Source organism: Ylistrum balloti, unplaced genomic scaffold (assembly GCF_031769215.1).
Source record: "Ylistrum balloti isolate Yb309-2 unplaced genomic scaffold, AGI_CSIRO_Ybal_v1 Utg371024, whole genome shotgun sequence".
Lineage (NCBI taxonomy): Eukaryota > Metazoa > Mollusca > Bivalvia > Pectinida > Pectinidae > Ylistrum > Ylistrum balloti.
In genome coordinates, this window is record NW_026782569.1 from 1,049,376 (window position 1) to 1,121,464 (window position 72,089).

Below are 72,089 nucleotides of genomic sequence, written 5' to 3' on the forward strand. Positions count from 1 at the left end.
TGTAAGTGTAAATTAAAGATGTACGTGGGATATTTATGTGTGTCTGTGCACGTGACAGCATTTTAACGCGTGACCGAGTAATTAATATTATATGACAAGTCAACATTTTCGTAAAATCGTATCTTATTTTGAAGGTAGTTTTGTCTTTCACCTTTGACTTTTTCTTCTTGGCAACAATATTGTGTACTTTTAATAATGATCCAGTTATGTTTAATGTCTGAGATTTGACGTCTGACTTCATGTTCAACGGCATAAATTGTTGAGGCAATTTTCAATTCTGATTTGCAGGGTTGATCTTAATTGCGTTGAAGTTGCATTGTAATAACAGAATAATGAACCTTAATTTGAAATGCTTTAATTTTGTTGTACATTTCCATGTACACTTGACATTAAGGCTAACTCACAAGGCGCCAGCAGTTGTGTTAAGAGTCTTCAAATTTCTTGGCCGACATTTATCATTTCGGTGTTGTACATTACAGCAACATGGTAAAACAAAAAAATATGAGACGGGATCAACTTTCCCATGATAAGTGTACATTTAATATGCAACAACTGCCTTCCACATGGTTTTCATTTGTTATTCAAATTGTGTATTTATCTCATAATTAATTATGAACTTTAAATAGAATGTAAATATACATCGTAGATTTTTTTTTAATGGACGATTTTCATTTGAAACAATGTATTTGATATAAATTCTTTTACACAAAAATATCAAAAGACGTTTTCAGATTAAAAGAAACAAAGAGATATAGCGTTTTGCGTTAAACTTTTATGATGACTTAGCAATTCCAGGTCTATAATAGACATCTTGTGGTCGGGTCATATGAGTAGGCAGCCACGGATGTTAGTCACAGTTGATTTGCACACTCATTTTCTCGCTTCAGTGTCATCAAGGAAAGTGTGCGTAAGGGCTCTGATTTCGGTCTTTTACTTTTTAAAAGTCTTAGCCAGGCCTTTTTAATGGCATCACCAATTTTAAATATCTGTGTCTGTATGTAGATGTAGAAACTGTTTAAAACTCTCTTTCTCTTTGGTACTTATTTACTAATACTTTCAAGCCTTAATAAAGTGTACTTAAGAACACCAGTTATTTTTTAACTACTTTTTATATTCACACAGTGGATTCCAGTTTTGAGATAGAAAGAGGGAATGCTAATAGACAGGTGTGAGGATTCACAATATTTGATTTTATGAAGAAATAAAATGTAATTCATAAATGACAACGCCCGTACCCTTTCTTACCCAAAAAAGGAAACCATTAAACGTATCTTTCTTGCTGATTTCAACACATTGTTAACTAAGTTTATTTCTGATGCTGTATATTTATTTCTGTCTTTCTGTCATCAATACCTAACATCAATTTAATGCAGCTCCTTCAAAACTCACTAAACAACGTACCTCTACATAGTACACGTGAGCCGAATTATGCCCAAACCGACGTGCAGAATAGGAAATCACACGGCAATACATCGATACCTTCAAATATGTATTTTCTACGAACGATTGTGATAGCACATTATTATTATGACTCGCAGGTCTTACATTCATGTGCTCAGGTCATGAACACAGCCGTGGCCTCTATACTGACCCACTTGGAAATGGCGAATCCGACGTTGTACGATTTGATTGCAGTTTTGTCAATGTTTCCTTGTGAAGTCTTTCAGATTAGTCGGCACCGTTAACACAGATATCAGTGATGAGTTTTCAATATTCTGTTCCAGAGACATTCCAGTAACACTTAAGCAATACCGTGTATCCCAAGTAAGTGTCCATCTCCACAACATGAAATTTGAAGCTGCTGGTAAATTAGTTTCCCACCTCCTCCATAGCAACCAAAGCCATGGACTTCCTTTCCTCGGTAAACTCATCAACACGGAGTGATAAAATTCAGTAACAAATCCACATTAAAGACACAATATCACTAATAATGTACATTAGAGACGCTTTCCATATAACGATTAGTATCTTAGTATAGGCAGATGAAAAATTAGGCCTTTTATAAGAAATTTGTTGGTAGTTTGAGAATAAATGATGGGATATTTGTAATAAGCTTGATATGATTACTGAAACTCTGTAATTCAATAATTTTCAACGTCACACATGTTTTTTTATCGGTCGGAGCATGCGTTTGTTTTATCACGTGCTTGCCTTTTCATCCAATGAATATATATCTGTAATATCTTTACATCTTTCAGGTGTCATTTTTTATCCTTCAATGACGTCATGCACACCAGGGTTGTATTATGACGTCACAAATGAGGCCATAAAAAGAAAGTAGTAATGACTTCAAGTTAGACGTATAAATGCCAGTTTTGTAAAATATTGTTCGGATCACGTGGAATAAAGGACCACAGATTTGGTTCCCTTTTATATGTAACAAATTGTCATGTCAGTTAACACGTCATTTCATATATCGTGCATCAGATCTTGTATGATACTAGATTTGAGAATAATTCAAAAGAGAAAAGAAAATCAGATAGTTGCTTGACTTCATAGAACATGTGATGATAACGAAATAATGTCTTTTTCAATATATACATATATTTGACTCTGCAAATGAAACCCAAAAGGCGTCGAAGTAGTGAATTGATTGTTTTGTTGGTTTGTCTTTGGCTTCACATCCTCTCAACATACATATTTATACAAAGACAATGTCTGTGGTTGACGGGGCTCTCCATACGGGCGCTATTTATATTACAAAATGTCATTATATTGAAGTATGATAATCAGAACAAAGTGACATGATACATATATCCACTCGATCACATTATACTAACGCCTGACAAACAGAAATCACAAAACACCATTTTATTTCTGTTTGTTTGTTTGCGGTTTTCTGGGTAATCGTGTCTGTGTATTTAAACACTTGGAGATGTTGATGTTTCATACAGTAGTTGTGACCGAAAGAGCCATCACATTTGACATTAAACAAATACATTTTCCTAAAACAGTATATTTTCATAATGTATTTCTTTATTTTTTAGAAATCACATTTGCCAATTTGCAATACCACACTGTAATTATTACAAGAATGCACTTATAAATCTAAATATTTTAAAATTTGACATCGGTCCGCCAAGTGCGGCGCCATAAATTGTTTCAGAAGTCCTCAATTTTAACTAGCTGCAATGAATTTGATTACTTCTCAGATGAACCTTTATGAAATACTGATGCACTTTAATGTTCTAAAAGAACCATGCACTTTAATTGAAATTTTCCGCTTATTTAATTCTGTGTCACGTGCTTTACAATACATCTGACATGCGGACTTATCCTTAGGGCGCCAGAGGTTCTGATTGGTGTATATCCTGGGTCAGAGGTGATGACATATATGTCTATTTTTATTGCCAAGAAAACACACAATCATAACTTCATGCACAATCTTTACGTTACCTGTAGTATACCAAACAACAGTCAGGGAATCTTCATAAACAAAACAGTAGGCATATTATTTGCTTTCATTTCTGACAGTATTCTAATACTTGTCTTTCTTATAAAGACAAAAGTCACTTCAATTGGATTTATAAATGACGTAGTTACGGGTAAAACTGATAGGATAAGGTAACATAACGATGATCATCCAGTAGTTTTTCCTTACTGATTACATATAGCCATGAACTTGTTTTAACCGACCTTCTTTGTGACCTAACATTGTAAAAATCTCGCAAAAGTTTTTTTTCTCCTTAATTTTTGATAACATTACAAAGACAACTCTAAAGACAATTCGTATAGGTGCGGCCATTGTGATAAGTTACTAAGAAATCTTTGCCTGGCACTTGATTTTGTGTTTAAGATAAATATTGCTCAGTAAGCTACCATTACTAATTCTAGCACTTCGCGGATACAGGTATATCTACGAAAATAAATTCCCATGAAAATTAATGATTAAACAGTACTTTGATTGTCCATGTAGAATATGATATCAATTTTTATCTATAGGGTCTTAAGTTAAGTGTTGGTTGGTTTTAACCTTTAAAAAGACTAAGATTGTTTGTGTTTAGATATGACTCTGCTCCAGGCAACCGAGACCGGTGTCCGTTATAGCTAGATGGCGTTTAATCTAGGTCCAGTTACTCTGCACTTGGACCAGACACTATTATTATTCATACACAGACAAGTTTTCTTTACAAATGGATTTTACCACATGTCTGATACATGCTTGTATACTTGCTTTAATATGCGTTTTAACCAATATAAATAAATAATATAAATAAAACGCAAAATAAATAATCAAATAATAGTAATTAATGTTTTTTTTTTCGAGATATTTTCGTGCATCGTGTAATCTGAACGTCCTGTATTGGTGACTCTATTGACTCAGAATGGCTACATTAATCATACCACCCACATTTCATTATGAATGTATTATCCGTGTCAAATTATGTGATAAATATTTTTCCAGCTTGACGCTTGCGTTATTTCAGTAGTATTTTTTTTCTTTCTTTTTTTTTTCTTTTTCTTACTTTTTAACATGGATACAATAAAAGTACACGTGTACTGTATGGAAACTACTGTATATACGATTGTATCGTTTCGGGAAATAACCTTACATCCGGCTAATTGTCCATCGTGGTGTCGAGTCATGGAAAGAGAGGCTAATGCATTCGGTCATAGTCGTAAACAAATTGCTATAATCATTGTCATGCACTTAGTACCGACGTACGCCCAATGTAATATCTACGGTCAAGTCCGCGTACAAAAGAAATTCCACTGAGGAATCAATTTCTTGTTTTCCTGTTGTTTAACATTGTATATGCATATTGTTTATTGTTTACAGCCATATAAAGTATATCAGATAAAGTTTCCGTCTCTACATAAACATCTTTGGGGGTTATTAGTACCTAATAAAAATAAGATCACTTGACATTAACAGGGCTTTTCTGACAGGTGACATCACAGATCGTAAAATTTAATGTCGTATAATTCTGTCATGAATATTCTCATCAAAGAACTATATATTCTAATAATAACTTATAAAGGCAAATGACATCTAACAATGCCTTTCACTTAAGAAACAAAAGCTAAATGACGTGTTTGGAAATGAATCGTCTTCTTTCTCCAAATGTTCTTACGTATGTATTTTACATGTACAACATACGTATATCAATATGCTAAAATTTACTGTGACGTACATGTATATTAAATTAATGATCAATTTCAAAGTGTGACGATATCGCTGATGTTTAGAAGATTATACTTTGGCTGTTGACAAATTCCTTTCTTCTAAAAACAAATTTCCATTGCTTTCCTTTGGAATAAAAAAAAACAAATATGATTATAACACGTTGTAAATGAAGTTTTAGAAACAAATTGTTTTACATTGAGAAGTTAGACAACTGAATGCATCTGACATTTTGTACAAATTATCCTTTCATATTTAGATGTTGCGAACTTAATTGAATCATCTATTTTATCTTTAGTTTGTATTTTTGCTTTAGGTTAGCATATTCTTTCCTTCGACTAAAAGAAAGTGTCATTTTGTAATAAAACTATCCTAGTCATCTTATTTCGATCGACACCTGTACATGGTTTTATCGACCTCAGCAAAAAAAAGATATCGGACTTCGACCTCGGTGGATAGTTTTTTCTGTGGTTAATGATACCATTTGGTAACCTTATCACAAAATTGTGCGAATTTTTTTCAGTCGCAGATCTTTAGCTCAAATGAAGATGAAACGACAGAATAAATGACTCGAAGAAAATTGTAGGACACTCAAAAAATGAAGCGATATACGTTTTTATATGTACAATGGTGTAGAAAACGACAGCAAACTTAACAAACACACACACATCATATCAAGTTTACGTTATTGTAATATTTGGCTTACATTATTAAAAATCTAGTTTTATTTCCGTTTTCTAATAGTAACGTCCATTTATGATTAATCACAAAAAACAAAACGCCCAAGACCGTTTTACAGTTGTGTTTATTACATGAAATGAGATGTGAAAATAGAAAATAAAAACATAACAAAATATTAGAATATTGAATTTACTTTCATAAATTTGTAATGCAAATGTGCTGACATAAGCAATGTCAACGCCTTATTAAAATTTAATTTTGCAAACTTGAAAAATACTTTTAATTAATTGCTGACTTAGCCTTTTATTAATTACTGCAATAAATTAGAATTTGGGCAGAAGACCGTGCCTGCTAAATAGTGTTATAATTGATTAACACATCCAATTACCTGCCCAGAGGCCGCTACACTGTACCTATGTCATTTACACCGAACTGTCAGGTAATTAACTACAGGTATATAGGGATATCACAAACACAAACTGCAGTATGATGACTGATAAAGCTTTCAAATGAATGGCGTTTCACGGTGTTGTGCCGAACAGAAAGTCTGTATTTCAACACGGATGTGTTTTGTAAATTAAGCAATTAAGCGTGTACACCTTGCTAATGACAACCCACGATAAGGTTGTGATCGTGTCTAATCTAGAAACAATGTATGTTATCTACAGATAATAATTGTTGTCACCACGGATATACGTGTTCTGTAAAATATACAGAAAACAAACAACTGATCGCCGTCATAATGTCTGTCTATCACGATTGTAAGATGTATGTAACATCATGAAAAAATTGGAACACAATGATGTGGAGACGATTGTCGACAAATCTTGAATAAAAAACAATTTAGCTCTACATTTGATAACATTGGCACAGTTTCACTTTTTGCTGTAAGATGACAATGCAGTACTACTGAACACTAGATGCAGCTTCATAGGTAAAATAACAATTAAAAATTGATTTCAAAAATGAGATTGTAGCGCGTAATCATTGGATGGCTGGCGATTCAAATCATCCTACGCCCGAGACCATCGTCCACCCGTTGTCCATCGTCCACCCGTGATCCATCGTCCACCCGTTGTACATCGTCCATCCGTGGTCCATCGTCCATCCGTTGTCCATCGTCCACCAGTTGTCCATCGTCCACCTGTTGTCCATCGTCCACCCGTGGTCCATCGTCCACCCGTTGTCCATCGTCCACCCGTGGTTCATCGTCCGCCCGCGTACCATCGTCCACCCGTGATCCATCGTCCACCCGTTGTTCATCGTCCATCCGTTGTCCATTTTCCACCTGTGGTCCATCGTAAACATTTCTTGTAATATTTTCTTAAACTTCAAATGAAGGTTTTTCTTCTCTCCTATTAGGTCTCATTTGATTTTGATACTGATCGGTAAAAAAAAACTTGACCGATAGGCGACCATCTTTAATTTGATAGTTTAAATTTTCTATCGCCGTTTCCCAAAAAACTTTTCAAATTCTATTCATATATAGTGCAATTAAGAAAAAAATAGAGAAAAAGAAAAGGCAAAATATCATAAGATACAAATACAAAAAATGATGGGCGCGATCATTTCTTGGATCTCTTCTCTTGTTTGAAAAATGTTTTTATATACACTAAATTATCTTACATGAGTTCTTTTACAAGGATTTAAAGTTAAAGATAAATAGCAAGTTTTTTTTTAACTGCATTAAAAAAAATGTCTGTCATTCCGTTTATACCACACAAAGCTACTCCTTTGAATGAAATGCCCATTTAAATATGAATTAATACTGATACGCACACAGTAATCTTTATGGTTAACGGTTCCTTTCCGTGAAGAGATCTCCTCGTGTCTGGGTTATTAACCACACCGGTTTTAATTGGAAAATCCACCACCTCCGCCTTGTCAGGTAATATTACATATATATTACGAGATAAAGTTCATGACGAATACTCTTTTATGATACATACGGAAATAGAATAACACAAATGACGCATTTTTCTGTGCAATTGTAGTATCTGTATTTATCCAATCTATACAGAACAACCCGCAAAGACTCCAGACATGAACATGGCCTTTTTGCCTGAGGGCAGTTGTCATAAATAACATCTCTGACAAATATGTGCCAAAATATCGTAGAGCCTGCCATAAAACCTTGGTGTATTCACAGCCACGCTATACCTGCTGTCAGATGGAGGGTTAGAACTGCTCGCTCAAGGTCCTGGTTTTGTCTTTCAGAGAATGTATATTGTAAAAGATATACAGCTCTGGACATGCTCGTGGCAAAGGGCTCCACATAATAATGCTTAAGAGCCATTTCGTTTTTGGAAATTTTTTGAAATTTGCCTGTTCTGGACAAAAATGGATGGATATATACCTGCATGACATTTTGATATAAAACGATGGTAAGGTCATTACGTTTTCTTTTGTAATTTAATTCATTAAGGCTGAATTCGTTATTGTACAAATCGAAATTTCAGGAGATCTGTTTCAATGAAAGATCCTAAAAAATGGATATAACATTCTATCAAGAATACAATTTATCTAAAAAGAGATAGAAATGATACCTCTTTTATTGTGCATAACAAATACATCATTAATGTGTCGTATTTAATTTCAATTATTCAGATGAAAATATATGTTTGACCTTTCTTGAAGAAAATGAAATATCAAGCGAGTTTAACAAGCATTTGAAATCCTAACTTTAAGGCTTGTACCAAAGTTGATATTTTGTTAACACATGTAAATTGTATGTTATGTATAGTTGTCTCATATATTATTTTTGTCTGTTACAGATACTTAATACATCATTTCAATGAAAGTGGTTTCAGCAATGGATTTCGTTTCGTTTCTATTTTGTGTTGTAAGTTTTTCAACATTATTTATTCATTCGGTGTACTCCTCTTGTTCAACGTGCCTATCGAGTGGTCAATGCCGTCCCCCAGACTGCTTCTGTTGCAGAGGAGAGCTTGGACTTGACATACGGCTATCTGAAGTCCCGCAAATAGTTTTCTTTACATTCGATGACGCATTGACGGACAGGGCGGCTGAATTTTACAATAGACTTTTCAATAATTCTCGTTTAAATCCTAACGGTTGTCCTATCTCCATGACAATGTTTATTTCACACACTGATACTCAGTATAATCACGTTACTGAGTTTCATCGACGTGGGATGGAGATAGCAGCACATAGCGTGACGCATAATCACATGAATCAAGAAAACTTTTATACAGAAGCCAAAAAACAAAAACAGAATTTGGCTAAGTACGGGAAATTACCCGAGAGTGACATAGTGGGTTGGAGAAGTCCATTTCTTGAACCAATAGGAGATCTACAACCAGAACAATTAAAGCAATTAGGTTATATGTACGACGCAACGTTAACCTTCAGTAAACGGAAGTTGAATGATTCAGCTCCCACCCCGTTTACTTTGGATTTCGGATGGCCATATGATTGCAAGGTTAAACCGTGCCCACGTGGTCGTCATCATGGATTCTGGGAAGTCCCGGTGGTGTCTTTATTGGATTATTTACATAGGTACGATTGTGTTTATGTTGATGGGTGCATGAATATACCACCAAACGAGGACTTGGCGTATAAATTTCTAATGGATAATTTTAATAGTTATTATGAAAGAGAAAAAATTCCGTTTGGAATCAATATGCATCCTTCGTGGTTTTACACACCTGATCGTCTAAACGCCATGGATAGGTTTATTACTGAACTTGTTTCCAGACCGGATGTGTTTATTTTATCAGTAAGAAAAACTCTTGAATGGCTAAAAGACCCCACGCCACTTTCAAGGATAAACTCCTTTCAACCTTGGCAATGCAAATCTAGAGCTGAACGTTTTAATGCGCCAGTAGCGCATCAGCAATTTAGACCAATGTCAGCCCGTTCTTTTGTTCCTCCACCTCCTCCTCAGTTCCAAAGCTCTCGTCAAAGCATTCAGTCAAGACAACCTCAAAATGAAATTAGATTTTCAACTCAGCAGCTTATGGAACAGCAAAGAAAGGAACTTCGGCGACAAAATGCCCTGGCAAGAAAATTAGAGGCAGAAAGACGGGCTTATAATGCCAATGCACAGTGGTCAGGAAGAGCACGTTCACCCCATATGCCAGGTACTTCCCTTATACAATCCTCAGACATAGAAGGACCACCAAAGATACCTAGTACACTGAAACCAAATGGTGATTCTGAGATTCTGTCTCATGCGTTCGGTCAGGTATTCTGGCGGCACACACAAGGAGAGAATGCTGCTGCCAACCAGGATCTACCTAGCCGCCGCCATTCAAAAAAATGGGGGCGTACTAGAATTCAGACGGCACGGCAGCGCAGACCAGTCAATAAGACACCAAAATTTGAATTTCAATACAAAATCCCGACAGAGTCAGGTAGAAACATTCAGGGACAAAGAAATTCCAATCGAACGATATCGCGGTCTCAACTCGACAGACAGCTTGGTATTCGTAAAACAGCAAATACTCAGAGATTGAATAGACCTAGCTCAAATTTGTTAGTAAGAAATGAAATAAATGTGGGGGAAAGTGTTGTAAAATCACCTCCTCGTGTGGTAAACAACCAACAACCTCTACCAAAACCTACAACTATGTCCATCTACGAAAAAATGGAACAACAAATTCTGTATGAACAAAAGTTGAAAAAACAGCAGGAACAATTGAAATTAGAGAGACAAATGCGTAAACCAGAAACATTAAATATTGATGAAGTTCAGCAAAGAAAATTAGAAGAACAAATGAAATTAGAAGTAGAAAGAAAAAAACAAAATGAATTAGAAATGAGAAATAGAGAACGAAAGAGTCGACAGGAATATCTTCAAAAACAAAGAGAAAGAAGAAGACAAAGACTTATAGAGCTGAGAAACAGGAGAAACAATAGAAAACCCGTTCAAACACAGGTGTCCAACACGGGGTCAAGAATAGGGGTGTCACCCCGTCGGTCGGGGGCGTTATCGCCTCGGAATTCTGCATCAGACTCAAGGTCCCAGAGAGGATCCAAATCTCTTTCACGTACAGCGGGGAGGAACCATCTTGAAAATCAGTTAGAGAATCAATGGAGCCGATTAATCGATCTTCTAATGGGTACTGCTCATTAGAAATGTGTAGCAAGTACTACGCCTGTCTTTCACTTCAAATCTTCAATATCCAATGACTTTTTCATAGGTGTTGAAAACAAAACGGACCCAATATGGTTATATAAGAGATTGGAATGATGGTGCATATCAGATAGAATAACATATTCCCGGACATCTTGATGGGGGTGATATCACGGCAAGTTCATCTAATTGTTATGTTTGTGTCACGATTAAAATACAAATACTTATGCATTTTTCATATTTTCTGACCCAAGTTAGCTAGGAGCACGGCATTGCATTTATGCAGGAATAAAATTTCATAAACATTTCATGTAGTGAATAGCATTATATATATATATTTATATATATGAGGGTGTGTGTATATGTCTTATATTTGCACATTTTTTATCGGTTTCGAATATCATGTGTTGCTTGTACTTAGTAGCATAGGTGGAAGTGCAGCAGATATGAAGGGTTTTATGGTATAAATATAATTATCCCTCTGCTTGTAAAAAAGGGATAAAATTGTCATGGCACGGTTCATTGCTTTTTTTCCGTAGAGGTCAAAGTTTGGTGACATATGCAACGAAAGAATATATAATTACATCCTTTGTATGGATATAAAATGAATTATCACAGAAATAACATGATTCACTATAGGTGAATGTATTACATATGTATCTCTGTTTATTTTTTACTTACAAATTATATGTCTAATTGGTATCGTGTGGTACTTGATTGCATTGGTATTAAGCAATTTATGATAATGCTTTAAATTATGTATGTACATAAAACATAAGATATATCACACTACCAAATGATGAAATTGATACTTTAAATTCTAATTAGCATTAACATTATGCAAGATGTAATCAATGCATATGTTTTTGTAGGATCGAATAATTGATTCTACAAAATAATAATCATATAACAATTGAACAAGATAGCAATACAGTAAGATAAGATAACATACAACAAATGTGAAATTAACGTCAGCAATTGTAATTACATTTGTTTCGAGTAAAACAGGAAATGTATATCATAAAACAACAAGAATATACAGTGTGTTACACGGAAGAATGGAAACAGGAGTAATCTAATTGCACTCAATATGTCGTCTTCTGTCCATCACTCTTCCCACACATGTCCTAAGTTGTACTTATGACGTTTATATTGCTTACTTTCCCAACTTTGCCAATGCACACATAAGATACGCATAGACATGTTATATACGGGCCTGGCGACCAACTGACGGATGGCTTGCCACCTAGACATGAGTGCACTATTGACTCACAACTAATTTATGGCGATAGTTTAATGCAGTATTTGCTCTCTAATTAATATCCCTGTACCAGTGCTTTTTTCTTCTCCTTTTTAACCATTAAGTCTTTTCTGTTGTCTCACTTTTTCGCCGTTCTTATTGGCTGACGATTGGCGTGTCGCGATCTCGTTCTGACATTTGACTGATGCATTTTTGTTTACGTTAATTTCTGCATGTTACAGTGTCTTTTGTGGAATATTTTGACGAGATGCAGCGTTGTTTAGCGTGACTTTCGCCCTGTGTCATAAAAGTAAGACCCCTTCTGTGATGTTTTCACTTACTTCTTTGTCTTCTTTTTATAATATATGTAGTTAGGTTACCTTGATATTCAAATAAGTTGGTTCATAACGTTATTGCTGTTAAAATTGTGTATCAAAACAATTAAAACCAGACAATGAGCTTATGATGTTTGTGAGATGAGAAAATTACCAGTCTTAAAATAAACGGCGTTGGTGATCTGATATCGAAGATATCTAATGCAGCAAATCCTTCCTATACTTTACGTAAGAGGAGAAATTCGAACAAAATCTAATTCAACATTCTGATAGTTTAATACTGTACTAATTTATCACTAACCTGATTTAATCACTGTCTAATTCAATTCGAGACCTATGCAACATTATCTTGTGTTTCTTTTTCCAAAAACGCGTGATTAACAAGATAAAGCATAAGGCTTAATTTAACGCATATATCTGCATTCCTGGTCCTAGTCAGCAGTATCCTAGTTCTTCACTGAGTTGTATCATCAGTTGGACCTTTGGTCGATATCATCAGTGGTTTAAATCATCACTAATCTTATTCAACACTTGGTATGATCGGCTTTGGCCAGACCTTCCAATTCATTGTAAGCTTTGTAATTATTCAATGATGGTACTTTATGTCTGGGTTACATCATCGGTTGGCAAGAGCAACTAAATATAGACCCTTCGCATCATCATTCGCCGGTGACGAGTCTCAGAAGGGCGAATCATCAATATGATGCAGTTCTTTCATTATATGACTCTGCTGTATCAGATTCTAAATTGATCTTGAAAAGTGATATCCACTTGCGTGTTGTTTGTAAAATCATTGCACTAATTCGTCTAAAACTGCAGAGGGAAAATTTATAAATGTAAATCTATTTTCTTTCCCAACATTTTGCTATGTTACATAAATCTGTAGCCCCTATTGCGTTATTTGTACCCCTTATTTAGACCTTCAAAACCTGCAGTGTTTTCCTGTTTCTTCATTGTCAGGTTATTTGATTGATGATGCGACACGCTGCCTCGTCTAATTTATGATATGACAGTGTGATACGTCTCAAGAATCGCTCCTGATTTTCCTCATTATTGTGGTGTAGACTTCGTGTTAACGGAGATTAGGCCCCTGGCATTTAAATAGGTATTTATTCACGTGTGTGTGTGTGTGCAATGCCTGTTTAAGTGGGAAACATATCATTTTTCAGCCACAGGTATCTGCATAAATACTTTTAACCAAAATGACTCAATATTTTAATATTAATTCTCGAAAAAAATGTCCGAGATCGGAAAAGATTGTGAAATTTCATTCCTGTAACAATGATACATTATAGACATACCAAAATAACGTAAAACTAATATGGGGAAACACAAGAGGCAATATTTAATATATAAGTCTGCTATCATATACATGTTTTTACATTTTCAGTAATTTTTCTTCAAATCTGACTCTCTATGGGCTAGGAGCTTAGTATCGCTAATGAACGCAAATTTGTAAGGATTCATCGTTTGTATGTTATTTAGAAATATTACGTTTATTTTTTTCTTAGACAATACATTCATTTTACAAGTGGACTGTACACGCTATTATGACTCATCAGTGTGGTCTAACAAAGTGACACGTTATCGGTTGAGTACTACTCACCAGGTGACAACAGATGCACGAAGAACGTGTACATGTTACAATATTCGTATAATTTATTAAAATGTCATAATGACTCAAATACATAAAGATAATGATAAATTGTATCTGATTAACTTTTCACAAAACGACTTAATGTATCTTCTAATTTTAATAATCTTATGCCTTGGTGACCTATACTTCCTTTAGGGTTATATATATTTCATGCTACCAAGACTTAAATGAACAGGCGCAAAAACTCCAAGTATGTTAAGAATTTGCCATACATTGATGTTCAGTTAATTGATTTATTGCATTACCTACACTGTGAAATTAATTAACAGTTTGGGCTGCAGATGACAACCGATTTACAGGTAAGACATCTTCATAATGTTCCGTACAAATTTAGATGCCAGTTATTTCATAAAAAGTATCATAAAATTGTCACCTTCAAATATTTAAGATTTACAAATGTCATTTGTACGGCGAAGTTTTTACGACACACGTGTCAATCATGTGTTCGTATTAACTAGAGAATAGTGATTAGTTTGTGCATATCGTGTACATTTCAACAGGTTATGAACAATGTTTAGTTCATCTATAAATGCTATTCTCGTGCAATCACGGGGGAAAATGGAATACAATTAAACCTGTATGTTCCGAATCAATCATACGACACGTGCTTTCTTATCACTGGAGCGGTACACATTGCTGTGTATATGGTGTAGATCAAAGACAATTATCAAAATGTCAGTTTCATATATTTTCTATATTTGCTTTAAAGGTCATGTCCGCTCACTTCGTGAATCTTCGGTTTTTTTCGTGAGATTTCAAAACTGCACCAGGAACAATGCTTTTAATTAATCGATCAATTCGTCTTACCTTTGATTAAGATTAATAGTTTTGACTCCACCTATGGCGACACCAAATCAATCATACTACGAGTTTGAAATGCACATTTGACAAGTATTTACATCATATAAGATTGTGCATATTTCGGGAAAGTGTGTACGATTCCATACTCCCTGCGTAATCTAACCAGCTCAATATAAGAAGGGCATAGATAGGATTTTATTCGCCCTTTGTCATTTTTTAATATCACATTAACAGTTGTCTTCAATCATAAATACCTAGTATATTTATATCGCCCAAGAAAAAATGATATCTTGTAGGTGTCTTTAAAGTCACGACAATTACAGAATTACATTTTAAAACAAATGAAAGTGTACATCGGGGTATTGAAATTGTCTCTGTTCTTCCTTATTATATTCAACTATTTAGCGTAATATATTGAAACATTACAATTATACAGACTTCCTACTAAACTATCTGTTTCATTCAAGTATAACTTGTCTGATTATGTAAAAAACACATCTCATTGATATTTGATGTTCCATATATTTACGGATGTTAGAAACAAATATGTTTTAAGACTTTGACATCTATAACATACTTGAAAGCAAAGGACTAAATAGATCGGTCTGTTACACGCTAAAATATATCAAACAAGTTCAGAATAGAAGAAATATCCGGCGATATACATACATTGTACATGTGAGTAAAAGATAATAAAGAAAAAAATGCCTCATATCCACTTATTGGAGGTATGGGTGTTGAAAAAAGAAACACGGGCTATACTATTATTGTCCATTATTAGAATATTTGTTAAAATAATCCAGCCCAATTGTAGATTAACTGAATTATTTTGCCTAAACCAAGATGAAATCTGCTTAGAATTGCATCAATCTTGCTGGCAATGTAGTTCTTTGGAATCGATTGGAAGAATGATTGTTTGTATGAACCATAACCTGCATACATGTATCAGGTTCCTTAACAGGTGAAGCAGGATTCTCAGAAGACTTGATCTAATCTGATCAAGTCGAAAATGATCATAGATGTCTCTGTACAATCGATGTAAAAAAGAAAGTGACCAGAATGACTTTATTGTATTTTATAAAGCCCTTTATATCATCTTAATTGTTTGCCAGTATACTGTATACTATCATTATAAAGATTGATACTTCACAGAAAAGCTATTAAATTATCCATAATGCCAGTTCTTGATTTGTCTTTATTTTCGTTTTTATTTTTATCTACTTATTTTTCTCCCTTACAAGTGTTTGAGTTTATTTTCATTACCATTATTATCTCATTTTTCATTTTGCATTTAAAGTACTATTAAAACCATTATATCCGCACCATTATTATAATGATGACTTGAACAATGATAACATATAGTCGCTACGTAATGATCATTTTAAAAATCACACAACGATCATTATTTGTTCCAAAATACACGACAACAAAACATAATAGTTTTAAAATTTCCAGAAGGACTGATGTTTCAGAGAATCAAACATTTATACCAACTTCATCAAAACAAGTGCTTGGTGGTTGTATCTTAGAAAATTATTGCTGTAATTTAAAACCATATCCTCCTTATATCCGTGCAATTTCGTTAATATCGGACTTATTTTTTAGATAAAAGTTGGTAACAGTTTTTGATTTCGATCGTTCCGTGATGAATTAGAATAAGTTTTTAAAAAAACAATCGTGAGGTAAATGTTATTTTCAACGTTATCAATTTTTGGTCACTTGCATATCCTGTTTGAATTCTGATTTCGTTTTGCATCTGAAATAGACATAAATATATGTATCTATGTATTAATGGCTCTGAATATGGATATTTTGTATGAATATTCATGAACTGGTTATAGTTTTTTCCAGCTCGAACTGCACATTTGCTAAATGTGATCAAATATCATATTGCACACAATATATATATGACCGATTAAATACGATGAATAATGAAAATGACTCGAATAAGATTGTATCAAAACATTAAAAATAGCATCCTCATGAATCGATTTCTTCTCTGTGTATTACAGATATATGACCTATCATATATTTATTTATATACATTTGCTGACTTGAGAATAATATGTATACATACATTACCAACGGCAAAGTAATAAACATTTTAGTTGCGTTTATCTGCGAACATGAAACTGAATTACCAATGATATGTTACAATATACCGTTGAATTAATGCAGTTATATAGTTTATGAACTGACAGTTGACACACACATGACGACGTATTACAGGGGTCATTATGTATTTATGATTAATGCATTCATAAATCAAACAAGTGTATGTTTTAAATTTCTAACACCTGTCTTTCCATGTTTATTTACCACATAAAACCAAATGACATTTATGATTGTACTTTTGTATACTGGCATCACGTTATTTTTATGGCTCATTTCAATTGTCACATATCAGAGAAAACATATCTGTTTCAGGACGGTTATAAAACACAATACAATGGATTATTTCATACGAAAACAATTATAACAGACATTAAAGCACGCCCAGTTCTTCAATATTAGGTTTGAAGCCAATGGTTAAACAAATGGACAATAATATTATAACGCTGATATATCCACAAAAATCGTATTATATGTATTGTTTGTAAGTATAAGCCATGCCAGGCGGCTATTTCATATCATAATGATTCGATTTGCATTTCGAGAAAGGAATTCGGTTGGTTAAGGTGATTTTTATCACACTATAAAAAAGCAGGTTACTAACGTGTATATATCTTTTCCGATTTCAAAAATATTTTTAAAATATGAACAAACAAAAATACTTCTACGGAGACTCCTTAAAAAGTACAGAGAAATAGGACCAGGTGTTCCGGAAGATATGACCAGCAAAAATACAGACAAATCGTGCATATTCGTTTACTTCTCTTCCTTGGACAGTTCAGAGGAAATTGGAAGTGATAAAGTTTTTTACATGAATACATGTTCGTACACCCATCTCACCACAATTAATTAACCCTTTGTCTGTACTTATTCAAGTTACAGGTTACAGAAACGATATTTCGTTTAATTAACACCAGGTTAACATAAATAGCAAGATTTATAGGGTTTTTGGGGTTTTTTGTGTGTGTGTGTGAATGTTCCATCAGTCATGTATGAAAATTAAATCAAATGTCTTATTTGAAGAAGCTGACTATCATCATCAGGGTGTCATTGAAATGTATGGTATTTTCTTCATTCAAAAGCTCATAGGCAAAAACCAATATAATCTAATCAAAAATGCCTCCCACCCATATCGGGTTTTAATGCGAAACCTTAGGTAGAATATCGGTGTTGTTTTTCAGTTGTTTCAACTGTGGTTATAAAAGCAATTGTTCTGATAAATTCCCAAAGTTTAGTTGCGGTGGATATTTTTCCTGCTTAATGTCGATATAAATTAGGTTAAAGGAGGGCGAGTACTTGTAGTATAATTGTCTTGGTCTCTGAAATGTTTGTAATTCGTTAAAGAAAAAAATCATGTATGTATGAATAAAAGTTAAACATGAATGTTTGAATCGTGTGGATATACGAGCTCTCCTAGAGCTAACACTTCAAATACAATCAGTTGTAAGCTACCTCAAACGTTTGCATCACTTGCTTCTTTAAATGAGAGAAAGGACTTGTAATCTTTTATGTAAAGTTAAAGAAATTATCCGAAATTATCCGATTTTCTCTTTTTTCCTGATTTAAGATTAAAAAAAAACAATTAATGAATAATTGTACACAAAGATGGTTTTCATATTTCGACAACGTTTGATTAAAACAATTTACACACAAAGAATTTAAAATGTCAACTATGATACAAAAAGTTACGCCTGATGTCAAACGAGATGAAACTTTGTCATGTCTCACGTCCTTGACAGTTTCCGTGTTTGTCACTAGGCCATCACACGGAATCATTAATTAAGACGACATCCCTCCCACCTGTGGTCACAGGACACTAATGTACAGCATACGACACAGGTTGTCAACAAACAATTCTATAACTAAAACCTACCTCGGTCAGCATAACGACCAAGCTGTTTAAGGATTTGTCAACTTCATTGAAAAATCATTTGTGAAGTAAATAAACAACTTAATTTTGATAAATTAAGAAAGAAATCGATAACCACACATCAAAAAAGTTGTATATATTATAATTGCAATAAGTGATATACTGTGGTTTGTATGCATAAAAATCTTCAGAAGAAACTTTAAATAATTGTAAGCGTCATTAGGATAGCAAAATTATACTCTGTTTTAATTTATATCTTCAATTTTGTTTAATGTGGTTGTTTCCTTTAAGAAATTAGAAGTGCACTTGTCTCACTTTCAACAATGTCCTTTGATTCATCTTGATTTATAGCAGTGCAATATATTCTCAATGAAAAAGCTTACACACAAATATAAAAGGAATACACGTTACGGTCCGGTGTAAACGAACTACTGGATGATTGTTGATTTAAAATTTCCCTCACTGACACGCAAAGACCTTTGAATCGGGAGAATGCAGCTTTAATCATAAATCTGACAGATTTCAAATTGCTCGTAATATAATAGTTTATATTTACTGATGAAATATATAAACTCCCGTTCCTCTGTCTCTTTATATGGCATCTTGACCAAGGATAGGCTGAAGTCTTTCATCAAAGGTCTCGTCGTGGAGAGAAAGTAATTTGCGGTTTATTCTTAAACGAGCTACTAGTAGAGAGCCACAACGCTCCTTTTTTACAGTTACCTAATAACAGGGAAGACCGATACTGTCTATAAAGTGAAACTCAGTCCTATTTAACAACTACACCCTTAAAAGTGTAATCAAAATTCGTTTTGTCGAAGAGAAAGAATGCGTTATATCAATAGTTTTTTAAACAATTGTGGTCATCAAGATTTGTCAAGTAAACACCTTGATCATCATTAAATCATGAATTCTTCACTACATTTTTATTTTCTTTATCATGCATTTTCCCTTTGTTGAATTAATCTTGCAATCAATCGCCGGCTTGAAATTATGTAGAAATTCTTTAAATTTACCTTTATATATCCCGCGGCTGACACAATATATCTACATCAACTTTTAATCTTTAATATTTCATTCGGAAAGGTCTTGTCTTCAAAGCAATGAGACCGTCCTTGACACGCATACTTTACAATTACAGGTGTCGCACGGACCGTGACGGTGGTAGGTTCGCAAACTTGTCAGGGACAGTGTTTGTTACATTATTTATTATACATTATTCATTTCGTTGAGTGTACTATGGATAAATTATATGACCATAAATACCTCTTGACCCACTCTTGTCCTGTGATGTCCGCCGGCTTATATGATTGATTATTAAGATGGCCTAGCACCTGGATATGTAAATTTAATAAACACGTCACTTGCTCCTTATGTAATGTCATTTCCTTCTTGTTGCATGCTTGTAAAGTTAATAGTTAAGAAAACTTCAATTACATGATTATCGATGGCATTGGAAAAATGTTATGAACATTTGAGGTAACAAACTGTTGTGACTGTTATTAAATACAATGAAAATGATGCTTACAATGTTTGTATAAGACACTTTCAACTTCATTACTAGAAGCCAAAAACCAAACTCTAGAGGGTATACTGATTTGGACAAACTAGAAATTAGAGAGAAAAAAAAAAGAACAGAAGAGACCAAAACAGAAACTACAAAACGTCAAAAGAAAAAAAATAAGAACTAGAATGAAAGTTCTTATAACACAGCCACAAGAATATTTGAGTTTGACGTTTCGATGATTGTACGTTCACCTTCATCAGACAAATTACCAGTGTGAAGTGTACTAGCACTGACGAACGTAATGTACAGATGGTGTTGAATCGGTCAACTGTACTATCTATAATCCTATGTACATTGAGATTGAAAATATTGTGACGAACCGGTAAACAACCTAAACAAGCATGATATGATAACAAGATAAATAAATTCATATCAATATAGCACATGTAGAGCCCACAAACAGTATCAATTCCACATGGCAGAAAGACATCGATGACAATATGCCATACCTTAACACCCCCCTAGTTATCAAACTATTGTTCTGTAGGGAAAATACCTCAACTTCCGATCGCACCACTTCTTTCACCATAAGTTTGGCGTTGTATGAGCCTTGCAACACTGATGTGAAACGATTGTTACAGAAGAAGACCACAATCAAGAACAAAATCACAAAGTGCCATGAAAACATATACATTCTCTGTTTGCGTAATCTAACGACGAATTTGATCAAATGAAAAAAAAAAGAGGAAAAAAAAACATTTTCTGGCATCAGGTTAAGGAAATCATCTAGATACGAAGAAGAGAGCTAGTATTAAACTTGGAGAAGGTAACCACAGACTTTCGTACATCTATGACCAAGTGATAAACAAAGAATTATCTCTATCAAAAGTCATACGCTACTGCATGATATATTGATAATGCGAAAATAAAACCTTATGAGCAATGATAACATAAGTATCCAAAAAATGAAACAATCATAATAATGTAGAATGTTTATTCCACGATAAAAATTCACTCCAAATCTTTCATTATGTTACAGTATGTAGAAAAGGAGAAAAAAATCAATGAAAAAAATTCCTGAATACCTTGAACTTGTACTTAATTCATTCTCTGGGTTATTTGTACAGTTCCTTTCATTATTTACAAATTGCAAAGATCAATAATTATATTATAAATATTGTATTGATTATATTCTACTGTCTCTTAATTATATGTAGTAGATGATTTTTTAACGATCTATCGACATCCATCATTTTTATCTGACGTACATTTAGTTTGTATATTGTTATGGTTTGGAAGTTGTAAATAGGAAATGAAGGATTGATTGGCTGCTTTGCCAATTAATTTGTGCGTTGCAGCTGTTATTATCCCGAGAGGTGAGGCATATCGATCCATATCTTTTTCCGAATTGCAATGAGGGTGTGATATCTAACTCCATTTTTGAATTATCATACTTATTTGAGCAAAAATAACGTCACCTTAAGCGAACGTGGTCGGCACTTTTGAACGGCAACTAATAAGAAAAAGATACCGATCCATACCGATGTCAATACAACGGTATTTGGTTTGTATATCTTAATTAGGTGTTGCTAATACACAAAAATACCCCGTAAAATTACGCTTCCTATTAAAAGGGTATAGAATAATCCATTTCACTCCTGTAGGCACTGATCAATGTCTGGTTCGGCCTTTAACATCTCCAGCGAGCCTAGCAAGAAAAAAGTATGTTAGATATTGTTTTATTTAAACCCCATAGGTCACCCGATTTCCTTTTACAAAAATATTGATCTAAAAAAATAGTTTCAATTTGGAAGAGTAGCAGTACGTCATTACACTAAACTGGATATTTGAACACGCACATGTCAGCGGTGTAACAGAGGTTTGGCGTATTCATATCAGGTATGGTTGGATTAGAGAATTTTAGTCCACTGTGAAAACGTTTTCAAATAGAATTAAAATTGTTTTAAAGTTAGCATTATTACAATATATATTCGGTATTCTGCACTGAACTCTGATAGAAACATGTGGGCAGTTCACCAAATAAGTAGATGTGCATTAATCTATGTAGACAATAGCCAGTATTCCTTCGTTTGCCATGCAACCTTCCGATGTCCATCATGATTGCATAACTAGTGAAACCACGATGACATATTAGAACCATTTAGACAAGATTTTACCTAACGCGCTTTTGGAAAAGAAGAATACTCCATTATGTGTTTTGCATTTTATTATCATTTTTTTTTTTTTCGATTACAGATGAAAATGATTAAACTGACTTCCCTGCTGAAGGTCTGGCTAGTGTTTGTAACGATGGACGCAGTCCTTGCACTGAATGGTATGTATTCGTACAACCTTTTTCATAATGCTTCTAACATAACAGTCACTGGATTATTGTTTTGGAACATAATTACTTGATATATATGGCTCGTAATTTCATCTAAAACATACAAAAGATACAGAAGTGAATAGCACGTTTTAATAATACCGAGTTAGATACAGTAGAATCAAACTCTAAATTAAACATCAAAACACAGGTGTTTCGTCCTTCTAGGACGCCTAGCAGGTGACTGAGGGAAATCCAACCACATGCTATCTTAAAGATTGAACAAAAGACACACAAATGAATAACACTTTAAGATAATTAAGAGTTAGAGACAGTTAAGCCTAACAATGAAGTAAACTGCATCATACAGCTGTTTCGTCCTTCTAGGACTATTCTAGGAGCCTTAATCGTGCAGCCCCGGAGGCGACTGAGGATTAAACAAAGTGATCGAAAATGAGGTCACACTTTAGATCGGGAGGTGCAGCAGCCCCATAAGTAGACTTGATCTTTGCGCTTATATTTCATATTTTCATATCACATAATCCGTCTGTTAAGTATATCGTCAACTAATTGTGGTGCCAGTAGTTCTAATGTTTATTCAACTTTTGCATTGTCTTAACTGATTTCCCTACCCTACCCTAACTTCAAGCTTTACAGACGTTTCCTAGAGATACGGCATATCTTTAGTAGGCATGTGATGCATTTTAGTAAATCTAAATTAGAATGTGCTGTTCACTTGGATCTTTTTGTTTAATCCATCCTCAATTATTGTGCGAGTGTGTGCTTTGATATCAAAATAATATTCAATAAATTGTAAAACAAAAAAAATCTGGATAATACTGTCCTCTTACAAGACGCTGATAACATGATTTGACAAAGATATGTTTGATAATTGTTATGTTTTCGTTTGTGTATATATAGCTTCAGTCCTTTATTAAAAAACCTAAGGTTGTACATTTTACTCACTTTTGTTATACATACAAATATAAATATGTTTACATTATATATTGTGATGACCTGTTAGGAAATATATACAAAGGACGTTAAGATCCTGTTACCAGAGTATAATTTTGGTAGATGCCTGTAACGTAAGTCTGGTGACTGGTCCCTTTGGTGTTGAGGATAACGCTCTGACCGGACCCTTACCCTACTACCCGGACGATAAATGTCAACCGAAGTATGCCAGAATCTCGTCGCCAGATTACCATGCTTATATCGGTTCATATCTTCAGGTAAGTCCCCTCATTTAGAGCTTGATCAATTTTATCGTTATGACCAGTTGCGAAACAAACGAACATTTTGATTGTATAATCATAGTAAATTATTTTAGCACCAGTGCCAGTGGAATCATTTATGTCTTGTGGCAAAAATTAGTAACTTACAAATATAAAGGGCGTTCTTTTGTGCCTTGTACACAATGGATATGCAGGAGACTTAAATCCAAGTGACCAGAAAAATAAGCGAAAAATGAATAGGTATTTTTATACAAACAGTATTTCCTAAGAACAAAATGATATTTTGAAATAATCAAATAAGTTCCATTGTAGTTTAAAGTTAACTTCAAAGCCTTCGGTTATATTAGAGCTATTGTATCGCAAATGCGCTAGAACATGGGCATGCTTCCCTCCCAGTCCATTATAATTACTGCAGATTTGGCTTAAGGTGAATAAAATAAAAACACAAAAATATCAACATGTCAACGGCAGCATAATTCAAACTGAAATTTTATAAATGACGAAATATGAACTATAGAAATATTTACATGGTATACAACGACCAGAAATAATCTTATTCTAACATAATGTAAAATCATTCACTCAGACGATAAACAAAAATATAACATAACTCATATTATGAATCAAGGTTAAGATTTTGCGATGAAATATGACTAACGAGCCTTTTCTTTAAAGTAATACAATGTCATTACCTTTTTTCTCTTTGTAATTGTTCCCTTGTCTATAACCTGATCAACTATTTTGTGTTTTAGTTATGGTTTTGTTCAAACAACTGTGTTTTATTGGTGTTTCCAAGGTAAGACTCAGACAACAATCGATGATCACGGGATTTCAGATAAAGGGAAGATGTGGAAATTATCAGTACGTGAGCGGATATACAATCCTGTTCAGTGACAATGATTCCTCTTGGAATGAATTTAAGGACGAAAATGGAAATGTGATGGTAATACATTGTAAATCAAAGATGTGTGTTGGTAACCTTACTTGTGGATTTGTTTTTTGTTTTTTTGTTTTTTGTTTTTTTTTTTTTTTTTTTTTCTATTGTATTTTTAGTGGTCTTCTTCTTTTTCTTCATTTTGTACCAGAAACAATTAGTGACGTCACATCAGCGGCATTGACAACGCCCGCAACAACAAAATAGCTCTTTAACCAAATCAATACTCCATCATCAATACTCCATCATATCTATTTCCCTTTATAAATCAATATATCATTCCGCTTAATACCTTATGTGTTTCTTCATAATTAGCACCTTGTTTATTTGGCATTTAGGAATGTAAGGAATCGTTGCACGTTTACATACAATAAAGAGCAATGACAGGATCACGTAGCACTCTGTAAACCTAATCCACAGGTGTAATATTGATAAATGCAAACTTTGGGTAAGTCAGTCAACTCAAGTGTAAATATGATATGAATCAACAGATTATGATCTACTGACTACTTATCAGCACAAAGAAGACTGATATTGTTGAATAATTGATAAACATGTTTGGGATATTCTTGGTCAATGACAAATATTTATTGAATTTCGGAGTAATTGCATGTCTGAATTTGTTTTTGACATTATGTCGACTAATTTGTTAATCTTTCCCACTATTATGGCTCATATGGTTTTGAAGGACTACTCAATTGTACTAGCAGCTAAATTGATTATGACGAGTCATTGTATCATTGTATCTTATATATCTTTTGTATCTTGTATGTTGTATAGTAAGATGGTGTTTACCTGTGTAGCTATTGTTCAATCCTTGCTTTAGCCTAAAAATCATAAGCAATACAGGCCGATGCCAAGAAGACACATCAAGAAAATATCAACATGGCAACATCATCATAATTCAAACTCGAATTCCATAAAACTAGAGCAAAATATGAACCAAAGAAAAGTTTAAACGGAGACTCCTGAAATAGTAAAAGGAGAATAAGACCAGGTGTTCCGGAAGAGTAAGCGGCCTCTGCTTCATCAACGACTTATGAGCCTCAAATACGTCCAGCTTTAAGTCATACAAAGAAATATAATATTTCTCAATGAGATCACTATGGCTAGTTCATCTTTGATTTTATAGATCCAATAAAAATATATAGATATTCCCTCATCATTGGTGACTCATTGTTTTCTTGTGGCAAATGGTAACACGTCAGTCTAACCGTGTTGAGCAGTAAGTTATCTAAATGAACAGATATTGTAAAAACTGTCCATCTACAAGTAGCAGAATTTTTCTTTAGTGGTACAAAACTTTTTTTTCAGACATTTCCTGGTAACTCTGATGATTGCAATGTCGCTGAATCAACCATTAGTTCACCTATCACCGCGTCATACATCCGGGTGATCCCTGCGACCTGGTATTCCCAATCCAGTTTCCGTCTCGAAATAGTTGGATGTCCTTTGCCAATAACTGGTTCGTAAGTCTTTGAAAAAACATTTCAAACAAATATTACAAATATTTTGTTATGATAATAACTATATGGTAGGCTGTTTTCCCCTTGAAATATATTGTTGCCTTTGTTATAGAACAATACTATGCGACTAAAATCGGTTCTTATATAACATTAGGGACCAAGTTGGGTAACTTTTTTATTCTAACTTCGTACTTATCATATTATCGTTTTTGTTTATACGTTTTATAAACCAACGAAATGTTATATATTTGTTTTCTTTTTCTTTAAGGATACCAGTCATGTTGGAAAGCAAATAGCTCCATCGCGAGTATCCCTTATGGTATGTTCACAACAACTTGCACCAACGTAGGCGTGTGTGGAAATGAATGCAAGGATCTGGAAGAAGATTGTTACGCTTTTATTTTCAACCATGGATCTGGTCTTTGTCAAGGTCTTACTTATGAAAATTACACCAGTGCAGTCTCACAACTATTACCATTATTTGGTGATGAACGCAATGCCTCACTGCTGTTTGTTAAGCGAGATGAATGTCCATAACGTTTCATTGTTTTCAAACCAGATATAAACTCGTTTCTTGCTTTGTACCAGGTTTTATTTCTTAACGACATTGATAATAAATAAGAAAGCATCGACCCTATGTTCTAATATTCTGACATTCTGATACACGATAAAGACCTGTGATCAATATTGGACATAAGACCTACTTTTTCCACTATCTTTATTATCTCTTTTTTTTTTTTTTTTTGTTTGTTTTGTTTTTGTTTTTGTTTGTTTTTTGATTGTTTGTTTTTCCATCTTATACATGTATCTAATTGTGTCTAGTTGCAGTTTTACGGATGCCAGCAGAATGGTATATACGGCGGACGTGATCAATAAATTTATTTTTATCTAAAGACATAACGTTATCAATATATCTGAAAGCGAAATTAAACACAGTTTATTGGTACGCCTGACGTTATCTATATTTCAAGGCATCATATACGTTTGTCTTGAAGACTTCTTGATAAAGTCCACCAGTAAGTAAGAGATAAAACACTTCGGTAATATATAAGATTAAGGCAATCATGATATTGAGTCACGTGACATATGACAACCAATCACCTTCAAAGAACAGAATATTCTAGTTATACACATTTCGTTATTTAATGAGTTGGGATGAGAGCGAAAATGTTCACTCATTCTCATCGTAGACGATATTGATAGTTGTTCATAGCTAATGCTTGTAGACAGAAGCCCGATTAACGATTTAGAAAAAATAATGGGAATGTCCGTCATAGTTTACTTATTTAGATCATATTTGACATTGGTGATGACAGTGTGGCGTTCATCGTTGGTCGCCAATTTTTTTAAGAATTAGTTAATGCAATTTATTTTTTGGATGACAATCGTGTTTTTGTTACAGTATTGTTTAAATTGACCTCAATGTACAGATTGAACATTCATTATGCAATGTATACATTGTCATAATTTGACACGTTCGAAAGTAGTGTACAGTCCAGAAATTCTAAATCTCATGCAAAAAGCGTACCTTTTCAGTCAGCTTCATGTCCTTTTCAAATCCCACGTGGGGTACAGGTCACAATACAAAAACGAACAAACAAACACAAATATTAGTACCAGAGCCAGAAAATAGCTTGAAAATATCAACAGACATTATCTATTGTGTGAGATCAAAGAAATCGATTGGTGGGTGACCTGGACAACACGAAATTCTGTGGCCCGGACGAAATACCAAAAACAGTCCCGAGAAATGTGGTCAAGGTTTCATCACTGGCCAAAGAACTATCTAACTGCTTATAGATCTATTGTGTAATACACCTTTTCCTGGTTGCTCCAAGCCTGGTTAGATTTAACCGATCGTTAGTGAATTGATCAAATTGTTGCCAAAGAAATTACAAAGACTTTCAAAGCAAAATTGTCACTCAATGAATATCTATCTAACTTGTCTCGACAAATCTACAGCAATAAATTGGTGAGGATTTTTTTCTTTTATTATTATTAATTTTTACAGAGTTTAATTCATATTTGAGAATCCTCACTATTATGAATATACTTAGAAGAACAATATCAGAATTCCACGCACTGTTCACTCTTGTGAATGGCAACTCTATATCAACCTAGATGGCTTTCTCAAACCACTGCGACAGTATGCGAGAAAAACATCTATTTGCTACAGGGACGTCAAACTGATAAGATTGAATATCAGTCTTTTTATGAAAATTTTATATTCGACTGAAGACGTTACCTCCTTAATAGCAGCCTGGTACTCATTAACGGGACTGCGCAAAGCCAACGGAGATCGCTTCCCTATCATTGTAGTAGTATCATGATCTGTATCAGGTTGATGACGACCATTCAAGTTAGAGATGTCGCACGACTGCTCAGCACTATTTTGAGGAATTCAGTCGTTATCTCTGGCGTTAATAAAGCTCATCACCGCTGAGAATGACACTCTATTTCAAAGGAAAAAAGCAAACAACGAAATCGTAGTGAAAAGTGTCCCGAAAACGAATATACACATCCTCACAAAGAAAAAATCATCGTTTCCAAACCAGCTATGCATTAACAGGATCAAAGTCTAAAACAAAGCTTTATTAACAGATTTGAAAGGAAAATAATCGAAGTTTGATTTTCATCAAAACGTATAAAATTACTTTACAAAAGAAAAAAAATAATGAAAAGAGAATTATGCTCGCGACAAACTTTATAGTCATTATGACCCCGAATCGGAACGTCAGATGACTGGTGATTGTTTTTTGTTTATCTTATATACTTTTATTTATTGTGTTGCTCTTTCGTATTCAACAGCTATCCAAAGTCCTTATATTTGAAAGGAAAATGTGACGCCCGACGGCAATATCTCACTTGCCTTTCATGAACAAATTGCGAATATATTGAAAGGTCTAGTCCACAAAACACCAAACGTCAACTAGAAGGCATGGTATGGCTGAAGGCGAGGCTGCCAGTCGAGTGATAAGTTCACAAAACACCAAACGTCAACTAGAAGGCATGGTATGGCTGAGGGCGAGGCTGCCAGTCGAATGATAAGTTCACAAAACACCAAACCTTCAACTAGAAGGCATGGTATGGCTGAAGGCGAGGCTGCCAGTCGAGTGATAAGTCACAATGATGAAAGTTTACGCCGGAATTGAATTGCATCGATGTCAGATACGCTCCATGACCCTTCTTGGTAGAATTGGTGTTATTGTTTCGTTTCAAGATGATGCATGCAAGAATACAATCTTATCGCTTTAGATACCAAAAGCAGCAGTCATTCAATTATGTGATGCTAATTGTGTTATTCAATTTAAAGTCTTAAATTTTGTTTCAAGAATTTTAGAATATTTTTAAAAACCATGTGCTATCAATTAGGCCTTCGTTTTAATAAAAAATGAATGACTACCTCAGTCAAGTCTTGAGTTACGTTAGATCATTGAAGTTGACTTGTCATGACCACCAAACGACCAATCTAGCTAACTAGTGAAAATGTTCATTTGTGGAACCCAGACGGTATACCAACTACACACGGTACACCAACTACACACTGTATACCAACTGAACATGGTAAACCAACTACACACGGTATACCTACCACACACGGTATACCAACAACACACGATATACCAACAACACACGGTACACCAATTACATACGGTATACCAACTACACACGGTATACCTACTACACACGGTATACCAACAACACACGGTACACCAATTACACATGGTATATCAACTACACACCGTAAACCAACTACATACGGTATACCAACTACACACGGTATACCAACTACTCACGGTATACCAACTGCACACGGTATACCAACAACACACGGTACACCAATTACACATGGTATACCAACTACACACCGTAAACCAACTACATACGGTATACCAACTACACACGGTATACCAACTACTCACGGTATACCAACTGCACACGGTATACCATTTTCACACGGTATACCAACCAGCTACACACGGTATACCAATTACACATGGTATACCAACTACATACGGTATACCATTTTCACACGGTATACCAACCAGCTACACACGGTATACCAATTACACATGGTATACCAACTACACACCGTAAACCAACTACATACGGTATACCAACTACACACGGTATACCAACTACTCACGGTATACCAACTGCACACGGTATACCATTTTCACACGGTATACCAACCAGCTACACACGGTATACCAATTACACATGGTATACCAACTACATACGGTATACCATTTTCACACGGTATACCAACCAGCTACACACGGTATACCAATTACACATGGTATACCAACTACATACGGTATACCAACTGCACATGGTATACTAACTACACACGGTATACCATCTAAACACGGTATAACAACTACACGCGGTATACCAACTACACACGGTATACCAACTACATACTATATATAAACATACACACGGTATACCAATTACATACGGTATACCAACTTGACACGGTATACCAACTACACACGGTATACCAACTACACACGGTATACCGACTACATACTGTATAGAAGCAAACATAACGGTATACCAACTACATACGGTATACCAACTTCACACGGTATACCAACTACACACGGTATACCAACTACACACGGTATACCAACTACACACCGTATTCCAACTTCACACGGTATACCATTTTCACACTGTATACCACCTACACTCTGTATACCAACTACATACGGTATACCAACTACACACGGTATACTAACTACACACGGTATACCAACTACACACGGTATTCCAACTACACACGGTATACCAACTACACACTGTATACCACCTACACACGGTATACCAACTGCACGCGGTATACTAACTACACACGGTATACCAACTACACACGGTATACCAACTACACACGGTATACCAACTACACACGGTACATCAACTTCACACTGTACACCAACTACACACGGTACACCAACTTCACACTGTACACCAACTACACACGGTATACCAACTACACACGGTATACCACCTACACACGGTATACCAACTGCACGCGGTATACCAACTATACACGGTATACCAACTACACACGGTATACCAACTATACACGGTATACCAACTACAAACTGTATAGAAACATACACACGGTATGCCAACTACACATGGTATACTAATTACTCACAGTATACCAACTACACACAGTATACCAACTATACACGGTATGCCAACTACATACGGTACACCAAAGTATACATTTTTGTTTTATTTTCATTTCTATTGGTAAACTGTTTGTTAGATGCAAGTTTAACTTGATTCAAATCTAACATCTTAATGCCGGCACTTTCCATCAAGACGACATAATATATATTCTTACCTTCCCAGTGGTCGGGTGACGCTGTCGTTAATATTAGTTGCTGCGGCATCGAGAAGTTAGACGTCTGTAGCATTCTATGATTTTTTTTATTTTCCTTTTTCTCTCAACTTCTTAGTGAATCAGATCAGAATATATAACTAATCTTAAAAGGATACGGACAGAATCCGGAATTATTAATTGCCGATTTCCTTACCTCCCTTACTACAGCATTATCATCATATCACCCATTATAAAGCATGTATACAAGAGAGCAGTGGTAATGTTTTTTACTTAGACGTGCGAGGTTCGATTCCCGGAACGGGTGTTGAAATGTATTGGCTCATGATCACCTGTCCGACTACGTGGGTTTTCCAAGGGTACACTGATTTCCTCCCTCAGTAACAGCGCCCTCTGGGCCGAAACGAGTGATTTATATAAGCTGATAAATGTTAAAAACGTAAAATATATCAAGCATATATTTATACCTTACATTTAAACATTCGTATGCTGGAAAAACAATATGGTTTAGAATAATCCCGTCAGAGAATGATATTGTCTGTGACACAGATCACCTGGATACTTCGATCGTGGACGCTGATATACTTCTCCTCAGTGGTATGATATATACCGTAAAGACCGCGGAGACCGACAGGAGGTTGTTTACACTTCCAGTTTCTTGTGCACCTGACGTTGAGCTGATTTGGAATTCCATGTTGGTGAGATTATATGGACCAAACTCCAGTTTCAAAACAAGAAATATCTTCTCGGTATCGTATATTGACCTCCAAATAGTGCGCGCTCACTTTGGAATTACTTCCGACACTACGTAGAAAATCAGTTTTAAGGAAACTTCGTACAAATGTAATTGTTTGTAATGCTAACGATGATCTCTTAAATGTAGGTAATAATTATGCACGTGTTGATATACTTGAATTTTTCAACAGACTGACACGTGAAGAACACGTGAGCTCAACACTTCTTGATCCGATTTTACTTTCTGACACGTGCTGTCGTAATAGACATAAACAGCGACATATCTGACAATAAGGCGACAACGCCTGAGTTGACAATTGAAAGAGAGATGGATATATGTAAGGAAATAAAATGATACAATGACGCAAAAATTATAATTAGGGGATACGGACTGGGTGGAATTATTCCACTGACGATATGTTTGAAAATTTTACTTCATATCTCCACATTCTGAGGAATAATGCCGACTCAGATTTTAACGATTCGACCAAATGACAAACCCTGGTGTGACTCAATTTTACAGTGAGAAATTGGGGGGAAAATAGACAACTGAAATCATTTAAATCTCTCCGTTCACGTAGAAATCTAACAAATATCCGGAAAAGCATAATTATGTAATTTATCTTACGAAAACAAAAACAAAAATCTTTTTATGCGGACTTAAAAGGAATTATTGAATCGATATTCAAATTCAAATCCACGTTGTTTTAGGAAATGAGTCTATAAATTGGTATAACAACCGATGCTTCTAACGCTACGCCTCCTAATATAAACGTACATGGCAATATTGAACTGACTGATGAAGTTAAAGCTAACATCCCGAGTGACTGTTTCCTTCTCTATTTTTGATGACACTGATATTGAGGTACCAACATGTAAATGCCAGTTTCCCCACAGTCGTGAGGTTGTCCGCAAAACGTTGGTAAAGATCGTGAAAATGTTTCACCATAAAACAATAAAACACACACACACACACACACACACACACACACACACACACACACACACACACACACACACACACACACACACACACACACACACACACACACACACACACACACACACACACACACACAACCACACACCAACGCACACACACACACACACACACACACACACACACACACACACACACACACACACACACACACACACACACACACAAACGCCGTTTATTTCAAAATCTGATTTTTTTAAAAATGATGACCTGAGTTAAGCAAGGAAACAGGGGCAGGACAAAATGATCCTTACAATGCCTCATAATGATCATATCAGGACTGCTTGTAGCCAGTGCATATATCATATTACATTGTATGCAAAGCAGAGAAAAGAAGAATCATGTCAGTATAGCTACTACCAGTTTCACAGGCTCTTGTCATCTGTACACATTACACCAACTTGAATTACGAAGTGACCAAGCGCCTGTGAGAACGAGACTACATCAAACAATCCCATTTGTACAAGGGCGAGTAATCCAGCCTAACCGTGCCCCCGATTATGACGTCATAAAAAGAGGTAACTATTCTACCAACCTGATGACGTCATAATTGTGTCTCATCTGGTAACCATCAAACATCATAGACTATTGGCAAAGCGTTTGGGTATTATAATTGTGATGTTTGTGTGAGAGGCCTCACGGATATCTTGTCTACGGTAGGTAACAGCGCCAATTTGTTGAACAAGCCAATTTACGTCAGTGCACAAATTTCTTTGTTGAAAAATCTGATCAAATACTCGCTTAACTGTCAGTGTTCATAAAACTCGTTTTTGTGTAATTATCAGTACAACAAATCCACCGTTCATATCTTAACTATCAAATGATTTCCATTTAGATAATTGATTTTGAATAGGTCATTACTGTAAAACGGAGAATCCAAATGTATTTTTGGAGACTTGGAATTATGAACTAGCGCAAGCTGCTTCGTGAAAGTCATAAAAATTCAGCAAACATTTAATTTCCAGATTGATTTCATCGTTATTTTCTACGTAATATTTCCAGTAATTGTATAAAATGATGTTCATTTTCATGGCACAAGGAATTCTTTAATTAATATTAATTAGTTTTATTTTCACACCTTTGTTATTCTTTCAAAATGCAAAATAGTTCCAGTTGGTTGTCATGGTGATTTATACTCCCAATACCGTGGACAAAGAATACATAGTTTATTTTTGCGGCACAGTGAATTCTATAAGTTACTTTAACGGGGTGATTACCTTGATGTCTCTGGTTGGATTAAAACACGGGACTTCTGGCTTTCTAGTCAAACACTCAGCCGATCGCACTAAAGAGTTCTCCCTTGCCAAGCGATATATTGTACCAAGCTTTGACCAGGGTCTTTTATTATGGGACTTCAAAAATTCATTTGTGTGACAATTAATTATCGATCATCTCGTCTACTGAAGCATGAACGCATGTTTCGTTCTTTGGCAAATAGTGTTAAAATTAGGGCTATAGGCTAATTTTGCCGTTGGGTTAAATGAAGTCTTCGCAAGGGTGAAAATTAAACTTAAATCCAGTCTTCATGTGATAATACTCCAATTACGTACGACTACTACGGAGCTTCAATAAACTCCGCATTTTTTAAACATCTTTTATCTCTGCTTCTTTTTGTTGATTTGCCATACTGTGCCTCTTTGCATATTTTTTTTCGACGTTACATTAACCGTTGTATTCTTACTGAAGTCAGTTGGATGTTACTTCCAACGATAAAATATACATTATTCCAAAAGGAGAAAAATAATAGCACGTAAGTAGGTGTTGCCTGGTAGTTGAAATAAATAAATCTAAACATTGAACTTTTTAAGTTAGCACTCTTAGTATTATGCATGACATTCGAGTAAAAGCAAATTCAACATTGGATCTTGTTGACATTCATATACCAATGCATGTCAATTAAAGGTAATTCAATGCTCAAATCAAGGAACAATATCGTAACCGGAAGAGAACTTCTCTTCAGCTCGATCGGTTGAACGCCAAACTAGTAAACCAGAGATATGAGTTCGAGTCCTTGTGGAGGCAATGAAATAGATAATGACTTCTGTTATAATGTATCCCATATGTCATGCCTATTTAATTCTACATTCAATAATCAAATATAAAATATCTACGAACATTATAAGAGTGTATTTTGCTGAATATCCTGTTCATTTTTATCAAAACAGCGCAATACCGGAAGTTAAGATGCAACAAGGAGCGGTGGGCTGTAACCCACCTACAACACCGGAAGTGACTCCTGCCGGGACATTGCGCAACTGCAAAAAATCAGAACCACGTAAGTGTATTCATAGCTTTTTTTTATCGTCATTCTTTTAATCAAGATTTGTCGAGTCGATCTCCCTGTCTTCCTTTGCTTACAATTAACATGATTTCGACCACTTTCTTCATATAATATCCGACATATAGACTGTAACATACATGTACCAAAATAAAATGTCGAATTATGCAACGTACTTCAATTGTTGGGGCTGGAATGTCGTGATTCAAAAGAGGTATTAATTTCTCAGCAACTGATGCAGTGGATAAAACCAATGAAAATTTTAAATTTCACTTTTATTTAGACCTGAGCTGTGGTGATTCGTCTCAACCAACGATTCCAAAAACATACAAGGAGTGCGTGAATGACGAATCTGGATTGTTCCCAGCTGAGAATGAAAGACTGGCTACATTTCAGATTGGTGAACAATGTTTAACAGGAATCATCTTCCAGAAAACAAGCACATCTGAACGAAGTCAAACTCGGCAAAAGTCGGCAACATTTCCAAAAGGTGTGGAAAGGTGTCAAATTTGGATGTTTGTGCAAGGGAAATTTGTGAATTTTTCCTGTAATTTTGTGTAGGATTTTATGGAAAAATAACTACTTTTGAATATTTTCGAATCAATTAAGTAAGATCAGGAAATACCGAAATATTTTATTTCAAAATGCCGTGCGATATGTAAGTGGTTTACATGATGTATATTCACGAAATTTCAGAAAACAAAGAGAGAGCTCCCGTTGATGGCAGAATCCAAACATTCTCCAGACCCAAGTCTCACGATTGTACGTTGCCAGGCGTTGTTAGATCTGTTTCGCCATCAGAAGCAAATAAACCAACAGATACCATTAATACCATGGAAACGCTATGGAATTCATCCTACGGCCAGAATACTTCGTTCTGGCTTCCTGACGTCAGGGCAACGTCCAAAAAGAGTATCGGGTTCTCTGAATGCGGACACACAGCAAAGCAAAAATTCATGGCGCCCCTAGCTGATATGGACCACACTTGCTCAGCTGTGTGTGCGGATGATCCCGCGTGCGATACATGTCACAAAATGGTGGACACTATAGTTTCAGAAATGCCTTTTTCTAACGAAAAAAATACCGTCTCCTCCACAATCAGCACGGTCCATCATGCATCTCATGTCTTGCCTACAGCCTTTATAGCATCGCAACCGGAAGCTGGCACAAGCATGCGATTCCCATGTTACAATAAACTACCAAATTATTCTGTGGGTTCTGCGCTATTTATGGCATTTAGAAATAGCATATCTCCGATTCTGTATAACACGGAAGATATAAGTGTTTTAAAAATCCTAGCCAATGGAGATGTAAAGGGAGCCACCGATCTCAGAACATTTACTCAAGAAAGAAACGGATATAGCATCCCCCTCCATATCCCAACACGCCGCCCAACGGTCACTGGGCTGTCATCCACCTTACCAACATCTACCGCAGTCGTTATAGGCAAACCTGCCTTACAATATTTAGAAAATAACGACAAGGAATCCAACAGAACCCAAATGACAACAGATCAAGAAAACCAGGTAAAAATTTCGCTACAACACGGAAAATCGATCACTAATCCCAGAAAAGATTTGAATCAGACTCATTCCGGATTACCTCCCGTGCATATTCCATCCACCACGCCAATACTAACAGAATCCATGGAAACGTGTTCACAAACAGAACATGCATTGATGGCCTTAACGTATGAACAGCGAAAAGAGTCGGCGTTGCGGTCGCTCATTTTGACTACCATTGTTCCAGTGTTAGGCAAAGAAGCCGACGATTTGGTACATACCGAGATATTAAATGCGAACCGGGACACACAGAAACACGGCAATGAATCGGTCGTCACCGAACAGCCCAACAAATGTCCATATGTCGCAGCATCTCTCCCAGGAACTGCAATTAAGTCGAATCGCGGAGAAATTTTGCAAACCACGGAAACAGGAAATACTATAGTTAGGAAACCAGTCGTTGGTTCTCTGATGTCGCTTGCAAACAGACAACACGAAAGCAGCACGCGCACGGCGCTATCCTCATTACTCGTGAAAACCACAGCTGTAGTTCTAGGGGAGGAGGTGGCGGAAACGTGTGTTGAGCTGACGGAAATAGGTGGGTACTTCTGACAGGTTCGAGTATGTTTCACAGCCAAGAAGTGTCTGATAAATCCATACATAATAATGTATATGGGCGACGCATCCAAATTATTCGTTGAAACATTTTTATGCAAAAGGATAAAAATGTTCTACGGTGTCTTTTGAGAGAACAGAACTCAACAAACTGCTTTCAATGTCCTTTGTTTAATGGTTTTATTATCCGTTTATGTCGTATGGGTGATTTGCATTACAGTTGCACAGTACTTGCGACTTTCATGTGTGCAGACACCCAAAAGAAAGATTTGTGAAGTTAAGGAAACAAAAAAGTACACCATGAATGGACCATACATCAATCAATCAATAAATCAGTTATCTTTCTTTTTCCTGCTAGAACTATCAGATGATGTCCCTGACAAAACGGCTAAGGTCAACAACAGGTCTATTCTGGATATTTTATTTTGTGTAAGTATCCTGACATAATTTAAAGATTTGTTTGCGCAGTCTACATTCATCAACACTAGAATAAGGCATTTAAAACCTCACATTGTTTAAATGAATGTTTTAGCCGCCTTGGGGAATGGGGCGTTATCATTACTTGTTTACCAAACAAAAGGCGGACTTCGACCGGCTTAAGATTTGATATTGGGAGAACAATAGTACTTAAACAGTTAAAGTTGCTAGAGTTATTGTAAGTAAACTATCACAATAAAACAAGTCAATTCATGTTTTCAACTATTTCTGTGCATGTTTTTCTTTCCACAGAGACGGAGAAAATAAATCTAGCCAACGCGTATTAGCAGCAGAGGATCAAGAAAACCGGAAATACACCATCTTTCAGTTCACAATAAATAGATGATAATGTGAAAGTTATTTAATATGTTCTGTTGTTCTGTGTCTGATGACTTATGTTGCAGAAGTGTATTTGATATACTCAATTCCTGCCGACATCATGCGTTTCCCTAATTAACATAAATCCTATTGTTCCTTTACCGATTTTTCCGAAATTTTCCGTTTCCTCTAGACCGCGATCTAGTGTTCTGTAGTTACAAATGTAGCCTTTCATTCAGCCTTCGTGATGAAAATTATGGGACAGTTTCATGGTCACCATACTGATCTAATCGAGAAATATTCTGTTTGCTTGTGCGACATGAAGTTAGACGTATTTGATGCTCGTTAGTTTGTCTGTTGTTTCCGTTGTTGTATACCTTGCTCTCATTTTGATAACGTGATATTTCCTTCTTGGATTGACCAAGGTATACATGGCGGATGTTGTCGATCACGCAGAATATTCTTACTCTTCCGGAACATATGTTCTTTTTATTCTTGATTAACCTTGCTTTAAAGACATAGTTTCACTGCCATAGTAACTTTACTGTATCTTTAAGAGAACTCCAAACAGACATCGTGTGCGGAAGTAACATCTCGGCGATCTGACTTGTAATGGACAACACTATGATTATCAAGACAAGAGAATAGAATCCTCAGACCCGGATATATTGCCCCCAGTCTGCCAAACAGGCATCGTGGAAGACATACCTTTCACCACGGACAAGAGATAAGGATATCAAGAGGTGCAAGGTTGTCATGCATTTGGGGCAAAATTGACTAACAAAATCAAAATTCCACAACTATAATGAAAGTCCTGGATAAGAATATACCAATCATAAAATATCAACACTGTAAAATACATCGGATAGTCAGCAACACGCTCGGATACGAGACTTTTATATCAAAATGGTAGTGTATCAGGTCCCGACAAAGGTGTCAACCATAGACAGGATAGACATGACAGGCAACTGAGGCTATACGGAAATAACATCCTCAAACGAAGACAAACTATAACGAGACAGACTATAACGAATCTCATATATCTTATCATCCTTCACTGTGTACATCAAAGAAGCAATATATTAATGGATCATGCATCGTGCTATGGCTGAACAACAAACGGAGATTGAATTCAAAGTTGTACAAGGATGTTATGGAAGAATCGTGGCATTATATATGCTAGGACATATAAATCAACATAACATCCGTCGTGGTGTCCTTTATATTATGTTATTTGTTAGCTCTACCCCAGTAAAGACATTCGAAGTGGAATTTTTCTTCAACGTCGTGACAGTGTTATTTGATGTCTTATCGTCTTTCACATCTTGCCATATGACATGCAGGGAGCATATCAAAGTCGTTTGTTTGGCAACTGGTATTTAAGATACAACACAACGAGTTTTCTCTCGCTCTGGATCTGGAGCTGGAACTTGAGCTGGTTGAGCTGGAGCTTGCACTTGAGCTGGAGCTGGAGAGATTGGTGCAAGTTCTGGAATCTTCTGTTCAAGCAAAAAGTCAAATTTTGCGTCACACTCGCTTTCATCGGCATCGTTGAATACCTTCACGGCAAACTCGGTCCTTCCGAAATACATTTCGATGCGGTATTTAACGTGATCTGGCCACCCGTCAACAGGAGGGGTGACTTCTACGATACCAATCTGTTCACATGATTGATCAGTTGTGTATCTGCATGATTTGTCAGTTGATGCATAAAATGGGACTTTCATAACAATATTTTGTCTACTTTTGTCTTTATGTGACGAAAAGTATTGATCATGGATGCATTTTTCCGAAAATTCCAATATATCTCCCTCTGTCACTACTTTGCTAAATATGTTCTGACACATATCTCTCCCATCAATTTCCTTTCGATACTCCTCTCGGTGGAACCCCTCTCGGAATTTTCTACTGCAATCAATGCCGTAAGTATGTCGACACATTCTAGCTGACACAGTCCACGGGTCAAATCCAAACAAAACCGCCCCTTCCATCACTGCCTCCTCAGCTTTTGTCGGCACTAGTACCGTTTTATCAGAGAATCTTTCTCTTATCATGTTGGCGATGTAATCGGACTGAGCACAACCTCCAACCAACAAAATGAGTTCAATATCAGCCACTCTGCCAAATATGTCCTCCATATGGCTGATTATGTCATTCGCTGATTCAAAGAATGACCTGAAATCTTTATTTGATATATTTAGTTTGAATGATTGGGCAAAATCAATGTCCAATTCTCCTTCTGTGATGATAACGGGTGGTACTTGAAGTCGAATATTGTGTTCAGTCTTGCTTCTCATCTGTCTTTTCTTTGCTTCGAAAGAACATTCAAGAGCCATCCAGTGGGACGTCCGAGATTGTTTTAAAATTCTGCTTTTGTGCTTTATTTTCTTATCAAAATAATTGAAAAACCGTTTGTTGACGCTGTCTCCTCCCCATGCCCCTCCAGATGCCGGTATGATCTCTGTTAGTTTCTTCCCGTCTTCTGATACCTCGTGTACGGCGATGTCTACGGTCCCACCTGCAGTAGTAAGAAGACTCTGTCATTGATACCCATATGATGTAGCATACTTAATATCACCATGTTTGTCCGAAATGTGAGATTCTATCCTACTTCATAGTGTTTATTCTTTCATAAGTTCGCAAGTTTTCCCGTCGTTTTGTGTACCTGGACAAAACAATAACTCAATTGCTCTGAATTAAAAGCGACGGGTCTTTTCAATGCAGTGATGATTTTTTCTGCTTTTCTCTTTCTCTTTTCTTTTTAACCAAGTAATGAAGGGAATCCTGCATGTACAATATCAAATCTAAGAAATATCCGAGTAGAGCTTTATGAGAAATAGATTAAATAAATTTTTTTTCGTGAGAAAATACAAAATTGAATACAATTACAATTTAAGACCAATAGGAACCTACACATCAAGTTTTCAAAATATCTGAAGGTCATTCTTATTCATTGAGAGTCTAAAAATTAAATAGTTATTACAAAGGACCATGGAGAACATACAATGATTGTACAAAAGACATACAAGTGAAGAGCACCTTTTCATAATTTAGAGTGATATACAGTAGAATCACACAAATAATTAAACTGCATTATACAGCTGTTTCGTCCTTATAAGACTCGTCAATAATGCTGACATTTTGAAGCCTATGTATGTTTTAACAGTGACCATTAAATATCTAAATACACTAAATTCTCTTTTTTCCAATGAAAAAGATCAGACAGGATCAGATTATGTTACAATCGCGATTTGGATAAGACTCCAAATTAAATTGTTACATATCTAATATAATCTTGTAACAGAAACATGGCGCCATCATTGACGGTTCACCATCATCATCATCATCATCATCATCATCATCATCATCATCATCATCATCATCATTTGGATATACAAGTTTACATATTTGTACAACTCTAACGGTTCTGAATTAATCTGTAAGATCAAATACTGACTTAATCCTCAAAGAAACAAGCATTTTCATTTATTTATATTTTCATGTTACATGTGTATATCCAATAGCATAAAAAATGGAGCAAAGCCACAATTGGCCGGGTCGCGGGATGAGTGCAATGTTATAAAGTATTTTAAGGCAGTTAAGGGTGTTTCATTTGTTGAGTATGTAGAATATTTGTTATAAGAGAGAAGGTTTGGTTGCATTTTATGAATTGGTGCAGAAGAAGTTACAGCCATTTTTTATTCGGGAATGTTAAAAAATAGACAATGGACATCTAGGGCCCTTTCCTGCCAAACTGCGGAAATGACTAAGTTCCAAAGCCCGGAAAATCCAGAAGAATTTCCGGAATTAATCCATAATAAGAGGTGCACATTTTCAACATATATAGAAATATCCTACGAAGTTTCAAGCTTCTACGTCAAAAACTCTAGAAGGAGTTGATTATACAAAACTGGTACCCCTTTTCCCCGCCCGCCAAGTCGCCCGCCCGACAGTCAACGCACTATAACCCGGATTTGCACTAAGTACAACCTGGCCAAAAATGACATCATTTTTTAACGTCACATTTGATTGGCCAATGCAGTGGCAACAGAAATTATCAAAGGAAGGGGTCTTTATAAATATGATAATAAAAAATATTGCAATCAAAAAAACTATCTGTTATAGAAATGGGATGTACTCTATATTTAGAGTATCCTTCGTTTTTTATGTTACCGTTGAAAATCAAAGAAGTTCCTTTAAGTTATATAGTTGCGCCATATAAACTGGTGACGTGAATATCTTGTCAGTAGGGTCATAGCGCGTGCCAGTTTGTTCTATCACCCCACGTGAGAGAGTACAATATCCTATCTATCCTATCCTTGGCTAAACAGGATTACTACATGAAATATACGAGAAATAGTAATCTTGCCTCCCATATCCACAATCATGTACCGACCACCCTGATTGAGGAAGCCAAGTATATCATTCTCGTCCTTGCCACCACGTGTAGTCGGGAGATACCGACAATACAGCGCTGCAGCCTCTGGTTCCAAGGCTAGCAACAATTTGTCTTCGTCTATCCCAGTCTGAAACACAATATCAAATTTGATAATTAGAAGAACCCATGTACAACTGACTGACACCGAAAATATGAGCAAATACTTTTTTATCTGAATTTATGGCGTGGAAAGTCACCAGGTGACAAAGAAATCCTGTTTAAATTTGTGTAAAAAGCTCTTTATTCATAGCCTATTATAAAACAGATTGATATACATTTAACTCACAGCACTTTCATAGATGAGGACATATTTTTAAAGATAACCTAGATTGGACGTCATCAAACGAGATCAAAAATATTACGTACAAGTCAGAATTATTCTGACATTCTATCAAAACCAGATCGACATAAAAAAAGTGATAGAACGTCAGAATAATTTAGACTTCATACGTACATGAATACACAGACTAAGAGGATGACATAAAACCATAACACGAATTCAATTAATTACAGTCGACCGGCACAAGTACGAACTATCTTTCACCCACATCTCTTATATATAAAAAAGGCAATCGGACACAATGCTTTCCTCTGTCTGTCCGTGACACTACCGAACAATATTGTTTGACGCTATATATATTCTAAAACTTCAAAACGGTGCCAAATTACGTGCGTTTCATATATACAACAGCAACAGCGTGATAAAAATTCCATAGCAAAAACATGCATGTTGTGTCAGACGAAATGATACAATAGGAAGTACTTTGCTAGTACAAATTAGTAATATTGGAGTGTCGTGTTCATTACTGTAAAAACATTAGTTTTCGCGGGATTTTATTTTCATTTCTTTCGTGAGTACTTTATTTCACGGATATATACCCGTCCACGAATTGATGGAAATAACAATGCATATTTTTGGCTTATAGTTCCGTTTAATAAGCTTGCCTTGATTACTGCCTCCCTCATGAACTGCTTAGCGGGTTCAGTCCAGATAGCAGGAACTGTGATGACCCATGTAATATCTTTCTCCGACACACGGTTTACTTGATGTATAGCAGCTCTCACGAGATAGCCGAGACTTTCCGAGAATACTGTGATGGCAGGAAGAACTTTCCCGGACTGGTCAGCCGTCACTAGGTCTCGTGAAAGCTTCTGAATAGAAAAAGAATCACTATTCGAAACAATGACAGATGTTTGTACGATAATTTTTTATCTTTTGTTGGCCCTAATGATTTTTTATGTGTTTACGGACAGTTAAGAATATAATAATAATAACAATATTTGTACGATAACTTTTAATAAGGGATATCCACGATACACAGTGTAAACATTATCCGACGGTCAAAAAAATTTTTGACGATATTTTTTTATATGTAAACTTTCAAAAGTTCGGTTTAAATTTTAATTATATATATTTTTAAATGTTGTATCAAACAGGGCGTTTATTTCTCATGAAAGTCAGGGAAAATGAATTTCGTTTGTCTCATTTACAATTTTCAGTTTTCACGATTATATTGCATTCCCCCCAAAAACGTAAAAATAAAACCACTTAAATGATCGCGAGTATTAAACATATTGGAGGTTCATCTGATCATTTTCCTGTCACACCACAATGAAATAATTATTTTGATGTGAAAGACAAAATAAAAAATATACCGAAGTTAACAATCGTTTTTAATGATGCATTAAAAGATGAGATCCTAATAACCTGAATCCCTCACCTGGTATTAAAAACTTTTCATGCATACATCAACATTTCACATTATTGACATTGAAAGTCTTGGTCAATGAGGATAAATCGTTTGAAGATTTTAACAAATTTGAATGGGGTTCGATGTCACCTTTTTCTCAAATTTTATCCATCTACATTCTTATAACATACCAACCGCATGTTAATCAGAACAAGTCATTTAAAGGTTTTGACAAATATGACCTCTGTGACAGGCCAATAACGATTAATTTCCCGACTTTTTCTGGCTTCATTTCCAGAAACTACCAGCCATATTTCAGGACTCAAGGCGTTCTGGTTCAATCAATTTGGCCCCTGAGACCTCGAATATGGGTCAATGGCAATTCCTTCGCATATTGTATCATGACATTAGGAATTTTGTTTATTGAGAATAAGTAATTAAAAACTTTCAACAATTAAACTACTATGAGTCCCAGTAGGAGTAAAGTCAGTATGGCAAACTTCATAAGTTTTTATCCACGGAACCACAGGGACTTTGCATGAATTTCTGACCCTTGGTCAATAAATACAATATATATATATGGTCCTTTGGATTGTAATCCGTGACAAAATATCCCGATTCCATGCTTTCTTCGTTAATTAGAAGTCCTTCAAAGGCTTCAATAAATTTGGCTATTGTTACAAAGAATTTCGGCAAAAAGGTCACTTTTTTCACAAGTTTGTTGGACATTCTCCTTTTCAGTCAATTTCATGATTGTAGGCCTTTACGTTATTGCGGAGAAGTTGTTTAAAGATTTTCATAAAACTGGATCTCTATAACCTAAAATGGGTCCATGCAATCGTTTCTTTTTTGTGAACTCAGGAATTTTACACCAAAATATCATGATTCTAGATATTTTGGTTACTGAGAAGATCACACCACACCATGGCATAAGCTCACTTGGCTCTGCGGGACTGGTGAGCTAAAAACAGGCAGGTTTATTTCAGTACTGGGTACGTCTATAGGCTGTGTTGTCATCGCCAGGTAACGCGACAGATTTCGTTCCTATCTTTTAACTTATCGACTCCTTATTATTTCTGAACTAGAAACACATTGTACACTGTATTGGTCGAAATATTGCTCATTCAAAACTACTTACCATTTTGTCGAAGAGCTGCATTTTAAATTTACTGAAATAGTACCAGCCCTTATGTTTTTTGTACTCTGTGAGCTCAGAGAATTTTTCCTCTGCCTCGTATCCAAATGAATAGAACTCCTTATTTGGATTAAACAGTGCCACGGTTGGAGCTTTTACGGAGTGATTTCCTGCAATGCCCGATGCCCAGCTGTTGTGGAAAATTTCCCTGGCGTTGTTACTCTTTTTGTATTCGTCTCTGTAGGTAAAAGCATATCCCGAGTATGAAGTGCCGAAATCTATGGCCACCACCGCGTGTGGCAAATCTGTGTTGTCAGCCATTACATCTAGAAATTCCTGTTGGGAAAAAAGATGATATGTGCATATTCTTAGAATTAAGCTTTGTACATCAATGGAATGATTAAAGCTTGAAATTGATGTAGCGCCGAGTATTTTCAGTGTTTACATCCGTGGCAAACGTTGTCACGTGACCGTTTATTTTCGTTTTGTGGTGTCATGTGATTCATTGTCACGTGATCGTCTTGTCCTACTTTCGTTTTACCTGTAATGGGTGTGTTGTTTGTGACGTATTGTGCATGTATTGTCAATCACATGTCCATCATTTGTGCTGCCTTGACAAGTTTGACTGACCCCTGACATGGTAGGAGACACGTTCTCCACGCTGATTTTTCACCACATGCAGGGTAAGTGGATAATTTAATGTATCATATTTGTAAATAGTTGCTAATGATTAAAACCTAATTATTATGCTTGATAAAGTTAATACCTTAGCTCTAGAGTCCTATAAACGTATTTTTGATACTTATAAAATAACAGCTAAAAGCAGTCGTTATTTCCTAAATATTTCTTTATTATATCCCTAAGTCTAATATTAGCTATGACCCTAATATTATTCAAAAATGTCAGTGTAATTATCTTTATTGGTTATATTTCCAAGCTTGTTTAGAAAGTCGGTGGAAATTGCGTCAAGTATCGTCCTTATAGTAATGTGTATTGAAATGAAGGTCATGTGCGTTCGTGTGTGATTTGTACTTGTGAATTATTTTAAATATATTTTACAGGGATTTTAGTTCTCGGATGAATAAACGTTGCCAAGAACTAAACCGGTCTTAGTCGTCTTGTCGCTCCTGGCAAAAGAACCATAGACGGATTGTTACACTGACAAAACGAAAGCACCATGTTAAAACGGAGATTCTGGGGAACCCTGCACCCTCTAATGCTCTATCAAGCTTTAACGTAATTTCCCATAATAATTAACGTTTTTATTTTCAACGTTAAAATTAAACATCAGAATAACGTTTTTAAAAATGTTAAAATGCTATCAAATTACAACAATATTCTGATGCTAGGTATTTTTAACGTTATTGCAATGTTAACTTTTACTTTAGAAGAAATCCGCAGAATTATCTCATTATAATAACCTCTCTAAAGTTTGACGAAAGTAGATAGGTAACACAATGATTTTCTACCATAACCTACTCCAATAACACGGCGATTGTAACTCGCACCGTGTATCCTCTAACTTCCCAAATGCGATTTACCCGATGCTGACAGTCACGTGCTTTAACTTCGGATTTCGATTATATTTGGCATTGTTGTATTAATTTTAATGTTCAGAGATGTCATGTACATACCCTTTTTAAACTATCATCATACAATCCACTGTAACACAAGTCTAGATATGAAATGCGTAATTCGTTCACAACATCAAAAACGAAAGTAAAAACTACGTAACTACCCCGGTTACTACAAAAATGAAATACATAACCAAAAATAAAGCGGAATGATATTTTCTGCGTAATATGAAATTATCCCAGTGAAATAATGTAGACATATACCTATACATCAAACTCTTAAAAACGAAAAGGTCTTTTTCTGTAGTTTGGTGATCATTACAGGTACATAAACAACGGGACGCGGGCTATGTATTGGGATTTACAGGTATATGAAGTAGATATCAATTTAAAGGGAAAAGTATATTCATAAAATATGTTGCTAGTCGGACGATTTCTGCTTTGAAAAAGTATATAATATTTTAACTGTCCATCCATACGTCCGTATCTGTCCAGATGGCTCACAATTTTTATCCACCACCTCTGACATGTGCTTTTCCCTGAAAGCATTTTAAAAAAAGATTAAATGTCCTTCATTCCATGACCTTGAATATAGGTCTAGGTCATTTCCGTGTTCAGAATTATCAGGCTTCATCCCAGGAATTTTCCAGCAAAATATCATGACAATATACCCTCGAGGTATTGAGAAGTCGGTTGACAGTTTCAAGAAATTGGACCCTGTGACCTAAAACAGTGGTCTGTATTAACTGTGTGGGGCTTCTTCCCAGGAACCTGCAGGGCACCTATTTAATTATCAAGGATTTTTAGGCTTCTAAGTGATTAAGAAGTCGTTTGAAGTTTTAATGAATCTGACCCTTGTTACCCTAGATATAGGTCAAGGACATTTTTTCGCACATTTTTAATTAAAGACCAAAGGGAACCTACATATGAAATTTGACAGAGGACCATCAAGCACTTTTCAAGAAATAGCGATAACAAACTTCATTGAAAATATCCAAGATGGTCGTCTGTCAACCATTTTGTTTTATGATCAGTCCCAAAATCAAAAGGGCTTAAATAGGGACTAAGCAAGGGGAACCTACATATGAAATTTGAGTTCGATCCATCCAGTATTTCTCAAGAAATAGGGAATTACCAAAATCTATTTACGAACGCACGCAAGTACGGACAACGTGCCATGGACGTAGGGCGATTTGAATGGCCCATCATCTGGTGATGATGGACGAAAATTGCTGAAAAACTGTGGAAAGAGATAACCAGAAAAAAAAATGGACAGTACCACACAGTAACATTGTTCATCCAAATGTCTAACTGTTGTATAAAAACACAAACGTTAAGCAAGATATTCTATAAAAGTTTTTTATTTGGAATTTGGACTTGGCTTGCTTTTCCTCATACAATAACAATTTTCCCTTAAATACTTTTTTTTGCGAAAGTTGTTTCAATTTAATATATATAAAAATCCAAAAACAACCATAGATAGGATTTGCTATTGGCTCGCTGTACATTGCATTTACTTAGAATGGACAACATCTAATCCTGTGTTTTGCTATAAATATACAGTAAGATGATCACTTTGTTTATTTAATCCATTAAGCTTTATACTTTACATTTAAGGACATGACTACATGTTTGTGTGTACACATTGTAAAATATTCTGTTTTAACATTCGGAGAAAAAAAATCCTAAAAAGAAAAAAAATTGAAAATAATAAAAGTTTTGAAATTGTATCTTGATAAATTCTAAATGAGCTGTCTCCATTAAATATGTAATTGGGTATGATTTCTTCCTTAAACTATAAACGATGAGTTGATTTTTCACAGCATGCAATCAAAGATTTTAGTATGCTTAATTGCATATCATTTTTTGCTAAGTGTAAATAAAAATAGTAATCATTCTCAAACCTCATCAATACACATTCAAACAAAGCTCTAAATTTGTTGTTGACACAAAATGCATAATAGCAACAGACAAAGTGTTCACTAGCATAAAACAATAAACTTAAGGAACAAATAACACATAATCCTTGTAACCTTTGTGTAAGTATAGAAAGATTTTTTTTTTTTTGAGAATCTACAGTGTGTACATGACTTCATCTTTCTAATTTTTCTCGATCAACAATTCTATATAAGAAAGAGGACTTGTGTTGAGATAATAATGGTCCACAATATCATTCTAGAGGCAAGAGTCTACAATGATCAACAATGGCTGTAACTACCAACAAACTCATATTTCAACAAAGTGCATATTCAAGAAAACAGAATAAATAATAACAAAACGATTGCATCCTTGTGATAGCATTAATGCCAGTGAGGTTAAAATCAACACAAAAAATCTACTTCATAGATACTTAAGATATCCTAATCACCAGCTTGTTCAATATTCTAATTGGAGGAATTCAAAATTAACAGATTTATTTTAAATAACAATATATCTTTGAATTTTTTTTTATATACCTGGTATATGACTGTTAACAGATTCCTTCAGATGAAGAGGGTTCAATGACTAAGAACCGTTTAGATGGAAGAGAAATAAGTGTGTGATACAAACAGAAAGTGAACAGATAAATTAATGTTAAATTTGACAAAGTAATAGACGCCCATTTACTCAGAATTACATAATGTGACTTTCTTTTGACATGGTGAACTATTAAGATTTTAAAGTGCGTCTTATCCAATAACTGATTACATTTTCTTTCAATCTATTAAAAAAAAAAAAAAGAAGAAGAAAAAGATACAGTATGTGCAAATTTATCAGGAGCCCTGAGAAGCAGTGTAAGATAGCATGCAAGGCGCAAATACTGTTTGTTTAAACAAAAAAAACAAAAAAACAAAAAAACCCAAGTGATTAGAAGAAACAGCCTTACTTAAATTTGTGAAAAAGTTTACATTATTCAATGTTTATGCTTACATATTTCAATAGTTTAAAGTGTGGATATATCTGTACATCCCTGCAAACATTTTCAATTTTTTTATTTCAACTAATTTAAAGTCATTAATTTTCAAGAGTGTTTAGTTTTCATGAATTCCAATGATGTTCTTGATCGAAGCATTTATATGCATATTGAAATAGTGACATGAATGTTTGATATCAGTGGATTTCATGGTTCCTAATATTACCAAAGAAGAAATCCATTTCTGATAAAAAGATCATTTTTGGAAAAAAGCATGAAACTTCAGCACCATAGACAATAATTACCCCCCGGTATAAAGAACTTACAATGACAATATTAAATGCCCTCATGTCTATTATTTTTCAATTATAGTAACAAGTCAATTTGATTTCGAAACTTAAAGTAATTAAGAATCATTGTCAAATGGCTAATAGGTAACATCCTCAATACATGGCATCATTGGAGGCACAAGCAACATACTTTGATTGGTCCAGAGCATGTTTCAGGAGAAAAAAACTGACCAGTCATAGACAGAAATGCTCTTCTGATGAATACAAAGGAGCTGCATTCAACTTCAAAGCCATTACAATATACTGTTATGTGAACTCAAGATTTTTTTCATGTACATCAAAGGATAAAATTAGTCTTCTCGTCTTATCCACAAGGTGTTACATGAGGGACCTTCAATTGTGCAATGAAATTTTCCAAGGGTTCAGACAGTGATTGTGAGTGTAACCCATAAATTATCAAGGATGACCAGGAAATAAAAAAATAATGTTCATTTCATAAACTTTCTCCAAAGGAAATCTTCATATTTTCAAAACTACTCAACAAATGTGAAGAGAATTGTGAAAAGTGTCACCCTAATTACAACAGCTTAATTACATCTGGAACACAACCTACATGATATTTATACAATACAGATGTAATATGGTAGCTAGTGGATGGAACTGATACTTATATCGTTTTACATTGGTTTAAATATAGACCATTTATAAACATAGTAAAAGATCTGAGATTGGAGGCAATCCTGCATCTTCTTGAGAAAAATTATCAGTCCAACAAAAATTGTCCAAAAATAAAAATCTTTCATTTTAAAGACGTACATACGATTCCGGTCCTCCAAAATGTATTTTATGTAATCTTTTAATGTTATTATCGTTTTACAAATTTACCATTTAACATTAAGCAATAACTCAGGTTCCTTTTGTGTTTAGCGTAATTAAGGTGAAAATGATTTCAATGCTAACTAATACAGAAATTATGCAATGCATATCATATATAAACGGTACGGCAGCAACCCCTGAAACCAGCTTACCAAACACTAAATTCTACTTTCATATAGAATTGGTTGCCAACATGTTTCAGCTATAGCTAGGTTGTCATCATGGCACAGCTTACAAGCATATGTGGTACAAATGAATCTAGGAGTGACAATGGAGAAGAAACAGTTTAAATTTTACAAAAGTCTTTCAAAGATCACCTACAATGATAAACTGTGAGCTGATAGAGAAAAGAATGACTACCAATATCAAAAAATCATGTAATTGTAATCAAAATTGGGTGAAAACTCACCTCAGCAATGTTTGGGGCTCACTGCCTATTTTTACCTTCCTGACAGAAATACTGTTTCATATTGAAACAATTTGACAAGTGATTTTCTTTACATTTACAAAAAAAAAAAAAAAAAAAAAATTAAAGTCTATTACTTTAGCATAAAAAATCTAAGTACATGTACAAAGATGGGTTTGGCATAAAAACCGAAGTACAAAAACCAGGTCATTCCTTTAACCTATTTTCATGAAATGAAGGTTAACCCTTTCAGTAACTGGCATACCAAATATCAGCTATTTGAATACTAAAGCTAAATCTGATAATGAAATTCCCAAATAAAATGGCAAATTTTTTTGTGAAAACAAAAGTTAGAAAACAGAAGAAATATTTTTCATCAATGTCATTCATAGAAATCCTCATCATCATGATATAAGTAAACTGATGGTTACATTGGATTTTCAATATCTTCTATAAAACTTTTAACCAAAGCTGATGCCTACATGACAAAATTGATGCCAACTTATATCAGCTAAAATACATACCTAAAACTCCTAATTTTTGACTGAGCAAGCTAACCAATGAAATCTTATTTCATAGCATATTTTTTTACTGTAACATACAATGACAGTCTTGTTATAATTACATGACAATGAAAGAGACATTTTCTGCCTTATACAAACAATGCTTATGATTAAACAAGGTACTTTTTGTACCAGGTGAGCTAAAAATTTTAACCAAGAAAAAGAGTATGATGGAAAGGTCCACATGACTGATGATGGGAGGATCCACCTGAGTGATATTTATTTTGAATACATTATTCTCGTTTTCAACCGAGATACAACATTAATATTTCACATAAGAAACATTAACAGCCATGCCAATGAACATTATCCAGATCATGATGAGATAATTCAATCAATCAACTTATTTTTAATTCTTATTAGGAAAAATAAAAAAAAAAAAAAAAAAAAAAAACAAGTATGTAAGAAAATGAAGTTTTGATACTGACAGCAATTAATGATGAAGTTAACATTTCATTTGTGGGAAAAAAAACCACAAAGAGGTTTTCACAATAATTAAATTGAAAATTAAACTCCTCAAAAATTAAAAAAAAATAAAAACAATATCCTGTTGTCAGTCACCTGTTCTGTAGTCATGGCAACCGAAATGAAAAAGTTACAGAAGATAAGTAGTATTAACAAAACAATCACCATTTCGTCAAATATCAGTAACAATGGCTGTGTGCAGGCAATGATCAACAAGTGATGAGTGTAATAAATAGTGAAATAACAACAAGGATGACAACGTATCACACACACACTCTCTAGTCCAGCCTCCATACGTCAAACATATCTCACTATTTCTTCTTACTTTTCGCAATCCAGTTACATTTTGCATTCATCTGACCTGAATTCTACCCTAATAAAAAAATGTCTTTTATGTCTTTGTTTTTCATAGAAAAACAATTTTCCGTCATTTTTACTTCAATCATTCAAGATTATCTTCAAGACACAAACTGTTTGTGAGATGAAGATGCCCTTTTTTTCAAACATTCAAGATTTTCTTCATGAGACAAAATGAGAATTATTCTGCTTGTACAATTTTGTTTAGCTTTCAACTGTTACTTCTAGCCGCAATTTCTGACCAGTGAAATATCTCTTCCACATCAGAAGAGATATATATATTTTTGGGGTATCACCCATAGAATCTAATTGATGATTGGCTTAGAAGCAATAAGCAGGACACTGAACCACTGAGTCTGTTGGCCAGGTACCTGTTTTACTGGAATAGCCCTAATGGGACAAAATATCTCTGGAGTAAAGCTTTTGTATTTTGCTGTACAATTTTTACAAGTTTTTCCTTGTGAGTTAAAAAATTTGTGAGAAGACCTGTTTTTTGTTTTTTTGATCGTACAATTCTACTCCACTTTTTTCAAATTTTCATTTTTTTTTCGTGGGATAAAATGTTAGCGACGTGGAGATCTGGTTTCTTGTTTGACAATATCAAAGCACTGAGATCATCTATCTGTGGTATAAGTGTTCCTCTAAAACACCAACCTCTTCACTAAGCCACCTGTCAAACACAAAATATTCAGTTAAATCAGAACTGTGATTTAGTGGAGATAATATTCAATTAAGACTATCATACACAAACACTTCACCAAAACATCATAATCAAAAATCCACATCATCTTCTATATTTCCTAAAATTCCCCTATTGGGCCCCATTCCTATTGTCCCAGGTGACCAAGACCCAGCGTTAATGAAATATTACCCTCCCTTCACTCAAGTATGCTTTAGACCCTATTGGGACAGAATCCAGACATTCCTACAAAAGACAAAGTATTCTAAAGAACTTGCTCTATTTCCCATATTTAGCCCCACCCCTCTTGCTCCACAGGGCTGAGAACCTCCATTCATACAAAATTATTTTTCCCTTCATCAAAAAGGAGGCTTCACACCATTTTTGGCAGTAATTCAATTATTCCTATTGGAGGAGAATTCTAAAGAAATTGCTCCCTCTCCCCTATTGGACCCCATTCCAAGGATCCCGATGACTCAGCATAAAAACAATATTGATTCCCTTATCCAAGAAAGGTTCAGACAAAAATTTTGACAAAAATCCAATAATTTCTAAAGGAGGAATAGAATTTTAAAGAAATTGTCCTTTTACTCCTATTAGGCCTTGTCTCCCTCGTTCAGAGGGCGGAGACCAACTTTTACATCAATCTACTCCTGTTCACGCATGGATGCTTCAGACCAAATTTGGGCAATATTCATTCATTCTTACAGAAGGATTAGGATTTTAAGGAACTCCCATTTTGGGCCCCACCCTTTGGGTCCCAGGGGGTGTACAACCACCATTTACAGCAAATCTGCTTTGCTTTCCTCAAGGATGATGTTGAATAAATTCTAATTAAGTCTGCTTAATCATTTATGACTATTAGCAATTTGAAGGAAAAGTTGACAGAAAACAGATGCTGAAATTATGCTCCAATTTACCTCAATTTTTTTTGTAATCATATATTTTTTGTCAGCCTCCCTAATACAACTTTATTTTCATTCTGAAACTGTAATACAATACTGTTCATTGAATTTTAAATTGGTTTAAACTCTAATTTTCAATATTATTTTCTGATACAAAGACTTCTATTTAATATTCCTTTGAACAGTATTTACAATTTTTACATATCTGTGTTGACATCAGTTTCATACCTGTATCACCTTGAAGTTTTCGTTTGAGACTAAATCTATTATCAAGCTGGTTCTGGTCCTTAATTTTGTTACTGCCAGGCATTGGGAGTAGATGGCCTGGGGTGGGATGAGGCTTTGTGCTAAAGTAGTCCATCTGTAATGCCTGGAAAACCAACAACACAATACATATATGAAAACTTCATTTCATTCTTTAGTGTTAGATGATTTTTAATCATCTGGGCCTGGGAGGGAAGTCAAAACCCCAGACACTTATCTGGAAGGCATATGTTACCACTGTGTCATTTGGCTACCAATCATTCAAATATCATTTCTGCAATGAATTAACAGAAATTGTAATAAATCAGTTAATTCTATTTATATTGCTATCGGCAATGAACTTATTCTCCTGGAGTTATCTTACACATCCAAATTCAATAACAGTTTCACAGAAATAAAAAGAAATGATTAGAAAAACATAGTTGTTTCATTTCAACAGCTTGTTTTATTAATTTATTGCTTCCTTAACTTCATTATTTGACCCAACAAGCTACTGTATCAACTTCTAAATTCATATCAAATGATGTTATTTACTTGTTTGTGTTTTTGTACAATCTTTCAACATAACCTGGATAATTTACGCTACAGCTATCAGTAAAACGTTACCGGTGATAACAATAACAATAAAGATTACAAACCTGTGTGGCCGTGCATCGCTTTAATGGATCCATCTTAAGAAGCTTTGATAAAATCTCTAACAAATCATTTGATGCTGCGATAAAAATCTCACGTAGTGGCGTTCCTGGAAAATCTTTAAATTGCACATAGTCTGGTAGATCGGCCATGTTCTGAAAGGACGAAGGCCAAGTTACTCTCAATTCAAAGGGTTAAGGGTATTTTATTGATATATAATGATTTTCCGTAAAGTAACTGTGTTTACATGTCACAGTTAATTCAATATGAATGGGGTTGTTCCCAATATCACAATATAATGACATAAAATATGTTAACAACTCACAGCACAGAGAAGCAATGGACACTGACTGATGTAGACTATAGATAAATTTATATTCTATATCCCTGTGTAATAACAAGTCAGATTTGTTGGATGCTTGTTGTTTTATACCTGGTGCCCATGTGACATTCCCTGATTGGACTGACCAAAATTTATATGGCTAATGTCCTTGATGCAGCAGTACACTTGGTCCTAATTTTCTACTTGTACTTTACTAAAAGTCTTTGAGAAAATCTTCATTTTGTTCTGATTTTGCTAATGTTTCATCAATTTTAAGTTAGAATGAAGAAATGAACAAGTTGGTATTTCTTTTTTGTTTTCATTAACATTACTAAAAGTAATTGTTGATCAAATGGATTTGGAAGTCTATCAAAGAATTAACGTCAACAATGAAACAGACATCAAACAAGTGGCCCAATGATCCTTCATCACTTAATAGTTCTTCTCACCACCGTGAAAATCAGATTCGTTACTTTCCGATTCAATTACACCGGTTAATTATGAGTTACCCTTTAACTATTGAAAACATAAAAAAAAAACCTGGTAACTTTAAATCTTAAATATAACGAAATTTTGAAAGATCAAGGTACTGTATACCTTCAAATTGTTTAAATTCTGATTTTCAACCAGTACCATATTGGACTTCTTTGCCATTGAAAGTAAGTCAACACTTGACATTACATCACTCTATAATGTTAAAAGCATGTCAATTACATTGCTCCACAATCACTCTAAGCCATTATTTAATGAAAGTATAACATGTTTGTAAAACATGAATGCCGTTGCTCTTATCCAATAAGTTTTAAGTGTAAATCTTGATTTGGAATGGAATGTGATGTGACAGGACAGGAAGGATAACACTTTATACCTCCTCATAAACTGTGTAGGGACATAAAAGAAAGCTGACATGGATGTAAATGACTTTGACTCAGAATACGCAAAAATTCGTGAACGTAAACAAGAGAGCAATCCCTCACCAGGACATACAGCAGTACTTACCGGCCAGTCTTCTTCACCGGGCGTGCCCAGCGTCTGGAATATCCGGCTCAGCTGATCCAAATCTGTGTCACCAGGCAGGAAAGGCACCTGTATATACAAGCAATGACTAGAATTTAAGTCCAGTATCGTCAGGGCAAAGACACAAACAAATTTAAAAACAGAAAAAAAAAAGAAAAATTTTGTTGAAATATTAAACACTGACTTAAACGCACTAGTGATATATCTATCCTGGAATAAGCTTAAGCCACAAATTTAACTCCTTGCTTTTAAGTCAGATGGCCACCTTATAAAAGGATAATAAGAAATAGCCTTCATTCATAGTTTTCCATTAAACAGCAATATATGTAAAAGTGCTTGTAACCAGTCATAGGTTCATTCTGGTAGAGATATGATAAGTGACTTTTAGAAACAGATAAATACAACTTGTAAAATACTCTCTAACATACATACACTGACTCCTAATAAATCAGTCTAAGACAAACCCGCATTCCAATGAAGACTTATTCATTTAGTTCTTAAAGAAACAAAGTCGATTGAATGATGACATTGATTTTTTTCAGAACGAGACAGAAAGGTCTGATACGGGAATCTCTATACAACTGTATTACCCCTTCCCCACATAAAATAGTATGAATTATTAGAAAAACAAAGAAATAAGAAAAAAACCCAAACAGGAATTAAAGTTTCATATAGACTTATCATCCAAAAGTTCCCATTTAACCTTATTTTTATTCTCCTTTCACTGCTCCAGAAAATTTCTTAAATATGGACACTGATGTTAATAATTCATCTGGGTTCATAGGCAGTGGAAACCAATTCTCACATTCATATTCATTCTATATGAGATTGATTGAACACATCACATGTTTTTATTTTTTTTGTATAACTCTTCAGATTCAGTAAATTAGTTTTATAAGAAAGGGAAACACAAGAAAGATTCTGTTTATAGCATCATTTTGAGCATTTGTAAAAACAGAACTTTTACACCATTGATATGAAATCTATATTGTTGATAATCTCATGATTACTCCAGGTCTTTTTCTTTGATGATGTCACAATGCACATGACATCATGCAGCTCTGATGTCACAATAGAAGCAATATGAATCCTCCAACAATAGAAGCTCTGCAAGGTGGTATTACAAAAAATGTTCACAATGAAAGCTGCTTGCTATGATGGAAGTTGTAGTGCACTGTAGTGTTGTTTGTTATATGTTAAACTGCCTTCCAGGAAACAATTGATATTACAAGCAGGTATTTCCTTTCTATCTTTATACTGGTGATCACCGAGCTGTGTATGTATACTGACCCTCCGTAAGAGTTCCGCCAGGATACAGCCGACTGCCCACATGTCCACTCCTGTACCATACTGACGAGCACCAAATAACAGCTCTGGACAACGATACCATCTATGAAAGATCAAAACCAAAAAGGAAATTAAGGAAAATGCAAGTGTTTTACAGATCATTGTGGACTGTTCAGTGTCTCTTAAGGGATGAAAAATATTGATTACTTTTACAATCCAAATTGCCTTTATATTGATACAGTGTATCATATAATATACATGTACTATCACCTTACGAAGTAGAACATTAAATTTTGGGTTTGATAAAACACTGACAAAATCTCAAGGAATTCTGCAGCCATCAAGTATTTGGGATTTTCAAAATAATATTTTCATTATTTTTTGGATTGAATTTTTTGTTTTGTCTCATAATAAAGCATAAAAATCTTCACATACCTTGTCACCACTTGATGTGTGTAAATTCTTGTTGGGGACCCGTAAAACTTTGCTAGACCGAAATCTCCAAGTTTAAGTATTCCTTGCTGGTTGATCAGTAAATTATTTGGCTTCAAATCCTGGCGAAGTGAGATTTATATCATTGTTAAAACACATTCCTTGATATTTAATCATGTAATTTGACATGTCTCTTATCAAGTACAACATAAAATATAACACCAGTTCAACATTTCCTTCAACATTTTTCTAAAATATCACCCCAAATCAAAATAAATGATTAGCATTTTTGTATTATCTAGTAACCATTTGAATGCTAGCTACGACCCCCTGAAAATGAATTTTGTTTCTGGATAAATACAATTCTTGATTAACACTAAATGTGAAATCTCTAGAAGTTGTATCTAATTTCTTAAAATTTCTTTTGAAAAATAGCCATAATCCATTTGGTCAAACCACTAAACAAAAACTGCTGTGGTGTCCCTATCTTATCAGTACACAACAATGACCCTTGTCTATATAACTATTCATCGACTATGACTTTACTGAATGCAATTTTCGCTGTACACTTTATTAGGGAAACACTTACTCTGTGTAATATCCAGTGTGAGTGAAGGTATTCTAATCCTTTTAGAGTTTGTAGGATATAGGACTTTATATGTCCTGGTGTTAGAACAATTTCATTATCTTTTATAACAATCTGAAAAAGAATCAAGTAAGGTATTATAAAAAAAGATCAGAGAACTTTATGAATATGATGATCAGTTGGAAAAAATGGTGACTAATATACATATACATGAAACATACTAGCTCACATTGGTCTGAAGTCAGTCAGCCCTAAGAATGTTACCTTTATATGACAAGGTTACCCTATATTAGTATCTGCCAAGGAGGAGATAACTCTATAACACAATGAGTAGGGAAAGACAACTGGTATGTGTTATGATACTCTTCACTAAGTTACCCTTTATAAGTATGCATCCCGTGGATAAAGTTTTATTGATACATGTCAGTAAAATGCCTAGTATTAAACAGGAAAAAATTAACACGTGCTTTGAACAATATTTTCTCATATAATTCACAAAATGATCATTGGGTTGCCAGAGATGGGATAATTCTATAACACGAGGTAGGGAAAGACAATTGGCATGCACTATGATGCTAATCTCAATTGGGTAGTGTTGTCGTTTTAAAAAATTGCAATGTCAATAATTTCGACATTTTTTTCTCAAGATGTCATAACAAATAGCTATAGGTTAAATAACAACTTACAATTTGTAATATTGGTAACATTCTACTGACTTAATGTCAAAAGACATCTTAACCGGCTCACACATACAACATAATTTTACTTAAATGATATAGATATTCTTATTTACCTCCAAATCAGTTTCCATAAAATCAAAAACAAGACTGACATTTGATCTGTGTCCAAAGACATCAAGGAGCTAAAAACACAAAAAAATATATAAAAGTTATAAAATGTACATTCATTGATACTGATTGTACTGCAGGATGAATATGGGATACATAAAACCAAAGGCATGAAATCTTACACCATAATTCAGAGTAATTATAACATCACAGAAACAACTCAATAATACAAGTCTGTGAAGCCTTACAGTAACATATTTCAAAGTCATTATTATAAAAATACTGCATTATTACAGTATGACACCCAATCAGTCAAGAGAAAAAAATATTTATATCCTTGCAAAAGAGTTTGGGGGATTTTAACATTCTGGGATAAATTTCTAAATTGTCTCATATTCTGTAAACCTGCCATGCATGTAATTTTCTTTAGAATTATACATTTTCCATCTTGAATCACGAGTCCACAAGCGTTACTTTAACTGACCTATCTTATGACACCCTTTTTGATGTCCTGATCATGACAACAATTTGATATACAGATATAGTCCATGCAGTAATGAATATCAAAATTTATCATAAAATAAATCTCAAGGCACTTTTGAGGAAAAGAGGGAACAGAAAAAATGTCTATAAAGGAGTATGTATGGTTTGGGTACCTATGTACCCCCAATATTTTACTGAGAAAAATTGTCTCAGAAAATCAAAAGAGTGAAGACATTTAATAATGGAAGTGTCCATGATTCTAGAATTGTTTTCAAGATTTAAAAAATATCACCAATTTTTTAATATAGCTGTTTGAAAATTGACAAAAAACACGAAAATCGGTGATTTCCCCCATTTCGTGGGTACATTTTACTGAAGTTTACCATGAGCGCAGGCTTGAACAAGTTTCATATTGATGCTACAAAATAAAAATTTTAATTAAGTCATTGTGTTAAAAGGAAAAACTTGTTCAAGACTGCGCTCATATTAAAAAATTAATTTTTAAAATGATTTTTCGGCATTTTGATGCAAGATCGCGTGTAATATATGGTCCGGAACACGGAAAACGGACTTCGCCGCTATCGATATTTTTGTTTACTGCAGCAGAAACACTCAAATGATGGAGTTAAAACCAACAATTCCTTAATTTTTCACAACCAAGAAAGGTAAGATTTGTTCTTGTTAGCAAAAATTTTTAACTGATGTGATATAAAAAATGAATAGTTTTTTTTATTCATCGGACGTCTGCAGCACTTGATTGCATCATCAGTTTTACGTCTGGTTGACAGATGCCCCAATACAGGTAGACGGCAAAAAATCCACTAACTTTGTGTGATGTTTGTTAAAAAATTTATTCAAATGTCATTTATTAACAATAAAATCTATTTAAAGGTATCTCAATACTTTTTAAAGTTCTGAAACAGTATTATTCTGTGCTGCCAAGCCCAGCTTGAATGTTGTCGATGTTGATCGCCGAACAAACGGTGAAGTGTCGTCTGGACTGAAGGCGAGCTCACAATAAATTCAAGAGTAATTCATTATAAACTTCAACAGAGACTGTGTGTCTTGTTGAAGTCCACTGAAAATGTCTTCTTTCTGTCTGAAAAATATTCGTTTTATTAACTAAGGAAAAATAGAAATGAAAGAGCGCATCTATTTATACTCATTGTCTTGGAAACAGCCAGAGAGAAAGCCAACATAGTCGGTGTATATATACTTTCAAAATAACTTCCGGTTGCATATGCTGTTTCATGGTGTAGTGGTATGAGGGTTGGCTCAGGAGCATAAGCACCGCAATTATGGGATCCAATCCTGATGACCATTGATTTTGTTTTTTTATTTTTTATTTTTTTTATATTCAATTTAAGATATAAAACTATAATACATATTTTCTAGCGAGAACTTTGCAACACATTATTATTTTTAACATTAATTAAAACTATTTGTGTAATTAATTAAGCTCTGACTTCAGATCCTGTTGACAACTCTTATTTATTTATTTTGATTTCAAATAAAAAAATACCTATTCTTAATTTAATTTAAAATGCAACCATGTAGTCTGTTCTTGAAAGTGCTTAGCAACATTTTATTTTTTTCACATTAAGAAAATAACATTTGTAATATTAATTAAACTGTGAGTTCAAATCTTGTTGACAATCCATATTTCACAAACATTTATCGACATTTGTGTGAGTTACAGTTGTGCTGGTGCCTGTTCCTTTTTATTATTTTTTCTTAATTTCATTGTAAAAAACTTAACAACATATTCACTAAATAATGTGTAATTATTGATCAATTATGACAAAAATATGTTATGTAATTTAAATATGAATATAATATCTATGTTTACAACTTTTAATTTCTTATACAATGTATAGAACACACATTCTTTTGAGTTCCACATAAAAAGTTGTCACTTTTATGTTTATATATTCTTTTTATACTTTTCTACGTTACCGTGATTCATATGGTTGGTATAAAGTATTAATATACTTATCAAATATTTCTTTCCAGATGCCAAAAGACATCCCATGTTGCTTGTGCTTCAAAAGGTGTAAACCAAATTCCAGAAGGCATATCCCACCTGGCGTGGCCTTTAAAAGATATGTGGAGCGATGTGTTGGCAGGGACGTGAGTAGCAATGACATGATATGCGGGACATGTACGGCACGAGTGTATAGGAGTCTTCCAATATTTCACCAGACACCTGTAAATACTAATGATGACGAGTACATTTCTCAGCCGCCAAAGAAAAAGACACTGTCGAGTCCTAAAACTATTAATTTGAACCTTCCCGCAACATCAAAATCTCATAAATCATGTATTGTATGTCATAAAGATGCAAACCAAAGAAACCATTTAACCAACATCCCACAACAAGGATCTACTCAGGCCTTCGTAGTATGTGGTATATTCATACACCCCCATAGTAGATGTTGTGAGAGCCATATTGAGAACAATTATCTGAATGAAAATGCGTTGGCATTACTTGGAACCAAGAAATCAAATGACTGGTTTTCAAGAAGTGATATTACAGGTCTTCTCTCCGGAGTCCGAAGGATGCTGTCTACACATTCTGGACATTTGAATTTCGATGTGCCATCATTTTTAACCAATGAAGATTATGTAACATTGACAGGATTTACCAAACAGCAGTTTGACGAAATTGTCACTCATTTGACATCACTTAATAATTCAGCAGTTAGGTCAATCCGGACATGTCTAGCTGTGTTTCTCTTCAAATTACGTAGTGGATTGTCCAACAAGTTAATTGGTGTGTTATTTCATTTAACATATTCACAAATCCAGCGTATAGTGAACAGCACAAGGAATGCCTTAGTGGAAGATTTTGTACCAGATAACCTTGGATTTCAACACATATCTCATGGAGACTTTGTTCAAAACCACACTACAAATATAGCAAAATCATTGTTCCAACCAGGCGAAAACGAGGCTATTGTTGTTGCTGATGGCACCTATGTTTACATCCAGAAGAGTGCAGACTACAAATTCCAAAGGAGGTCCTATTCTATGCACAAGAACAGACCACTCGTTAAACCAATGATGCTTGTAGGAACAGATGGCTACATTCTGGATGTGCTCGGACCTTACCTGGCTGATGGCTCAAACAACGATGCCTCCATTACAAAACACATGCTTAAGGGAAATGAGGAAGCTAGCAAGTGGTTCAAACCCGGTGACATATTCATTGTAGACAGGGGGTTTAGGGACGCTGTGAGGTTTTTAGAAGACCGAGGTTTCGATGTGAAAATGCCCTTCTATCTTCAGAAAGGCTGCAAGCAGCACAGCACCGAAGAGGCGAACCTTTCACGTTTAGTCACAAAAGTCAGATGGGTGGTAGAAAGCGTGAATGGCAGGATAAAACAATGGAAACTGTTTGACAAAGTTATTCCAAATACCCTGATCCCTTCTATTGGTGACTTTGTGAGAATCATCTGTGCTCTTATCAACAGGTTTAAAGAACCACTTGTGAAAACTGACGCAACATCAGAAGCACATTGCAGGGCAATGCTTGCAAAGTCCAAGGAACCAAATACAGTGAAAGCATTTTTGGAAAGCAACAACTTACTAAATAAGAGAACTGTTTATCAAAAGCTGGAAGCAGAAGACTTGATGGACTTCCCTAAACTTTCCATGGATGACTTACGAAACATCACCATGGGAGTTTATCAACTTAAACAGGCTCCAAGTTATACAAAGGAGCACTGTGTTGAAGATGGACTGTATGAGTTGCTGGTCTTCTCAGAAAACCCTAATCTGATCAAGTTAAAAATACAGTCTCGACACTGTAACAGCAGAGCACATTCTTTGTGGATTGAGTATGACTCACTCTCTGATGATCCCATCAAAGGTTGGTACTGCACTTGTAAAGTAGGCTCAAGAGTGGTCGGTTGCTGTGCCCACATTGCAAGTGCATTGTGGTTTCTAGGATATGAACGCTTCCAAGGCAAATCATCTGGGGGCAGTGACTATTTCGACAAAGTCTTTGGCTGATGCAGCTGACATTCCAACAACAGATTCCGACACGGATGAGGAGTATCCAGAGGAATAAACTGTAACACTATATGTATTTAAAGTAGATATAATTTGAAGTCGCTTATCACTTGTTCATTTTCATGTTTGTTAAATTCTGTGAACAAAACCAAAGGTCATACATTGATTATATGCTTCGAATATGCTTTGCTTTCAAAAGCACCAGTGCAGAAGTATGAAGCAAAATAGAAACCGATAACAGCTTCAGGTGATGTTCTTGCTATGTGATAGACTTTGTTGTACACTTTGATTAATAATCAATTTTTTATATTGTGTACACTAGTATACCTTTATAACAAAAATGTTTTACCAATGAAATTATGTGATAAGTGTTTCGCTTTCAACAAGTAACAAGTGGAAAAATATTGTAACAGAAAAGAATATGTTAACAATTACAGGTATGCTATGTGATAGACTCTGTTGCTAGGGTACTAACTTTGATCTGTATCAAAATGTTTATATTATACATATTTCGTAAGAAAAGGTTAGTCCATGTAAAGTGATAATGATCTGTTTTCATTAAATAACGTACAATAAAAAACATTGAAACAGTATAAAAAAAAATAACAGTTTAGGTCATATTCTTGCCATGTGTAAGAATACTTTGCTAAGGCACCAACTTTGATCAATACTCTAATATCTATATTGTGATACCTTTATCAGAAAGTTTAGCTACTGAAAACATGAGAAATATTTTGTTTTCATTAAGTACAGCAGAAGAAAAATCTTGAAACTGGAAAGAAAATGTTGTTATCAATATAAGGTATTGTTGTTGCTATGCGACACATTCTGTTGCTAGGGAAATTATTGTCACTTCCCAAATGTTTGCATTATAATACCTTTGTAAAAAAAGTTAGTCCATATAATTATGTCACATATGCTATGATTTGTTTCCATTACACAAGTTCGGACGATAGAAAATGTTGTTACCAGTAATAAATCTTATAGCCATGCCGTTGCTATGTGATATAATTCGTTGCTAAGGTACCAAATGTAAATATATTAAAAGTTTAATTTAAGCCTTTGCTAGCAAAACCCATTAGTTGATAACTTCCATAAGTGATTTAATTACATCAATATTAAGCAGCATATTTGTATGATAATTAAAAGTTACAGAATCTTTTTGTAATGCTTTGTGTCATTTTTCTCTTAAAAAATACTGGTGTGACACCTATATTTGAAGTGCCGCTACGCATGCGCCGAGAAAGAAAACATGCTAAAATCCCCCAATTCATTAATTACGTTACTATCCTTACTCAGTATAGGTATTTCATCAAATTTGAAGAGGGGGCCAAATTTGACCCAAATCATACATACTCGAACAGGTACAATGGTCGGAACCTGTAGGGAACTATTACAATGGTTAGGACCTGTAGGGAACTGGTACAATGGTCAGGACCTGTAGGGAACTGGTACAACGGTCAGGACCTGAAGGGAACTGTAGGTAACTGGTACAATGGTCAGGACCTGTAGGGAACTGGTACAATGGTCAGGACTTGTAAGGAACTGGTACAATGGTCAGGACTTGTAAGGAACTGGAACAATGGTCAGGTCCTGTAGGGAGCTAGTACAGAGGTCAGGACCTGTAGGGATCTAGTACAGAGGTTAGGACCTATAGGGAGCTAGTACAAAGGTCAGGACCTATGGACTGCTGGTTTATTAGGTCATCTGACCCGAAGGGTCCGATGACCTATAGTCATCATGCTTCGTCTGTCGTCGTCCGCCGTGCGCCGTCCGCCGTCCGCCGTGCACCGTCCGCCGTCCGTAAACTTTTCATTCAAACGACTTCTTCTCAATAATTGGAAGGCCCAGGCAACTAATATTTGGCCTGTAGCTTGCTTTGATGAAGCCCTACCAAGTTTGTTAAAAAGAATGACCTTGACCTTCATTCAAGGTCACAGGGGTCAAATGTCTTAAAATCTTCAAACGAGTTCTTCTCAATAACTGGAGGGCCCAGGCAACTAATATTTAGCCTGTAGCTTGCTTTGATGAAACCCTACCAAGTTTGTTCAAATGAATGACCTTGACCTTCATTCAAGGTCACAGGGGTCAAATGTCTTTAAATCTTCAAAGGACTTCTTCTCAGTAATCAAAAGGCCCAGGCAACTAAAATAAGGCCTGTAGCATGCTGGGATGAAGGACTACCAAGTTTGTTCAAATGAATGACCTTGACCCACTTTAAAGGTCACAGGGGTCAAATATGTTAAAATCTTTAAACAACTTCTTCTCAATAACCAAAAGGCTCAGATTGCTGATATTGTGCCTGTGGCATGCTGGGATGAAGGGCTATCAAGTTTGTTTAAATGAATGACCTTGAAAAACTTTCAAGGTCACAGGGGTCAAATATGTCAAAATATTTAAATAACTTCTTCTCAAATACTAGAAGGCCTAGGGGGCTTATACTTGGCCCATAGCATGCTGGCATGGAGCCCTACAAAGTTTGTTCAAATGAATGACCTTGGCCCACTTTCAAGGTCACAGGGGTCAAATATGTTAAAATATACAAAGGACTTCATCTCAATAAGCAAAAGTCTATGAGTGCCGATATTGGGTCTGTAGCATGCTGGGAGGAAAGGCTACCAAGTTTATTTAAATGAATGACCTTGAACAACTTTCAAGGTCGCAGGGGTCAAATATGTCAAAATCTTTAAATAACTTCTTCTCAAATACTAGAAGGCCTAGGGGGCTTATACTTGGCCCATAGCATGCTGGCATGGAGCCCTACAAAGTTTGTTCAAATGAATGACCTTGGCCCACTTTCAAGGTCACAGGGGTCAAATATGTTAAAATATACAAACGACTTCTTCTCAACAAGCAAAAGTCCATGAGTGCTGATATTGGGCCTGTAAGATGCTTGGAGGAGAGGCTACCAAGTTTGTTCAAATGAATGACCTCAACCCACTTTCTAGGTTTGGCTTGCTTTTTGTCAGATGACCGTTAAGGCCCATGGGCCTCTTGTTTAATTAATTAATATACTGAATTGTACCCTTCTATATTTAGAAAGTAGATAAATAGAATGTGTGGTGACTTATTTCAACCAGTTTTCCTATTGTGCACACATTGTGCATACATTGATCATGTGCACTTTGTGCAGACATTGTGCACTCATCATACATCATGTAACATTATGTGATCCCACAACTATGATTGATACTGACATTTACTGTCAGTTCACTGTCAAGGATTAATTTCACCCGTAAAGTTTCAGGAATACCCCCTCCCCATCCCCCCTGCCCCCTCTGCCTGCCTATTATAAGCTGCCAGGCTATGGGTTATACTTTTATCATGACCAGTGTGTATATCATTCAGGGACAAATGTCCTTTGTACATATAGAAATAAAAATATTCATAAAAAGTAGATTATCAGAAAAATGAAATGTACCCTAAACTTAAAAAGATTATTGATATCTTACAAAACAGATTGTCAAAAGATAAATTCATGTAAAAATTATAGATAAAGATTATTGATATCTCACAAACCAGATTAACAGGAAAAATAGCATTGATTTCTATAAAACGTACCAGCTGTCCACATTTACTTTATTTTATAATGGAAATGAAGCAGAAATGAATGCAATAACAAGCACCTAGGTGATCCTGAATAATCGGAATATGATTCACCAGAAGACTTAGATTGATGGTGTTGTACTTGAAATGTTTGGCAGTCCCAGTAGATCCCATCCAGCGTTGCCCTAGATGTCTTATCCTACCCCACATCACCAAGCCAAGCCTGAACTATGAATTCTTGATGGCCACCAGTAGATTAAAGATGTCAACAACATTATAGTCATTAGGAAATTCATTGAGAGCTTCTGTACTGATTTACATACCGTTGGATATCTGTCCTGCCTGGACAGCCTATAAAGTATTGAATGTGTGATCAAGTGTTTCTTTTTGTGTCACCTTGACAATTTTTGTTTGGTTTTTGTTGACCTTGTTCTTTTGTTTCTAGTCATGAATCTATCAACTTTCCATGGCAGTAACCCTTTAATGAATCCATGTCTGTTAAAAGTTTACTTTTATAAGTAACTTTATGATGGTTGTTATGAAATGGAAATAAAGATATATGGTATGATTTTATCATATGATGGTGATTTTTAATTTTCAGATCGCATTTTCGACTAAAATTTCTTTTTATTTTATAGGTTTCCATTTGATTATCTTCATTTGTTGAAATATTCATTTTTTACGAACAACCTCCCTGGGAATAAACATACTTACTGAAATAGAGATTTATTTGTATTCTTTTGACAGTTTGATTAGCCATTAAAGTGCATGTGCACCTTAGTTAGCTGATATGTATTAATGTTTACTGTGTAATACTATCATTTTAATGGCAGTTACGTTGATCTGTCTCTGTGATTGGGTAAGACTTCAGCAGATTGGTTATCTATATATACCATAAGATGGTTTCATGAGGCAGTTTACATGGATGGGTTCACTTCTGATGAGGATATCAATCGTCAGAGTAATAAAATCATTGTCGTCATCTTTCTGGTCTTCACAGACAAGCCACCAGGCTCATTCATCCTAGCAAGCCACACTTGTATGGCTTAAACATATCAAAGTATTATCACAGTGAGATCAGTGATCTGTATCATCACAAATCGCAATGCCAGCCATTTATCGGAAGGAATTTCAGTATAACACGATTTAGAAATTGTTGGTGAAATATCTGTATGTGATAGCATGTTGTCATGCCTATGGGCGATGGTGGAAACATTAACAGAGGCTGGTCGGATAGAAATGTTATCAGGTTTGGTACACTCTGCCACATAATACCGTCAGTTTGATGGAGTAGATTGTCCTTACATGTTTAGTTACCTATTTGTTGTTACATGTACATTCCAGTAGGCTATATATGACTGACATCTTTATCATCATATCCAGTCATTTTTATATGCTGCCGGAGGTGGTCATATAGTGGCGTCATCTTCTCTGTCTGTCCGTCCGTACATCCATTTCTTGTGAACGCAACTCCTCCTAAACTAATCGTCAGATTTTCACAACACTTGCTCAATGTCACTAATACAATGGTTCGATGTGCATGATTTTATGGTTCATTGATTTTTGTAAGATTTTATCTTATTTTTAGGCTAGGTGTTATACAGTTAAGTTTTCAATATGTTCTGTGTGTTAATACATTCAGTATTCCATGACATTCAGTATGTGATGATTTTTATTTCACCTGGTCTGAGGGAACAGCTGAACAGATTTCAACCAAATTTGCTCTCCAGCAACTTTGGAGGAAGTTCTTGAAAATTCTTCTTCTGTAGAAATATTTGGATTTTGTCCAAATTTGGTGTGGGCCATCCTTTGGTGAAGGGGAGTCAGTCTTGTATAATGCTGTGTTTCAACCCCCTAGGGTGGGAGGGATGTGGTCTAATAGGGAAAATAGGGCAATTCCTTTAAAATCCCTCTTCTACAGCAATGCTTAGATTCTGTCCAGATTTGGTATAAAGCATTCTTGGGTCAAGAACAATCCCCTAAAATCCCTCTTCTTCTACAGGAGTACTTGGATATTGTCTTATTTAGTCCAAAATATCTTTAGTTGGGAGATCAATTTTTTTTTTATATTGGATATTGGATCTCTGAAGTGGGAGGAGCAGGGCCCAATACAGGAAAAAGAACATTTTGCTTTGAAATCATTGGGTGTAAAGGAATCAGTTTTATACAAATGGTGGTTCTGGTCCCCTGAGGCAGGAGGGATGAGGCCCAATAGGAGAAAAGTGAAAATGCTTTCTGCTCCTCTCTGCTCTGTTTCTCTTGGATTCTGTCCCTATTGGCTCTCAAGTGTCCTTTGATGAAGACTGATCAGTTTTGTATAAATGGTTGGTGTTGATCCCCTGGGATGGGAAGAGCAAAGCCATATAGAGAATATATAGCAAATTCTCTTAAATCCTGTGGTGAAAATGACAGTTATAAAGCAAATTGAGGTGAGCAATACAGATCCTATGGGAGTGTTGTTTTAACTTCCTGGTCTTTGTTATACTTAGTAAATATGTTTCAATATATAATCAATAAGAAATTAGAAAAAATAATGTTTTAAGGTTGTTCTTCAATTGTGACTTTTTCAAATCATCTGCAGTCTGTTTATAGTGTGTATATTTTGTCCAATGACAAAATCTAATTATTGCTACATTTCTCAATGATAACAGAGTGCAACAGGGATAACTGACCTTTATCAAACTGCATTGTCTTATCAGGAACATTCCAAGAGGCTGGGGTGATACAACAGGCCTATAACCTCAACTACCCACTGTATGTACAGCAAAGAGATGACACAGGGGAGACAACTCCGGTAAATAGCACAGCTCTGGAACCCACAAGTTTCTTCCAACTTGACACTCCACAGGTCATCCTGGAGACTGTAAAAAAGGTAAGATACAAACAAGCTTCAAGATGTCAAACAGGAAATTTCAGTATGGTGTGATGGTAGGGTCTAAAGAACAACTGACCACTGTATATCCCCTCATTTAAGTAATCCCAGAGCCATCAAAATGATAAGATGCTCATGTTCTGTCATTGTGGTAACCCAGGGGCTATCAAAAGGATACGATAACTTTATGTATTGTCATTGTAGTGACCCAGGGGCCATCAAAAGGATAAGATAACTTTATGTACTGTCATTGTAGTGACCCAGGGGCCATCAAAAGGATAGGGTTACTTTATGTACTGTCATTGTAGTGACCCAGGGGCCATCAAAAGGATAGGGTTACATTTATGTACTCTCATTGTAGTGACCAAGGGGCTATCAAAAGGATAGGGTTACTTTATGTACTGTCATTGTAGTGACCCAGGGGCCATTAAAAGGATAAGACATTCATGTACTCTCATTGTAGTGACCAAGGGGCTATCAAAAGGATAGGGTTACTTTATGTACTGTTATTGTAGTGACCCAGGGGCCATTAAAAGGATAAGACATTCATGTACTCTCATTGTAGTGACCAAGGGGCTATCAAAAGGATAGGGTTACTTTATGTACTGTCATTGTAGTGACCCAGGGGCCATCAAAAGGATAGGGTTACTTTATGTTCTGTCATTGTAGTGACCCAGGGGCCATCAAAAGGATAAGATAACTTTATGTACTGTCATTGTAGTGACCCAGGGGCCATCAAAAGGATAGGGTTACTTTTTGTACTGTCATTGTAGTGACCCAGGGGCCATCAAAAGGATAAGACATTCATGTGCTCTCATTGTAGTGACCAAGGGGCCATCAAAAGGATAGGGTTACTTTATGTACTGTCATTGTAGTGACCCAGGGGCCATTAAAAGGATAAGACATTC

The 72,089-nt window shown here is 35.1% G+C and overlaps 5 protein-coding genes across 5 annotated transcripts; 3 read left to right on the forward strand and 2 right to left on the reverse strand.

Annotated features, from left to right (window-relative positions):
* The first annotated feature begins 8,600 nt into the window (after positions 1-8,600).
* LOC132560171 (uncharacterized) lies at positions 8,601-10,904 on the forward strand. Its single transcript, XM_060224823.1, has one exon. It carries the CDS (start codon positions 8,601-8,603, stop codon positions 10,902-10,904), a length of 2,304 nt encoding a protein of 767 aa, XP_060080806.1.
* A 24,755-nt stretch (positions 10,905-35,659) lies between these two features.
* Positions 35,660-38,614, forward strand: LOC132560155 (uncharacterized). Its single transcript, XM_060224806.1, has 5 exons — positions 35,660-35,750; positions 36,037-36,243; positions 36,450-37,853; positions 38,229-38,299; positions 38,600-38,614. The coding sequence occupies exons 1-5, from the start codon at positions 35,660-35,662 to the stop codon at positions 38,612-38,614; spliced, it is 1,788 nt and encodes a 595-aa protein (XP_060080789.1).
* Positions 38,615-40,044: 1,430 nt separating this feature from the next.
* Positions 40,045-46,250, reverse strand: LOC132560156 (heat shock 70 kDa protein 12A-like). Its single transcript, XM_060224807.1, has 4 exons — positions 45,933-46,250; positions 44,049-44,255; positions 43,035-43,191; positions 40,045-41,183 (listed from the first exon to the last, which is right to left on the reverse strand). Exons 1-4 carry the CDS (start codon positions 46,248-46,250, stop codon positions 40,045-40,047), a joined length of 1,821 nt encoding a protein of 606 aa, XP_060080790.1.
* A 7,671-nt stretch (positions 46,251-53,921) lies between these two features.
* On the reverse strand, positions 53,922-60,304 carry LOC132560167 (cyclin-dependent kinase 7-like). Its single transcript, XM_060224818.1, has 8 exons — positions 60,272-60,304; positions 59,482-59,592; positions 58,896-59,014; positions 58,464-58,563; positions 57,156-57,242; positions 55,840-55,989; positions 55,166-55,307; positions 53,922-54,023 (listed from the first exon to the last, which is right to left on the reverse strand). Exons 1-8 carry the CDS (start codon positions 60,287-60,289, stop codon positions 53,995-53,997), a joined length of 756 nt encoding a protein of 251 aa, XP_060080801.1. The 5' UTR covers positions 60,290-60,304; the 3' UTR covers positions 53,922-53,994.
* Positions 60,305-63,961: 3,657 nt separating this feature from the next.
* LOC132560157 (uncharacterized) lies at positions 63,962-64,763 on the forward strand. The gene has a single exon (XM_060224808.1). It carries the CDS (start codon positions 64,020-64,022, stop codon positions 64,761-64,763), a length of 744 nt encoding a protein of 247 aa, XP_060080791.1. The 5' UTR covers positions 63,962-64,019.
* The last annotated feature ends 7,326 nt before the right edge of the window (positions 64,764-72,089 follow it).

Coding starts and splice junctions, on each gene's coding strand:
- LOC132560156 (XM_060224807.1), bottom strand. CDS start 46,250: ATGGCTGACAACACAGATTTGCCACACGCGGTGGTGGCCATAGATTTC. Junction 43,192..44,048: donor TGAGGGAGGCAGTAATCAAG/GCAAGCTTATTA, acceptor ATTGTGTTTCAG/ACTGGGATAGACGAAGACAA. Junction 41,184..43,034: donor CATGATTGTGGATATGGGAG/GCAAGATTACTA, acceptor TTACTACTGCAG/GTGGGACCGTAGACATCGCC.
- LOC132560157 (XM_060224808.1), top strand. CDS start 64,020: ATGCCCTTCTATCTTCAGAAAGGCTGCAAGCAGCACAGCACCGAAGAG.
- LOC132560155 (XM_060224806.1), top strand. CDS start 35,660: ATGCAACAAGGAGCGGTGGGCTGTAACCCACCTACAACACCGGAAGTG. Junction 35,751..36,036: donor CTGCAAAAAATCAGAACCAC/GTAAGTGTATTC, acceptor ACTTTTATTTAG/ACCTGAGCTGTGGTGATTCG. Junction 36,244..36,449: donor GTCGGCAACATTTCCAAAAG/GTGTGGAAAGGT, acceptor ACGAAATTTCAG/AAAACAAAGAGAGAGCTCCC.
- LOC132560167 (XM_060224818.1), bottom strand. Junction 58,564..58,895: donor ACACATCAAGTGGTGACAAG/GTATGTGAAGAT, acceptor GATCTTTCATAG/ATGGTATCGTTGTCCAGAGC. Junction 54,024..55,165: donor AAAACTTCAAGGTGATACAG/GTATGAAACTGA, acceptor TGTGTTTGACAG/GTGGCTTAGTGAAGAGGTTG.
- LOC132560171 (XM_060224823.1), top strand. CDS start 8,601: ATGAAAGTGGTTTCAGCAATGGATTTCGTTTCGTTTCTATTTTGTGTT.